The sequence below is a fragment of the Erinaceus europaeus genome, chromosome 17 (assembly GCF_950295315.1).
Source record: "Erinaceus europaeus chromosome 17, mEriEur2.1, whole genome shotgun sequence".
Lineage (NCBI taxonomy): Eukaryota > Metazoa > Chordata > Mammalia > Eulipotyphla > Erinaceidae > Erinaceus > Erinaceus europaeus.
In genome coordinates, this window is record NC_080178.1 from 13,029,449 (window position 1) to 13,101,537 (window position 72,089).

Below are 72,089 nucleotides of genomic sequence, written 5' to 3' on the forward strand. Positions count from 1 at the left end.
CAGGGGCCAGGCAGTGGTGTACCTGACACAAGAACCCGGGCTCAAGTCACTGGTCCTCACCTACAACAGGAAAGCTTCATGAGTGGTGAAGTCTAGCTGTAGGAATCTCTCTGTCTCTTTCACTCCCTAGCTCCCCCATAGCTCTTAATTTCTCTCTGTCTCTATTCTATAATGAATGAACAAAATTTTAAAAAGAAATAATTTTTGTCCATCCATAAAATTTTGCACAAAAAAATGTTCCGGCTAGTCTGTGATAAAAAATACATCTATAAAACAAGTTCTTTCATGATAAAACATCTGCTTTCAGAGCACATTAACCAAATCTTTCCTTTTCCTCATATGTAGGATTTCATCAAAGTTCACCAATGCACAGTTTCCAAGGGAAAGAACTCTACCTTCCCCATCCAACCCTAAAGGATTTGCCCAATGAGCTATTTAATTCACTTAAGCCAGAACCACAGCAAACATTGGGGCCAATTAATCCCACACAAGATTGTCAGAAGACAGATTCTGTCCTCAGAGCCCTACTCCCCTTCCTTATGTCTCCTAGGGGATACCTCTTACTTCAGCTACCTTGAGTTCTACCTGAGCATGCAGTTTTTTGGAAAAACGAAACTCTGAAATGACATGGAGGCTAATAAAGGTTATCAAAGGTGCTGTCCTCTGAGTCAGTTCTTTTCTCCTCTCCTCTCCTCTCCTCTCCTCTCCTCTCCTCTCCTCTCCTCTCCTCTCCTCTCCTCTCCTCTCCTCTCCTCTCCTCTCCTCTCCTCTCCTCTCCTCTCCTCTCCCCTCCTTTCCTCTCTTCTCCTTTCTTCTCCTCTCTTCTCCTCTCTTCTCTTGTCTCCTCTCCTCTTCTTTTCTTTTTTGCCTCCAGGATTACCACTGGGGCTTGGTATGGGCACTATGAATCCTCTGCTCCTGGCAGCCATTTTATTGGATAAGACAGAGAAATGAAAGTCACTTGCAGATCTGCTTCACTGCTTGAGAGCTCTATCTCTTGTATGTGGGGATCAGCAGTTCAAACCCAGGTCCTTGTGCTTGATAATATATGTGTTTAACTGGGTGCATCACCATCTGGCCCTCAAATCTTTTCTAATGGCAGAGAAAACTGTAGCCCAGGATAAAGTTCAAATCGATGTGATACAATTGAATCTTAGCATCATTATTTATTTCTTTGACATTAGGATAGTTTCTTTAACTTCTTCTGATTTATTATTATAGAAAACCCATTTTTAAACTCTGATGGCACTGATAATATACGTGATAGCTACAATAAAAACTGTCTATTAAAATTTGCATCATTTCTAAATAAATATCTGGAAGACAGTAAGTTAAGTAAGTTAAGGATGGTAATATAACTGTAATTCTTAATATCTTATGTATTTATTAAATGGAGACAGAAAGAAATAGTTGTGAAAGGGGAAGACACTGTTTATGAAGCTTCTCCCATCATGTGGGAACTGGGGGGCTTGAACCCAGTTTCTTGCACATGGTGACATGTGCTCAACTATGTCACCACCTGACCCTTGGGAAAATAATTAAAAATAGAAAGAAATATTCTTATATAGATACTACATTGGAGGAGAGTATCAATTTTATTCTTCTATTCAGTGAACCTGATTTTTATTTAGTATTCTCTTCATATTTATTTTACATGTCTTTGCCTTCTAAGCCATACCATTTGGTTTTATTATTTACTCTTGAAAAAAAAGATGAAGTACTGTTTGTTCCATGTCTCTCTCCTAACTTATGACAATCTTTGGAGTTTTTGTTCCTTTTCTTTATTTTCTAGATGTGTCGCAATTCCTAAGCTTATTTTACAAGTCATTGTCCCTATATTTATATCTGTCTTTGTGTCCAATTTCACCTTTTTATAAGGATATTAAGTTGTATTTGATTAGAATTGCATCCCCAGTGTAGATGTCTCCAGACTACTCACTTTCTCAGGATTTTTTTTTTTCTCTTTCCACCTTGCCACTAGGTGTTGCAGAAGATCTAGTTGTATTAGGTTGATATTCTCATCCACTCTTACAATAGAAAGAACTTAGTGGATTGCTCTGAAACCCATAGGACATACACTGGGAAGAAAGTCATTCATTTTTAAAGAAGTTTTTACCCAACATCAAATCATTAAGTTGGGCTAGTGGAGTCAGGCAGCAAGAGTATGAGTAGGTTCTGGAGGAAAATATGGTAATCATGCAACCAAAAGTGGGGAACCAGGAAGCTATGAGAGCTCCATGAAGCCCTAAGTTCTTTCTTTCTCTGCCCTCAATATTCAGAGAAAGATTCCCACCCCTCCACCTCTGCTCTGCCCTTGCTTTAATTTCTCCCAGATATCATATCTCCTCTCTCCCTTAAACATAGGAAGGAAGGAAGGAAGGAAGGAAGGAAGGAAGGAAGGAAGGAAAGAAGGAAGGAAGGATGGAGGGAAGGAAGGCCAATTTCAAATGAGGATTATGTTTCACTGTGCTTGATAATATAAATTTTATTGAAAATAACTCAAATTGAGTAGTAATGAATAAAGAGTATTCAAACATACATATAATGCGTGAGTCACTTCCACAATTAAACTCTGTTGGTTCCAGGTTATCCTGTGACTTCTGGAATACCTTTATTTAAAGTAAAATATTCAAATTTTCTCAAATATGTCAACTCCATGAAGCACTTATCAGATAGACATCATAGACAAAATCACTCATCATCTACTTCTTTATTTTCCATGTTAAGCCAAAACTGGATATGTGATTAGCATTCACTTTCTCGATCAGAGTGGATGTGATGATAGATAGGTGCTCAGTGAACAGAGTGCAAGACTTGGATGGGCATGTCCATGTACCCTACCCCTGAAACCATATATGCTAGAGTGCAGAGATACTGTCTCCCTCTCTTTCTCTCTCTCATTAAATAGAATATAAAGAAAAAATTTAAAGAAAAGAATGGGGAGTCAAGCGGTAGAGCAGCAGGTTAAGTGCATGTGGCACAAAGCACAAGGACCGGCGTAAGGATCTTGGTTGGAGCCCCCAGCTCCCCACCTGCAGGGGAGTCGCTTCACAAGCAGTCAAGCAGGTCTGCAGGTGTTTGTCTTTCTCTCCCCCTCTCTGTCTTCCCCTCCTCTCACCATTTCTCTCTGTCCTATCCAACAACAACGACAATAATAACTACAACAATAAAACAAGGGCAACAAAAGGGAATAAATAAATATTTTTAAAAAGAAAATAATGGCTAAGGCTTGAGAATATATATATATATGTATATATATATATATACATATATATATATATATTCCATTGATTTCTCATCGTGAAAGTCACTAAATATTAAGATCTGAACAGACACTAAAGGAGAAATTGGGTGGAGATTAAAAGAGGTTTGGGACACTGTGGTGGTGGATGAGACATGCTATTGTAAATTTGGGGAAGATGTGAACTTATATCCTATGACAATAACAAACTTTTGCAATAGTATTTCCTCAATACAATTATATTGATATTTTTAAAGAAAATATATGAACAAAGGGTATACTGCAGAGAATCTATTGGATAAAAAGTTTTAGACATGTTAAGAAACTTTTCCTACAATTTTTCCTTGATTCACCATCATTTTTCTATTCTTGTAGCAATTATAGCTTCTTATACATATTTTTTTCCTCCTCAAAGAGGGTTCATTAGAACTATATAGAGAAATGGAGAGTTAGTATCCCTGCTCAGCAATTTAATGATTCAAATATTTGTAGATTTATACATTAACATATAATTATAAATTGATATAGCAAATCAGACCCATATGTAATAAATCAAATATTCAAATTCAAATAATTTACTATTTCAACTCACATTATGTCACTATGGACTCTGGTTATACATTTTCAAGAAGAAAGCATAATACTTAGCAGAAGAAATAACAAACACTGAAATACATCTAACAATGAAAATTCTTTTCCATACCATTTTGATGAACAGAATGTTGCAAAAATTCTCCACAGCTGTTAGTGGTTAATTTTCCATTTTATTTTCTACGTTGATTTTTATCTAACATGGTGAAATTTACTCAGATGCTCTAAGCAGTCAGGAAATCTATTACTTCCATTTTATTAATTGGGTTTGATTTACTTACTTCATTCTGTTCTAAGAATTTTCATAAGCATATTGACAATTTAAAAATTATGAATCACCTTTGGCATTTAAAAACAATAGAGAATATTTTCATTTTTTAAAAAAGTAAATCAAGGATGAGTTTGTATTAAACCACAATTCTTATAAAATTGTAACTTTGTTCATAATCTTGATTCTCCTTTTCACCAGAAGAAAACATAAAGTCCTTACAGTCACCTTTAGGAATGCCTGGTTAGGGGGCCACGTCGTGGTGCACCTGGTTGAGCACACACATTACAGTGCGCAAGGACACAGGTTCGAGTCCCCAGTCCCCACCTGCAGGGGGAAAGCTTCACAAGTGGTGAAGCAGTGCTGAAGGTGTCTCTCTGTCTCTCACCCTCTCTATCCCTCCCTTTCCTCTTGAATTCTGTCTCTATCCAATAAATATATAAAGATAATTAAAAAATTTTTTAATTAAAAAAAAAGAATGCCTGGTTAGATCAACTTGATAGTTGTTTTCTTCTTTATTCATAGAAACTCCATCTGCTGTCAACACACCGACTACTACTGGACTTTTTATAGTACAATTCTACCATGAAGCAATATCCAGAAACATATTTTGTCTCAGAAAATTTGACTCATTTATGATTTTATTTTTGAATACATTCAATTTCATCTTGTAAAAAGGGGACTCTTAAAAATATTTTACTAATTTAACATTTTTTTACTCTTTTTTCTTTTTTTCTTTCTTTATTCCCATTTGTTGCCCTTGTTGTTTTATTGTTATAGTTATTATTGTTGTTATCGTTGTTGGATAGGACAGAGAGAAATGGAGAGAGGAAGGGAAGACAGAGAGGGGAAGGGAAAGATAGACACACGTAGACCTGCTTCACAGCTTGTGAAGTGACTCCCCTGCAGGTGGGGAGCCGGGGACTCAAACCGGGATCCTTACACTGGTCCTTGCGCTTTGCGTCATGTGCGCTTAACCCGCTGTGCTACAGCCTGACTCCCCTAATTTTGACTTTTTAATCAAAGAAAGATAGATGATAGGTAGACCAGAACACTGATCAACTCTGGCATATGGTGATGCTGGATTGAATATGAGACCTCAGAAACTCAGGCATCAAATTCTTTTTGCATAATCATATTCTGTATTCCCAACTCTACCTTCATTTTTAAAGACAAATGCTTTATTTTTCATTTGAAACTACAACAACTCTGTTCCACAGTTTTCTCATAGCATTTTTCATTTCCCTATTCCGAAAAGTATAAATCAAGGGATTGAGAAAGGGAGTTAGGATGGTGTAAAATATCGCCACAGTCTTGTCAAAGGAGAAAGCAGTTGGAGGTCGTGCATATTCAAATATACAGGGGACAAAGAAAAGAATCACAACAGCAATATGGGACCCACAGGTAGAGAGGGCTTTCCTCTGCCCTTCAGTGCTATGGTTTCTCAGGGAGAATAAGATGACACCATAGGAGACCAGCAGCAAGGAGAAAATTATGATGCAGATAAGTCCACTGTTGCTTACCACCAAAAGTCCAAAGACGTAAGTGTCAGTACAGACAAGCTCCAGTAATGGATACAAGTCACACATAAAATGGTCGATGATATTGGGGCCACAGAATGGCAGCTGGAAAGTGAAGAGAATCTGTATGATGGAATGCAGGAAGCCCCCTGCCCAGGCTACTCCCATCAGAATGCCACACAGTCTCAAATTCATGATGGAAGAGTAGTGCAAGGGCTTACAGATGGCCACATAGCGGTCATAGGCCATGGCTGTGAGGACAATCACTTCCACCCCAGCAAAGAAATGTTCAGCAAAGAGCTGGGCCATGCAACCTCCAAAAGTGATGGTTTTCTTCTCATAGAGAGAGTCCACCACCATCTTTGGGACAATGACGGAAGAGAAGCAAGCATCCAGGAAGGACAGGAATGCCAGGAAGAAGTACATGGGGGAGCCCAGTAGAGCTGGAGTGCTGATGATGGTCACCACAATCAGCAAGTTGCCCCCTACAGTGGCAATGTAGATGAGCAGAAATACAGCAAATACCAGTTTCTGAACTTGTGGGTTCTGTGAAAGTCCTAGGAGGATAAACTCAGCTACAAAACTTTGGTTTTGCATCATTTCCAAGGAAATTCTAAAAACTGCCAAGGTAATCATGTGTAATCTGCAATAATGACAAAGAAAAATTCAAATCAGATAGCCTGTTGTCATAATTATCAACAAGTCAGTGCGTGCATATGAGAACAGTATCTATGTGCTTCTGTTGTTATGGAGATCATAGAATTAGAAATTTGCTAATGGCAGTAGTGAGAGATCTGCAAAAACTGGAGTACAGACACATTAAGTAGGTCAAGTTTATCAGAGCTTTAAAATAGCTGTACACGTGTAGGGTTTTGGAACAGACTGTCTCAGCCGTCACCTCTGATTACTCAGTAGTATTATAAGGTTTGCATTTTCATGAAAGATTCTGAAAACACATTTTAGTTCTTAAGAAAGGATTGAGGGAACTAGTGGTGGTGCATCTTATTAAGCACACACATTACAATGTGCAAGGACCCAGGTTCAATCCCATGGTCCCCACCGGCAAGGGGAAAGCTTCACAAGTGGTGAAGTAGGGTTGCAGGTGTCTCTCTGTCTCTTCCCCTCTTCCCTCTTCCTCAGCTTCTTTCTGTCTCTATATAATAATAATATACCTATATATATATATATATATATATATATGTGTGTGTGTGTATATATATATATATATATATATATATATATACATAAAAAAAGAAAAAAGGACTAAAGTAATTTACCCATGTGGATCATTAGTATGGGGTAATTTGCATAGTACCCACTTATTTTTAATTTTTTTAAAATTTCTTTATTGGGGAATTAATGGTTTACATTCAACAGTAAATACAATAGTTTGTGCATGCATAACATTCCCCAGTTTCCCATTTAACAATACAACCCCCACTATGTCATCCACTTATTTTTTTTTAATTTTTTAATATTTATTTATTTTCCCTTTTGTTGCCCTTGTTGTCTTTTATTGTAGTTACTATTGTTGTTATTTATGTCATTGTTAGATAGAACAGAGAGACATGGAGAGAGGAAGGGAAGACAGAGGGGGGAGAGAAAGACAGACACCTGCAGACCTGCTTCACCGTCTGTGAAGCGACTCCCCTGAAGGTGGGGAGCTGTGGGCTCAAACCCGGATCCTTGCGCTTTGCACCATGTGCACTTAACCCGCTGCGCTACCGCCTGACTCCCCACTTATTTTTTTAATATATATATGTATGTGTGTGTGTGTGTGAAAAAAATAAACAGCGCTCTGGTTAGATATGCTTCAAAAATGAACATGGCAAGTTTTGACTAATTTCTTATAAATTCTGAATTGACACAGCCTTGAAAACCAATTTACTCATTCATTATAAAAGAGAGTGATCTTTGGAAAAGTGTTTATAGCATAAAACAAGTATGCATGGGTGAATATTATCCTGCATTCATCCTTTTTAAATAAGACCACAACTTAATAAAACATAATAGCTATGAAGGAGTGTTGTCATCATTACTAAGCTAAGTAATGTGGGGAAATTAATTGTTCATGATCAGTTGTTAAGAACAAGTCAAAGTTAGGTCTTACTATCTTATTATCTTCACTTTACCTACAGGAAACTCATAGTTAAAGGTACAAGTCAAAAATAAAATAAAATAAAATAAAATAAAAGTTTAAGCTGAAATTTCAGCAGAGAACTTCTGTTTTCAAAAGCCAAGTCCTTCCCATTGGATCAGCATAGAAAGGAGCAACGTCTTTTTCTTTTGCTACAAGAAAATCAGAATGAGGGTGGATTTTGTAATGTTTTCATCCACCAGCAGAGGTTACAATCTTATAGTTCCTTTGTTCATGTTTGTTTATTTTCATCAGAGGAAGAGAGAGGGGAAATGGAAGAGATTCTAAATCACAAGATCTTTCTCTGGTTCTATGAGTAACTTGCATGTGGTGCTAGAGCTCAGACCTGGGCCACTTGTGTGACAAGGTAGACAGCGAACCAAGCCAACTACCTCTCAAGTCTTTTCATGCTTGATTGAAACCAGTTAAAGAACAATACAGATCCAATGATACATAATTAAAAATCATGAGTAAATTCCTCAAATAAATACAATTTGGCAAATGTCACATAGGTAATAATAGAATTGTCTTTTAAGCATGGCCATTTTTGAGAGCTTATTAGTTAAATTTTGGTTACTTATACAATGTGGTCCAAGGTGATCAAGTAAAAACACCACAAGATATATATCTTATTTAAAAATTCTTATTTATTTCATTTTAATAAGACAGAAAGATACACAGATCTTACCAGAGCACTGCTCTTCTCTGGCTTATGGTGGTACTGGGGATTTGAACTTGAGAACTTTAGTGTCTCAGGCATAAAGGTCATTTGCATAACCATTATACTATCCCTCCAGTATTTTAAAATACATGTTCTTAGTTAACCTATATGTACTTCTCACAGAATAATGATGCAAATAAAATTGGAAAATATTAAAATGTTGCTTATGACAACATCCCCTTGCCAAAACACTTGGCCATTCTTTCACACTTATAATGGTCAACCAACTTACCCACAGAAAGCTTTTCTATGAGACAGCCAAATAACAACTGTGATTATTGACTTCATTTTCCATAAGTAGGCACCACTTTAAGGAAGGAATCTTATTTCATCTGTACAAAATAAAGAAAATATCAAGGTGTGTGTGTGTGTGTGTGTGTGTGTGTGTGTGTATGTGTGTTTGAACATACAAATATAATCTTACTTGTCTAATGTGGAATAAAGAAGAGTAACAAACATTCTGAGATTGTGAATATTACTTAGAATTTGCAAATACAAATTCTGTGTTGACAAGAATATATTGATGTGTATGTAAATTTGTGCCTTTTGCTTGCTTTAAAATAATCTTGTAATTATCTCATTGCATGTCATAGTGCCAAACATTTCTTAGCAATGCCTTAACTATGAACCCCATATCTGGCTAAGAACCGTCACCAAGAAAACAAAAGCAGAAATACAGTTTTTAACATTACTGGATCATGCAACTCCATGTATTAGAAACTAAAGTATATATATATATATATATATATATATATATATATATATATATTTATAAAAACATATATATAGGGGGGAGTGGGAGATAAAGAGAAAGAGAGACACCTGCAGCTCTGATTCACCATATACGAAGCTTCTCAACTACAGGTGGGGATGAGAGACTTAAATCCAGGTCCTTGTGCATGGGAACTGGTCCACTCTACCAGGTGTGCCAGTGCCTGGTACCCTACAATAAGATGATTACTATGGACATACACAGTACATATAAATAAAAAATAAGATGCAAATTACTAATGGCAGCATTATTTTAATCCATGTCAACAGACATAAAGTGAGTTGAAAAAAGTTAATTGCTATTTAAGAGAAATGCACTTTAATTGCATTGTATGTTAACAATAACATCAATTCTAAAATTGTAATGAAAAATCCATGTTAACTTTTTGCAATGTTTTACTAAGTAATTTTAGAATAATTCTAGATAATAATTCCAGAAACCTGTTTATTTTCTCTAAACTAGTAGCACCAAATTCTAATAATCACCCTAAAGCTAAAATGAAGAGGTATAAGCTTTAATATACGGCATGTTTTATAACTTATAATTTCAGACACTTGAAAATATTTAAAACTGTTAATAATAGGATAAGTTTATATAACCAGACAATAGAAATTAAATATCCTGTAATTCTTTTTTTTAATTTTTTTAAATATTTATTTTTCCCTTTTGTTGCCCATGTTGTTTTATTGTTGTAGTTAGTATTGATGTCGTTGTTGGATAAGACAGAGAGAAATGGAGAGAGGAGGGGAAGACAGAGAGAGGGAGGGAAAGATAGATACCTGCAGACCTGCTTCACCGCCTGTGAAGCGACTCCCCTGCAGGTGAGGAGCCAGGGCTTGAACCGGGATTCTTATGCCGGTCCTTGTGCTTTGCGCCACATGCGCTTAACCCGCTGTGCTACCGCCTGACTCCCAATATCCTGTAATTCTACAAAAGAGAAAAAAAGAAAGAAAACAGCATATGAGGACATAATCACATGACACTTTTTTTAGATTAGGTTATTTTAGTTTAATATATATATTAATTTACAAGGTCATGTTTTGGAACTGTAAGTTTGAGAATTCTGCCTCCTTGATATGCTTTCTGTGATTTGCTTGATAGATTCCCAGGATTTGCTATGTCCCCATAATTTGATATTTCCTTGATTCCCATGATTTCCTTCCCATTCATTTTATCAACGAAATGTATTCTAATAACATTCATCATTCTTAAAATAAATAAAGTCATGTCTCTAGCCTGTCATAAATATAAGATTCACTGTATATAATGAATTAACAATAGGTTGTCATTCTGACTAGAGTAAAAAATCCTTCTTATATATATCTCCTTTAATACTCACAGTATTTTTATACCATTTCCATTTAGTTAAACAATAAAACAAATGTATTCATGGTATGCCTTTACTTGCCAATATAGGGATTGCATTGTTTCTCAATTTCAGATCCATTTCTCTCTTCACCATACACGTCTGCTGATTTATCTAAATGCCTCAAATTTAATTTTGCTGTTTTATTAAAATGCCCCATGTATACTGTTAATATTTCCAACTTTTGAAAGATGTTTTCTTGTTTCTGAAATGTCCTTTCTGATTAACACATTGCTTACTTTCTATTTTCCTAGAGATTTTATTAATTTTAAGAACAATGTAAAATAAAATAACAACTCAAATAAGCAGCTATTACCTTTTAAATATCCCTGGCTAAGAAGAGTTATAGTTATCATGCTAGCTATAAAATACAGTCAGAGAATATTAATCAAAGTTTTCTAAATGTGGCTGGTGACTATGCGACATAGGTAACTTTTTTGTCATCCTGCCTGTGCTCCATGTGACATTTGATTGAAATTTTGTGGAAGTGCTGAGTGTCGAGAATCCACAATTGGAAACTGCAAACAACATTTGAACACAATTTTCATATGCCAGTGTTTCTATACAGTCTCAGAGAGTTTCACTTTTTAACCTAAAAACATGAAATGAATAGAACATTTGAGTATCAATCTCCAATGAGCATATTAAAGAGCATAAATAACGTGCCATTTGTGGGGTTGGGCAATAGCGCAGCGTGTTAAGTGCACATGATGCAAAACCCAAAGACCAGAGCAAGAATCCTAGTTCAAACCTCTGGCTCCCCACCTTCGGGGGGAGGGTCACTTCACAAGTGGTAAAGCAGGTCTGTAGGTGTCTATCTTTCTCTCCCCCTCTCTGTCCTCCCCTCCTCTCTTCATTTCTCTCTGTCCTATCCAACAACAATGGCATCAATAACAATGATAATAATAACCACAATAACGATAATAAAATAACCAGGGCAACGAAAGGGACAAAAAAAACTTCCAGGAGCAGTGGACTCGTGGTGTGGACACCAAGCCCCAGCAATAACCCTGGAGGCAAATAAATAAATAAATAAATAAACAAACAAACTGTCATTTAGAGTGTGTCAGACTATGCTACATCTACCTGGTTGAGCACACACGTAACAATGTGCAAGGACCCTGGTTTAAGACCCCGACCTGCAGAAGGGGAAACTTCAATAGTGGTGACAGACAAAATCTAATATAAAAATAATAATAAAGTAAAATAAAAAGAAAGAAAATTTCATTTGAAATGCAAAAGATAAATGTATCACTTGGAAGGTTAAAACACAGTACTCAATGGTTTCACTAATGGTGAAAAGTAAAGAATGGAACTATATGAACTTGAGTAAAGAAGAAAGTAGGGATCTGGGCGGTGGCACAGTGGATTAAGCGCATGTGGCCCAAAACACAAGGACCAGCATGAGGATCCCGGTTCAAGCCCGGCTCCCCACCTGCAGGGGCATTGCTTCACAGGCGCTGAAGCAGGTCTGCAGGTGTCTGTCTTTCTCTCCTCTTTCCATTTCTCTCTGTCCTATCCAACAACAACGACAGCAATAGACAACAGTAGTAACTACAACAACAATAAAAAAGGGTAACAAAAAAGGAAATAAATAAATATTTAAAAAAAGAAAGTAGAAGGCAAAGAGGGGAATGAAAAATGAAGAATTTAGATTTATATGTATACAAGTGACAGATATATGCAGTTAGCCCATGTAAGTACTTAGTTTTCTAACACCCAAATCAACAATTCAACATCTTTCCTGCAAAGACATTACATGAAATATGGCTCTCACCATGCATTAGTTTCCTTAAAATTCCACTGATAGAAGTCTATAATCCATCAATAAATGATCACATTCATGGTCTGGTTCAAATAGGAAGTTTGTTCCCAACTTTTACTTCCGCATTTTAGCGTGAGTGAAAGCATGTGTTTGGCTGACAAGTTAGAGATTAACCTCCACTGCTTCTCCTGCACTGACTTTAACATGGTCACAGGGAACAATAATGAAAAAAAAAAGTTTTCTCCTAGATTTCCAACCCAAATTTAAATGGTTTTCCTGAGAGGTCATGAATCTATAGAAGTGCCTCTCAGTTTCCCTCAGGGCATGACAATTTCCCAACAGTGTGATTTTCCAAGACACAATAAACTCTGTCTTGAGTTACTCAAGTGTTTGCGAAACTTTTTTGTCCCTAACAAATTATAGCTTTTCTCCTTCCTTCCTTCCTTCCTTCCTTCCTTCCTTCCTTCCTTCCTTCCTTCCTTCCTTCCTCTTTCCTCCCTACTTCTCCCTCACCTCCCTTCCTCCTTCCCTTCTTATAGAAAATGAAGGCAAAGATACATAGTAACAAGTACTTACTTTTTAATAAATTATCTTACTTAGTTTAGAGAGACAAAGAAATTGAGAGGGACTGGGCAAGCAGAGAAGGACAGAGTTGGAGATATCTGAGGAACCATTTCACTGCTGTGGAACCTCCCTTCAGCAGGTAGCAGCTGTGAGGTTGAACCCATGTTCACATGCATGCTTAACATGCCCACTTTCACCAGAGCACGACAGAACGCCCATATGAAGATTATTTCCTATTTTAAACATTTTCATTATTATACTCAAAGTAAAAATGAAATCACAGCAAATATGAAGCTAAAATATAAGAAGTTCTGTGTGATATAAGAGTATATTTTATTCTGAACTACATGTTAATGCTTTTTATTGAATTCTCTATCTCTAGTTAAATGGCTTATTCATATAACTATTCGGTCTAAGACGTTTTAACCTTTTTCATCCTATATATAGATTTTTTCCAAACATGAATGATTTATATTAGGAAATAACCATGAATCGGTTACATAAATTCTTCATAGAATTTAACATTTTCTTATTTCTGAATGTATAAATCAAAGGATTGAACAAAGGAGTGAGGATGGTGTAAAAAATACCTATTATTTTGTCAAAGGAGAAAGCAGTTGGAGGTCATGCATATTCAAATATACAGGGGACAAAGAACAAAACCACAACAGCAACATGAGATCCACAGGTAGAGAGGGCTTTCCTCTGCCCTTCAGTGCTATGGTTTCTCAGGGAGAATAAGATGACACCATAGGAGACCAGCAGCATTGAGAAGATTAGTATGCAGATAAACCCACTGTTGGCGACCACAAACAGACCAAAGACATGAGTATCAGTGCAGGCAAGGTCCAGTAAAGGATGTAAGTCACACATAAAATGGTCAATGATATTGGGGCCGCAGAATGGCAGCTGTAAAACAAAGAAAATCTGTATGATGGAATGCAGAAACCCTGCTGTGCAGGCTACTCCCACCAAAATAACGCAAAGTCTCAAGTTCATGATGGAAGAGTAGTGCAAGGGTTTGCAAATGGCCACGTATCTGTCATAGGCCATGGATGTGAGGATAATCAACTCCACGCCAGCAAAAAAGTGTCCAAAGAAGAGCTGGGTTATGCAGGCTCCAAATGTCATAGGATGCTTCGCATAGAGAGAATCCACAATCAGCTTGGGGGCAATGACAGTAGAGAAGCAAGCATCCAGGAAGGACAGGAATGCCAGGAAGAAGTACATGGGGGAGCCCAGTAGAGCTGGAGTGCTGATGATGGTCACCACAATCAGCAAGTTGCCCCCTACAGTGGCAATGTAGATGAGCAGAAATACAGCAAATACCAGTTTCTGAACTTGTGGATTCTGTGAAAGTCCCAGGAAGATGAACTCGATGTCAAAACTTTGATTTTGCATGATTTCTGAGGAGAAGGCAAAAGCCACCAACATAATCACATGGTTCCTGCAATTATGGGGGAAAAATTCACTTCAGATCAGTCTGTTTCACAGGTCTCAACTAGATGCTATATCCATATAAGAGCATCTGATATGATTTTGCTATTGTTGTCTTTGTGAAATTAGGATTTTACTGAAGTTGCTAGTGGTAATCAAACAAAAAGGTGGGAAAATATACTGTTAAATAATTTATCGATGATTAGGAAATGGAGCTTGCTTGTATCAGAAAGTGATAAAACTCAGAGACAGATTTTATTTCATCTGTCAACTCTGATTTCTTAGTACTGGATTTATGAAATGCATTTATCAGAATAAATCTGAAATCACATTTTGGTGCTAAAGAAAAGATTGAGATTAAATTTTGTTGCTGACTATTAGCTTGGAATGGATACTGGATAATTTGCATAACATCTTTAATTTAAAAATCTGCTTATGTACAATAGAATACATAAATTCAGCTGAGATATGATTTTAAAAGTTAACTTTTAATATTTTTATGAATATGATATCATATATGTATGCATCGAGAAAGGGAGATGGAAAGGGAGAGAAAGAGAGACAAAGAGAGAGAGAGAGCAAGAGAGAAAGAAAGAGGAGCAGTGAATGAACTAATTAAAGGTTCCATAACATCAACACTTCTCTCTGTGTGGTGGGAGCTGGGTTCAAGCACAGGTGACTTGCATATCAAAGCAGCTCACTATCCATGTAAGCTATTGAACTGACCTTGATATGTCATTTAAAATACACTTATTCATTATTTATATAGAAAGAGAACTTTGAAAAATCCTTCATCAAAATAATGACACACAGCAAGTAGGACGGTTTTTCATAGTTTTTAACCCCACAACTTGATAAAACTTCATACTAGTGAGTGTTATCATAGTTCTAAGCTTGGAAATGATAGGGCAAAAAAAAAGTATGGGCAATGTTAAGAATCATCCCATGTGAGGTCTTAATATCTCCATTTTGCCTGTGGCAAACACATGTTTAAAATTATATGGTCAAATAATAATCCACATTTGATCTGGAATTTCAACATGTCGGCTACAGTTCCACAGCCAAATACTCCCGATTGAATCAATAATAAAGAAGCATAGATTTATATTGTTTACCAAGAAACACAAGATAGAGTGGAATTTGTATTGACTCTACCAACAAGTAGCAGTGAAGCTAAAATACTAATATATATATTAATATGCAAAATCATATTAACACTTTTCCTTTCTTATGTCTATGATCACACTTCTTAATAAGCTGGGACATCAGCAGAGATGCTCAGTACCCCTTATAGCCATGAACCTTAGGCTCTGGGATAATTCTGGGACCTGTGAAGCTGGAAATTTTCTGCACTACTATGTTATTACACAGCATTTCCATCCATGTACTTTATCACAAAATTTATGATGGTGTCCATTCTGAAAATGATGTAAATTCCTATTTCAATTCTATTGTATATGCAACACTCATCTCCATGAGAAATTAGAGGTACTTTAAAATTGTGACTTACATATGAACCCTGCCTTAATAATCACATTTGCTATTTTCCAGCATAATTTTGATCTATTACTTTTTTTTCTTTTAAACAATAAAAATTTTAAAATTCTTGTGTCTAACAAAGCATTTCCCTTTAACTAAGAATTTGGTAATTACATTGTTTCTAGGCTTCAGTTCCATTTCTTTCCTCACTATACTACTGCGATATCTAAATGTCTCAGTTATAATGCTGATCACTTTTCAGGAGATTGAAACTGAGAGAGGAAGGGGAGATAGAGAGGAAAAGGAAGTGGAAGAGGAAGAGAGAAGAGAGATACCTGCAGGGGGAAAACTTCACAAGTGGTGAAGCAGGGCTGCAAGTGTCTCTCTTCTCTCCTCCTCTCTATTTACCCCTCCTCTCTCAATTTCTCTCTGTCTCTATCCAATATAAAGACATAAATAAATAAATAAATCATGAAGCCCACCATGGTTCAGTGTCTTGAAAATCCCGTCGTCAGAAGTCTATTCTCTATGGAGAAAAGTCCATTCAGTAGCTGGCCCCAAAGTGAAGGCTGTTCCCAAGTTTTCCTTCTCCATCTGAGAGTGAGGAGTAACATGTCTGGGATTTAAGGTAGAGAATATTCCCCTCTGCTTCTCCAGAGCTGTCTTCAACATGGTCACAGAGGAAAATATTATAAGAAACAAAGATCCCTCCTTTACCTCCTTGATTTTAAACTAGAATTTAAACAATATTCCTGAAAGATCTTAAGCTGAATTGCCTTTAAGTTCCCCTCAGGGCACAGAAATTTCCCAGCAGTGTGATTTGCTAAAACACAGTTAACTCTGCTTTGATTGGCTTAAGTATTTGCAAAACCTTTATGTCCCTGGCGAATTAGAACTTTCCAGTTCAGTCTTTGTTTTGTTTTTAACGTTTCTGGATTTTTTTTATCTTTAAAAAATCTTCTATTTACCTGCATTCTCTTCAGTAATAAAATACTGTATATTGGAGCTAAGATTTTTATTTTTGAAGGATTAGCATAAAACATCTATGTACTTGTAGTGTGTGAATATTGGGACATCATAAAATGATATCCTTACTCTGTTATGTGTTCATGTTACGAGTAGCTTTGAATTGTTCATTCTGCTTTTTTTAATATTTATTTATTCCGTTTCGTTGCCCTTGTTGTTTAATTGTTGTAGTTATTGTTGTTGTTACTGATGTCGTTGTTGGATAGGAAAGAGAGAAATGGAGAGAGGAAGAGAAGACAGAGAGGGAGAGAGAAAAATAGACACCTGCAGACCTGCTTCATCTCTTCTGAAGCGACTCCCCTGCAGTTGGGGAGCCAGGGGGCTCCAACTGGGATCCTTATGCCAGTCATTGTGCTTTGAGTCACATGCACTTAACCCACTGCACTACCGCGTAGCCCCCCCTTTCTTTCAATTTTTTAGTTTCTGCTCTTGAATTATGTATTTATTTAATTATTTAATTATTTTAAAAAGGAAACATTAACAAAATCATAGGATAAGAGGGGTACAACTCCACACAATTCCCACCACCAGATCTCTGTATCCCATCCTCTCCCCCTGATAGCTTTCCTATTCTTTATCCCTCTGGGAGTATGGACCCAAGGTCATTTTGGGATGCAGAAGGTTGAAGGTCTGACTTCTGTAATTGCTTCTCCATTGAACATGGGCACTGACTGGTTGATCCATACTCCCAGCCTGCCTCTCTCTTTCCCTAGTTTGGGGCTCTGGGGAAGCAGAGATCCAGGACACATTGGTGGGGTCATCTGTCCAGGGAAGTCTGGTTGGAATCAATTGCTGGCATCTGGAACCTGGTAGCTGAAAAGAGGGTTAACATACAAAGCCAAACAAATTGTTGAACAATGATGGACCTAAAGGCTGGAATAGTGCAGATGAAGTGTTGGAGGGTACTCACTGCAGATTCTTGTGTACTTTTGCTTTCAGGTATATGGATATGTGTGAACATATGCTCTATCTCACGAGACCTAGTCTATATCTAGGTTTTGGGACTTTGTTAGGAAGTGAACCACCTGGAATGGAATTAAAGAATACTATTAAAGGAAAGGTCTCACCCGAGTAATGAAGCTGAAGGAATGTCATTCCACACCTGAAGTCTCTGGACACAGTCTGAAGTGAAGCATGATGAGGTGGCACTAGTTGTGTTGATTAGGTTATGATGCAATATTATTTGATATGAATTGAGAGAAGCATGCAGGAAAGTGCACCCCACTCTAAGGTTCCAGAACTGGGGGAAATATAGGTTCTATAGTGGAAATGTGAGGTTCCTGCTATCTTAGGGTTCAAGAAGACAATAGATAGTTATTGTTATAATCACATTATTTGGTAATTGGGTAAACTTTGAAAAATCCCTTTGTTAGGATTTGCTATTTAATACCCAGCATCTTGTATATAGCTGTGTCACCAGTTGCTTCTGTTCTCCTTGGTCCAGGCTTTTGAGAGACTCAGCATATCAAAGACGCAGCCTATGTATTAAAAATACTCAGTCTGTACTTTAAAATGTTTGAGACATTCAATCAATGTTCCCCTCTCATGTGAATTAAATAGAGATTTATATGACTACAAATGAATAAGAGTGTACATAAACATCATTCCCACCACCAAAAGACTGTGTCCTGTCCAACCCATCCACCCACACTATCCCGCCGCCACAGGAAGCCAAATATGCACCCTCACTCTATCCCAGGATGTTTACTTTGGTGCCCAACTCCAGATTCAAATCTTGCTTTTAGTTTCCCTTTCTGTCCTTCTTTCTCAGCTTCTGTTGATGAGTGGGATTATCCCATATTCATCTTTATCTTTCTGACTTAGCTCACTTAACATAATTCCTTCTAACTCCATCCAAGATGTGTCAGAGAAGGTGGGTTCATGGTTCTTAATAGCTGTGTAGTATTCCATTGTGTATATATAGCACAGCTTCTCAGCCACTCATCTGTTGTTGTGCACCTGGGTTCCTTCCAGGTTTTAGCTATTACAAATTGTGCTGCTATGAACATAGCTGTACAAATATCTTTTTGTTGGTTGTTACATAGTCCTTGGGGCATATCCCTAAGAGAGGAATTACTGGATCATATGAAATGTCCATGTCTAGCTTTGTGAGAGTTTTCCAGACTGCTCTCCAGAGAGGCTGGACCAATTTACATTGCCACCAGCAATGCAAAAGGGTTCCTCTGTCCCCACAGCCTCTCCAGCATTTGTTGCTGCTGTCCCTTTTGATGTATGCCATTCTCACAGGAGTGAGGTGATATCTAATACTCTTGAATTTTAATTTGAAGAAGCTCTCATTTCCCTTCACTCCATTCAGCAATAGAGCATTGTATCTTAGGGCTGCAATATAGTCTCTTACATAATTAGAATAAATTCCCTATGTTTAAAATACTTATAAAGTATAAAAGTTAACTATTTGATAAGGTGCAGCATAAATTCTTAAGGAAATATGCACACACCTTTTTCGTATGCTTTTAGATAATGAATTAATTTCCTTGGGGTTTTATTTCTATATAAACAATCAAATGGTCAAATAGGTAAGAGGAAATTCCTACAAAAAGTAATAGCCAAAATTTCTTTCAGACATTTGTGCTAAAAAGTCAAATATTGAGCTATTAAGTTATATGTTAAGTGAATAAAACTTTAAATATAAATAACTTGAAGGAAAAACAGAACAAATAATGTAATAAATTGGAGGAAACTGATAAGAACAATATCAAGATGACTGATCAGAGTCACTCTGAAGTAGTAGAAGTTTGGTGAAGGATTTACTATTGCCATTAGGAAAGTTTCCATTGACAGATATTAAGGTTAAAGTCTGGGCAGACAGCACATGGACTAGATTTATTGTATTGCACCAGAGTAAAGGACTGGGGGGGTGTGTTTTAGTTTCTGCTGCATGATTGGGGAGGAGGACTTAGGTTTGTGGGGAACAGAGGGAAACATTTACAGAAAACTGATACATTATACACATGTAGCAACAACTGTATTTTCTGTTGACAGCACACCATCAATGTCCCAGTAAAAATTTTAAAGAAGAGTTGGGGAGATAGCATTAGAAAAAATCTTTCCAATGAACTAGACACTAAATTACATTGCATAAATGTGAATATTTTCCTTAGAAGTAGTTTAATTTTGTTTAAATGCCTAAATACCTACAATGTTTTCCTACCCTACAAAATTTCTTTTCAAAAAATGAAGAGAAGGAAACAAAGCAAAATGTATTACCTACTTAATGAATTAATTCATTTGTTTTGGATGGAGACAGAAAGAAATAGAGCGTTCTTTCTGAACTTTGCATTAATACTATTGATTCTATGCTCTTTTATCAGTTAAATGGTTTAGTCACATAAATATTTTGTCTAGGAAGTATTGATCTTTTTTATAGTACATATATATAGTTTCTCCCAGCATAAATGCTTTATGTTTCATAGGATGTAATCATGAATCGGTTACATAATTTCTTCATAGCATTTTTCATTTTCTTATTTCTGAATGTATAAATCAAAGGATTGAACAAAGGAGTGAGGATGGTGTAAAAAATACCTATTATTTTGTCAAAGGAGAAAGCAGTTGGAGGTCGTGCATATTCAAATATACAGGGGACAAAGAACAAAACCACAACAGCAACATGAGATCCACAGGTAGAGAGGGCTTTCCTCTGCCCTTCAGTGCTATGGTTTCTCAGGGAGAATAAGATGACACCATAGGAGACCAGCAGCATTGAGAAGATTAGTATACTGATAAATCCACTGTTGGCGACCACAAACAGACCAAAGACATGAGTATCAGTGCAGGCAAGGTCCAGTAAAGGATGTAAGTCACACATAAAATGGTCAATGATATTGGGGCCGCAGAATGGCAGCTGTAAAACAAAGAAAATCTGTATGATGGAATGCAGAAAGCCCCCTGCCCAGGCTACTCCAATCAGAAGACCACAGAGCCTCCAGTTCATGATGGAAGAGTAGTGCAAGGGTTTGCAAATGGCCACGTATCTGTCATAGGCCATGGATGTGAGGACAATCGCCTCCACGCCAGCAAAAAAGTGTCCAAAGAAGAGCTGGGTTATGCAGGCTCCAAATGTCATAGGATGCTTCGCATAGAGAGAATCCACAATCAGCTTGGGGGCAATGACAGTAGAGAAGCAAGCATCCAGGAAGGACAGGAATGCCAGGAAGAAGTACATGGGGGAGCCCAGTAGAGCTGGAGTGCTGATGATGGTCACCACAATCAGCAAGTTGCCCCCTACAGTGGCAATGTAGATGAGCAGAAATACAGCAAATACCAGTTTCTGAACATGTGGATTCTGTGAAAGTCCCAGGAAGATGAACTCAACGTCAAAACTTTGGTTTTGCATGATTTCTGAGGAGAAGGCAAAAGCCACCAACATGATCACATGGTTCCTGCAATTATGGGGGGAAAATTCACGTCAGATCAGTTTGTTTCACAGGTCTCAACTAGATGCTATATCCATATAAGAGCATCTGATATGATTTTGCTATTGTTGTCTTTGTGAAATTAGGATTTTACTGAAGTTGCTAGTGGTAATCAAACAAAAAGTTGGGAAAATATATTGTTAAATAGTTTATTGATGATTAGGAAATGGAGCTTGCTTGTATCAGAAAGTGATAAAACTCAGAGAGAGATTTTATTTCATCTGTCCACTCTGATTTCTTAGTACTGGATTTATGAAATGCATTTATCAGAAGAAATCTGAAATCACATTTTGGTGCTAAAGAAAAGATTGAGATTAAATTTTGTTGCTGACTATTAGCTTGGAATGGATACTGGATAATTTTCATAACATCTTTAATTTAAAAAGCTGCTTGTGTACAATAGAATACATAAATTCAGCTGAGATATTATTTTAAAAGTTAACTTTTAATATTTTTATGAATATGATATCATATGTGTATGAATCGAGAGAGGGAGATGGACAGGGAGAGAAAGAGAGACAGAGAGAGAGAGAGAACGAGAGAGAGAGAGAGCAAGAGGAACAGTAAATGAACTAATTAAAGATTCCATAGAATCAACACTTCCCTCTGTGTGGTGGGAGCTGGGTTCAAGCACAGGTGACTTGCATATCAAAGCACCTCACTATCCATGTGAGCTATTGAACTGACCTTGATATGTCATTTAAAATACACTTATTCATTATTTATATAGAAAGAGAACTTTGAAAAATCCTTTGTCAAAATAATGACACACAGCAAGTAGGACGGTTTTTCACAACTTGATAAAACTTCATACTAGTGAGTGTTGTCATAGTTCTAAGCTTGGAAATGATAGGGCAAAAAAAAAGTATGGGCAATGTTAAGAATCATCCCATGTGAGGTCTTAATATCTCCATTTTGCCTGTGGCAAACACATGTTTAAAATTATATGGTCAAATAATAATCCACATTTGATCTGGAATTTCAACATGTCGGCTACAGTTCCACAGCCAAATACTCCCGATTGAATCAATAATAAAGAAGCATAGATTTATATTGTTTACCAAGAAACACAAGATAGAGTGGAATTTGTATTGACTCTACCAACAAGTAGCAGTGAAGCTAAAATACTAATATATATATTAATATGCAAAATCATATTAACACTTTTCCTTTCTTATGTCTATGATCACACTTCTTAATAAGCTGGGACATCAGCAGAGATGCTCAGTACCCCTTATAGCCATGAACCTTAGGCTCTGGGATAATTCTGGGACCTGTGAAGCTGGAAATTTTCTGCACTACTATGTTATTACACAGCATTTCCATCCATGTACTTTATCACAAAATTTATGATGGTGTCCATTCTGAAAATGATGTAAATTCCTATTTCAATTCTATTGTATATGCAACACTCATCTCCATGAGAAATTAGAGGTACTTTAAAATTGTGACTTACATATGAACCCTGCCTTAATAATCACATTTGCTATTTTCCAGCATAATTTTGATCTATTACTTTTTTTTCTTTTAAACAATAAAAATTTTAAAATTCTTGTGTCTAACAAAGCATTTCCCTTTAACTAAGAATTTGGTAATTACATTGTTTCTAGGCTTCAGTTCCATTTCTTTCCTCACTATACTACTGCGATATCTAAATGTCTCAGTTATAATGCTGATCACTTTTCAGGAGATTGAAATTGAGAGAGGAAGGGGAGATAGAGAGGAAAAGGAAGTGGAAGAGGAAGAGAGAAGAGAGATACCTGCAGGGGGAAAACTTCACAAGTGGTGAAGCAGGGCTGCAAGTGTCTCTCTTCTCTCCTCCTCTCTACTTACCCCTCCTCTCTCAATTTCTATCCAATATAAAGACATAAATAAATAAATAAATCATGAAGCCCACCATGGTTCAGTGTCTTGAAAATCCCGTCGTCAGAAGTCTATTCTCTATGGAGAAAAGTCCATTCAGTAGCTGGCCCCAAAGTGAAGGCTGTTCCCAAGTTTTCCTTCTCCATCTGAGAGTGAGGAGTAACATGTCTGGGATTTAAGGTAAAGAATATTCCCCTCTGCTTCTCCAGAGCTGTCTTCAACATGGTCACAGAGGAAAATATTATAAGAAACAAAGATCCCTCCTTGACCTCCTTGATTTTAAGCTAGAATTTAAACAATATTCCTGAAAGAGCTTAAACTGAATTGCCTTTAAGTTCCCCTCAGGGCACAGAAATTCCCCCACAGTGTGATTTTCTAAAAATACCGTTAACTCTGCTTTGATTGGCTTAAGTATTTGCAAAATCGTTATGTCCCTGGCGAATTAGAACTTTCCAGTTCAGTCTTTGTTTTGTTTTTAACTTTTGTGGATTTTTTATCTTTAAAAAAATCTTCTATTTACCTGCATTCTCTTCAGTAATAAAATACTGTATATTGGAGCTAAGATTTTTACTTTTGAAGGATTAGGATAAAACATCTATGTTCTTGTAGCGTGTGAATACTGGGATGTCGTACAAATGATATCCTTACTCTGCTATGTGTTCATGTTACAAATAGCTTTTAATTGTTCATTCTACTTTTCTTTAAAAGATTTTATTTATTTATTAATGAGGATGTGGGGGGCGGGCAGTAGCCCACCACGTTAATAGCACAGGGCCCAGTGCTCAAAGTCTAGCATCAAGATCCTGGTTGGAACCCCTGGCTCCCCACCTGCAGTGGGTTGCTTGATAGGCAGTGAAATAGGTTTGCAGATGTCTAGCTTTCTCTCCCCTTCTCTGGCTTCCCTCCTCTCTGGATTTCTTTTTGCCCCATCCAACAACAACAGCAATGGCAACAATAACAACAAGGGCAACAACAAAGGCAACAAAAGGGGAAAAATTGCCTCCATGAGCAGTGCATTCGGTAATGCAGGCAATGAGCCCCAGGGATAACCTTGGAGGGAAGAAAAAAGAAAGTAGGAGGAGATAGAGAAAGAAGCAGACATCACTCTGTTACATGTGCTGTTGGGGAATGAACTCAGGACCTCATATTTTAAGAGTCTGATGCTTTATCGACTGTGTCACCTCCTAACCACACTCATTGTAATTTGTAATCATGTAATTTTTAACTAGGATAATTCATAAAAAAGTAGAAAGACTAAAAAGGCATGAATCATGGTCACGTGTTGAGCTGTTAGGTACTATATTCAGTGAGTGACTTATTTATTTATTTTCCATTTTATTGAGACTAATGGCTTGGGGTATGGTTGCTGACACATAGTTACAGTTTCTCATCTCCCCATGTTAATTTGATGTGAGATGTGAATTTCAAGTTGCTGATAACATAATGCCACTAATAGATGCACATGGTGCAAATAGGATTTACAGATATGTCATGATGCATATAGGATTTACAGATATGTCATGATGCAAAAGGATTTACAGATACACCATGATGCATATAGGATTTACAGATACACCATGATGCATATAGGATTTACAGATACACCATGATGCATATAGGATTTACAGATAAAACATGATGTATTTTTCTTCCAATTTAAAAAATTATTTTATTTACTTTTCATTTTAATGAGAGAGATACAGAGAAAAACAGAGAGAGAGAGAGAAAGACCAGAGTACTGCTTATCTCTGGTTTATGGTGGTGCTGGGGATTGAACCCTGAAACCTCAGAGCCTCCACCATGAGAGATTATTCAACAATCCAACATAATATTTTATCAAAGAAATAATTTTCTATAAAATAGTTCTTGCCATGGGGGCATTATATTATATTCTCAAATATTAAGTCAGAGGCCGAATGGTAGCTCACTCAGTTAACAGCTCTATGGAGTTTTCAAGAATATGATGTAAGGTGGGATCTGTAATTTTCTTTCCTACCTGAAATAAGCAAGTAAGTCATTAAAATGTATAGATTTCAACGGTTTTGAATTATGCACATTTTCATCAGTTATTTGTTGAAATCTCTATAGACTAAACTCTTATTTATACAGTTGGATTTTTATACAGTCAAAACTATCATTATTATTTTTAATTTATTTTTTATTTAAGAAAGGATACATTAACAAAATTATAGGGTATAAGGGGTACAGCTCCACACAATTCCCACCACCCAATCTCCATATCCCATCCCCTCCCCTGATAGCTTTCCCATTCTCTATCCCTCTGGGAGCATGGACCCAGGGTTGTTGTGGGTTGCAGAAGGTGGAAGGTCTGGCTTCTGTAATTGCTTCCCCACTAAACATGGATGTTGACTGGTCAGTCCATATTCCCAGTCTGCCTCTCTCTTTCCCTAGTAGGGTGGGTCTCTGGGGAAGCTGAGCTCCAGGACACCTTGGTGGGGTCTTCGGTCCAGGGAAGCCTGGCCGGCATCCTGATGACATCTGGAACCTGGTGGCTGAAAAGAGAGTTACACATACAAAGCCAAACAAATTGTTGAGCAATCATGGACCCAAAGGTTGGAATAGTGGAGAGGAAGTGTTAGGGGGGTACTCACTGCAAACTCTAGTGTACTTATGCTTTCAGGTATATATTTTGCACTTGTTTATGGGCACATGTGAACATATGCTCTCTCTCACAGAACCTGGTCTATATCTAGGATTTGGGACTTTGTTAGAAAGTGATCCACCTGGGATGGAATTAGAGAGTGCTATGAAAGGGAAAGTCTCACCTGAGTAATGAAGCTGAAGGGTTGTCATTCCATACCTGAAGTCTCGGGACACAGTCTGAGCTGAAGCATGTTGAGGTGGCAATCGTTGTGTTGATTAGGTTGCGATCGGCTGATGCAATATTATACATTATTTGATATGGATTGGGAGAGGCATGTGGGAAAGTGGGCCCTACCCTAAGGTTCCAGGACTGGGGGAAATATAGGCTCTATAGTGGAGATGTGAGGTTCCTGCTGTCTTAGGGTTCAAAAAGACAATGGATAGTTAATGTTATCATCACATTATTTGGTAATTGGGTTAACTTTGAGAAGTTCTTTTGTTAGGGTTTGCTGTATAGTACCCAGTATCTTATAAATAGCTGTTCCACTGGTTGCCTCTGATCTACTTGGTCTAGGCTTTTGAGAGAGTCCACATATCAAATACACAGCCTATATATTAAGAAGACTCAGTCTGTGTTTTAAAAACTTCGAGACATACAATTAATTTTTCCCCTCTCATATTAACTAGTGATTAATATGACTACACTTTACTAGGAGTGTACATAAACACCATTCCCACCACCAAAAGACTGTGTCCTATCCCACCCACCCATCCCCACCCCCCACCAGCCCAGGAAGACACATGTCTACCCCTCATCACAGGGTTTTTACTTTGGTGCCCTACTTTCAATTTAGTCAGATCCTGCTTTTAGTTTCCCTTTCAGGTCTTCTTTCTCAACTTCTGTTGATGAGTGGGATCATCCCATACTCATCTTTATCTTTCTTCTTCTTCTAGCATTTGCCCTTCTTCCGTAGCCAGTCAACAGCGTCAGGTTGAAAGCTGTCAGGAGCTGCTTGTTGCTGGCTTTGAAAGTGACTGGGATCCATGTGGATTCAGTCGGCTAGGAAGGATCATCAGTTTCCCCAATGAATGGGTACTCAAGGGATGCACCACGAGAAGGTCGATCCAATGCATCCCTATCTATTTATCTTTCTGACTTAGCTCACTTAACATAATTCTTTCTAGCTCTGTCCAAGATGGATCAGAGAAGGTGGGTTCATTGTTCTTGATAGCTGCATAGTATTCCATTGTGTATATATACTACAGCTTTCTCAGCCACTCATCCATTGTTGGGCACCTGGGTTACTTCCAGGTTTTAGCTATTATGAATTGTGCTGCTATGAACATAGGAGTACACACCTCTTTTTGGTTGGGTGTTATGGAGTCCTTGGGGTATAACCCCAGGAGAGAAATCACTGGATCATAAGGAAGGTCCATGTCTAGTCTTGTGAGAGTTTTCCAGACTGCTCTCCACAGAGGCTGGACCAATTTACATTCCCACCAGCAATGCAAAAGGGTTCCTCTGTCCCCACAGCCTCTCCAGCATTTGTTGCTGCTGTCCTTCTTGATGTATGCCATTCTCACAGGAGTGAGGTGGTATCTCAATGTTGTCTTAATTTGCATTTCTCTGACAATCACTGACCTAGAGCAGTTTTTCATATGTTTGTTAGCCTTTTGGATCTCCTCTGAGGTGAATGTTTTGTTCATATCCTCTGCCCATTTTTGGATGGGGTCATTTGCTTTTTTGGTGCTAAGTTTGCTGAGCTCTTTATATATTTTGGTGATTAGTTTCTTGTCTCATGTATGGCATCTAATCTATCATTTTAGCCCTTAACTTATCTTATTTCAACTGACATAAGTTTATTGTGTGTTATACTATTTTATGCCTCTTAATATTATTTTTTAAAAGATGAATAATTTATTTCATATAAATATGATACTTATTAATTTTCTGAGTAATCACCAGTTTCCCAATTAATCTTTAGCACCATTTCACCAGTTGCAATATATGTTCTAAAAACCTACTCATCACTGACTGGCAATATAATGGTGTATGGGAATATATCTGTACCTCTCTACCATCTAGATGAGGAATAGCATGACTCAAAGGTCGATATTCAATTATACTGCAGCACCACACACATTTATGTTCTAATGCCATAGAAATGTTAGTGTCAAAAGGATCAGTATGCATAGAGAATAAATTGTTTGGCCAGAGACATTTCAAAAGTGAGAAAGCAAATATATGCATTTAAATATGTGAAACTGAAGCTCCCAAGATGATTATCTGAAAACTCAATAAACTTAATCTGGTTTTCTCTCTAGTGGGAATACTTCGAAATAAATAACACTTGGATATTTACCTTAATAAAAGCAACACATCAAAATAAAATTTTCAGGAGTCGGGCGGTAGCACAGGAGGTTAAGCACAGATAGCGCGAAGCGCAAAGGCCCAAGTACAGATCCGGGCTCCAGCCCCCAGATCCCCACTTACAGGGGAGTCGCTTCACAGGCGATGAAGCAGGTCTGCAGGTGTCTATATTTCTCTTCCCCTCTCTGTCTTCCCCTCCTCTTTGTTTTATCTAACAATGATGACATCAGTAACAACAATAATAACCACAGTAATAAAAAAAAAAACAGCAAGGGCAACAAAAAGAAAAATAAAAATATAAAAAATTCAATAAAAATAAAAAAAAGTAAAATTTCAGTGTCTTTGAGGACTATTGAAAGTATTATTTGATTTCTAGACACTAAGGACATTACAGTAGCTCTGTACAGTATGTCCTTATGGAAGATGATTCTAGATTATAAGTCTTTATGTAACAGTATCACTTTGAAAGCTTTCATTTTTGCATTTTCACATGAGCTGAACAATTTCTCCCAGATCAATATAATCATAGGTTGTGTCTTTCTGGGCACAATTTCTATCCTCTGATAGAGAAAATGTTGCTAAACCAATTATTACTAGAGTGGGATGCTAAGAGACATACTCTGATTCTAGCTTCCAACTTCAAGGTCAGAGAAATATCAAATCCCAGCCACCAATTAGATTACACAATGACTTCAAAAAGAAATACTGGGCCATCAAACACTGGTGTCAGCTGACATTTAAATTTCCTGTCCTGAATCTATTTCTCCAGCTATTAAACTTCATGATGGGACAAATACCAAAGCAGATGATAATACAAACATACAAATAGTGGTCTGAGAGAAGAAAAGAAACTGAATTACAGAAGGAGTAGGAGAAAGTGCTAGTGCATGGTCATCCTGGAAATTAGAGTCAGTGGATAGGCTATGCAGGGACTTAGGTGGGTGAGGCTGAGCAGAGCATGTGCTTCCACACATAGTCAGTGACAGAGATCTCTTTTCATTTTGCCTGAGGCACTAGCGCTTGTCCCACTGCTTGAGAGTTTCAGCTTTGGGGAACATAAGCTGATTGCCAAGGGCCTCGGTGTTTCCACAACCACACTAGAATACACTAACCACCATATATATATATATATATGGAAGATTATATATATGATAAAAATTTTCCTGCATGGGGCCAGGCAGTCATCCACATGGCTAAGCATAGAGACGATACAGTCTGTGAGGACCAGGTTCAAAACCCTGGTTCCCAATAGCAGGGGAAAGCATCACCACTGGTGAAAAAGGACTTTAGGTGTCTCTCTCTTCTTCATTTCCATCTCTCAGTCTCTATCCAATAAATAAATATTTAAATATTAAAAATAAAGCTTTTGTTCTGCTTTGAGTTGAAAAGAAGAGAGGAAGGAAGGAAGGAAGGAAGGAAGGAAGGAAGGAAGGAAGGAAGGAAGGAAGGAAGGGGAAAGTAAACTTAGGTATAAGGAGCCAGCCAGCTATGGTGCACTTGGTTAATGTCACACATCACAGTGTGCAAGGACCCAAGTTCAAGCCCTTTGTCTTCACCTGCAGGGGGGAGCATCATGAGGGTGAAGCAGGGTTGCAGGTGTCTCTCTATCTCTTTCCTTCTATCTCCTTCTCCACTTTCACTTTCTCTCAGTTGCTATCCAAAAAAATATTTAAAATATATTTTAAGAAAAAGAAAACTCAGGTATGCAAAAAGTGTAGTCTAGTCTAATTGTATATACTCTGACTATAATTTTTCGAACAAAGGGATCTGAAGTTGAAAACTTGCCAATCTGTTCTCAGTGCCTTGATGCCATTAAAACCTCATCTGAGCAGACATGCTTTGAGAAAGTAGCTTAGGTTTGTAAGGAGGCCAGAGAACTCTTGAAAATTTGCTCTTTGAGGGCTCATTTTGAGAAGTCACTATGTATAGATGCTATTATAGTCAAATCAGGAGACAGAATTAAGAAAAAAAATTAGGTCTATCTGACTTGTTTAAGAGTTAATAAAACTTGGACAGGATTTACCATACTGCATGAAAGTAAAGGACTATGGGAAAAGAATGGAAGTGAGGGGTGGAGAGGACATTGTGATTCTGGTTCATGATGATGGAAAAGTAACAAAACTGGAGATGAGAGCATTCTGCAGACACCTACCATGAGGAGATGAGAAATTATACTGTTGGGGCCTTTCCATGTCCTAGGGTTCAAGAAGACAATAGATAGTTACTGTTATAATCACATTATTTGGGAATTGGGTTAACTTTGAAAAATCCCTTTGTTAAGATTTATTGTGTAATATCCAACATCACCATAATTTATGTCCTTTGACATTATTTGTATATAGCTGTGCCACCAGTTGCTTCTGTTCTCCCTGGTCGAGGCTTTTGAGAGAGTCAACATATCAAAGACTCAGCCTGTGCATTTAAAAGATTCAGTCTGTGCTTTAAAACGTTTGAGACATACAATCAATTTTTCCCTCTCATATTAATTAACTAGTGATTTATATGACTACAAATTAATAAGAGTGTACATAAACATCATTCCCACCACCAAAAGACTGTGTCCTATCCTACCCACCCACTCCCACCCCCACCCCACCCCCCGAAGCCAAATATGCACCCTCACCCTCACCCCAGGGTTTTTACTTTGGTGCCCTACTCCAGATTTAGTCAAATCTTGCTTTTAATTTCCATTTCTGTCATTCTTTCTCAGCTTCTGTTGATGAGTAGGATCATCCCATACTCATCTTTATCTTTCTGATTTAGCTCACTTAACATAATTCCTTCTAGCCCAGTCCAAGATGGGTCAGAGAAGGTGGGTTCATTGTTCCTAATATCTGCATAGTATTCCATTGTGTATATATACCACAGCTTTCTCAGCCACTCATCCGTTGTTGGGCACCTGGGTTGCTTCCAGGTTTTTGCTATTATGAATTGTGATGCTATGAACATAGCTGTACAAATATCTTTTTGGTTGGGTGTTATGGAGTCCTTGGGGTATATCCCCAAGAGAGGAATTACTGTATCATATGGAAGGTCCATATCTAGCCTTGTGAGTGTTCTTCAGACTGGTCTCCAGAGAGGCTGGACCAACTTATATTCCCACCAGCAGTGCAGAAGGGTTCCTCTGTCCCCACAGCCTCTCCAGCATTTGTTGCTGCTGTCCTTTTTGATGTATGCCATTCTCACAGGAATATCATACTCTTGACATTTTATTTGAAGAAGCTCTCATTTCTGTTCACTCCATTCAGCAATAAAGCCATTGTATCTTAGGGCTGCAACATAGTCTCTTACATAATTAGAACAAATTCCCTATGTTTAAAATACTTATAAAGTATAAAAGTTAACTATTTGATAAGGTGCAGCATAAATTCTTAAGGAAATATGCACACACCTATTTCATATGCTTTTAGACAATGAATTGCCTTGGGGTTTTCTTTTCTATAAAGACAATCAAATGGTCAAATAGGTAAGAGAAAATTCCCACAAAAAGTAATAGCCAAAATTTCTTTCAGACATTTGTGCTAAAAAGTCAAATATTGAGCTATTACGTTATATGTTAAGTGAATAAAGCTTTAAATATAAATTAACTTGAAGGAAAAACCACAAATAAGGTAATAAATTGGAGGAAACTGGTAAGAATAATTTCGAGATGACTGATCAGAGTAACTCTAAAGTAGTAAAAGTTTGGTGAAGGATTTACTATTGTTGCTAGGAAAGTTGTCATTTATAGATATTAAAGTTAAAGTCTGGGCAAACAGCATATGGACTGGATTTATTGTATTGCACCAGAGTACAGGACTGGGGGGGTGTTTTAGTTTCTGCTGCATGATTGGGGAGGAGGACTTCGGTGTGTGTGGGGAACAGAGGGAAATATTTGCAGAAAACTTGTACATGATACACATGTACCAACAACTGTATTTTCTGTTGACAGCACACCATTAATCCCTCAATAAAAATTTTTAAAAGAAAAGTTGGGGAGATAGCACTAAAAAATGTTTCAGTGGTCCAGGGGGTGGCACAGCGATAAGGCTTTGGTCTCTCAAGCATGAGATCCTGAGTTCGATCCCTGGCAGCACATGTGCCAGAGTGACGTCTAGTTCTTTCTCTCGCCTCCTATCTCCTCATGAATAAATAAATAAAATCTTACAAAAAAACAAACAATAAATAAAAATGTTTCAAATGAACTGGACACTAAATTACATTGCCTAAATGTGAGTATTTTCCTTAGAAGTAGTGTATTTTTGTTTAAATGCCTAAGCTTCCTAAGATGTTTTCCTACCCTACAAAATTTCTTTTCAAAAAAATGAAGAGAAGGAAATACATATGTAGTAATATGTATTTCCTATTTGATGAATTAATTTATTTGTTTTGGATGGAGACAGAAAGAAATAGAGAATTCTTTCTGAACTTTGCATTAATACTATTGATTCTATGCTCTGTTATCAGTTAAATGGTTTAGTCACATAAATATCTTTTCTAAGAAGTTTTGACAATATATATGTATGTATATATATAGTTTTCTCCCAGCATTAATGTTTTATGTATCATAGGATGTAAGCATGAATCGGTTACATAATTTCTTCATAGCATTTTTCATTTTCTTATTTCTAAATGTATAAATCAAAGGATTGAACAAAGGAGTGAGGATGGTGTAAAAAATACCTATTATTTTGTCAAAGGAGAAAGCAGTTGGAGGTCGTGCATATTCAAATATACAGGGGACAAAGAACAAAACCACAACAGCAATATGAGATCCACAGGTAGAGAGGGCTTTCCTCTGCCCTTCAGTGCTATGGTTTCTCAGGGAGAATAAGATGACACCATAGGAGACCAGCAGCATTGAGAAGATTAGTATATTGATAAACCCACTGTTGGCGACCACAAACAGACCAAAGACATGAGTATCAGTGCAGGCAAGGTCCAGTAAAGGATGTAAGTCACACATAAAATGATCAATGATATTGGGGCCGCAGAATGGCAGCTGTAAAACAAAGAAAATCTGTATGATGGAATGCAGAAAGCCCCCTGCCCAGGCTACTCCAATCAGAAGACCACAGAGCCTCCAGTTCATGATGGAAGAGTAGTGCAAGGGTTTGCAAATGGCCACGTATCTGTCATAGGCCATGGATGTGAGGACAATCGCCTCCACGCCAGCAAAAAAGTGTCCAAAGAAGAGCTGGGTTATGCAGGCTCCAAATGTCATAGGATGCTTCGCATAGAGAGAATCCACAATCAGCTTGGGGGCAATGACAGTAGAGAAGCAAGCATCCAGGAAGGACAGGAATGCCAGGAAGAAGTACATGGGGGAGCCCAGTAGAGCTGGAGTGCTGATGATGGTCACCACAATCAGCAAGTTGCCCCCTACAGTGGCAATGTAGATGAGCAGAAATACAGCAAATACCAGTTTCTGAACATGTGGATTCTGTGAAAGTCCCAGGAAGATGAACTCAATGTCAAAACTTTGGTTTTGCATGATTTCTGAGGAGAAGGCAAAAGCCACCAATGTGATCATGAGGAGCCTGTGATGATGAGAAAAAAAAATTCACATCAGATCAGCTTTTTTTCACAGGTCTCAACTAGATGATGCATCCATACAAGAGGATCTGATACGATTTTGCTCTTGTTTCCTTTATAAAATTGGAATCTTATTAAAAGTTGCTAGTGGTAATCAAGCAGAATGTAGTGATGATCTATTATAATACTTAGTTTGCTAACCACAGCTCCAGAAAAGGAGGTTGCTAACGTCAGCAAGTGAGAAGATTAAGAAATAAATTGTAGGAGTTGGGCAGTAGAGTAGCAGGTTAAGCGTACTATGGCGCAAAGCGCAAGGACCTGCCTAAGGATCCCGGTTCGAGCCCCCGGCTCCCCACCTGCAGAAAGGTCACTTCACAGGCGGTGAAGCAGGTCTTCAGGTGTCTGTCTTCCCCTCCTCTCTCCATTTCTCTCTGTCCCATCTAACAACAACGACATCAATAACAACAACAACAATAACTACAACAACTATGAAAAACAATAAGGGTGGCAAAAGGGAAAAGAAATATTTTTAAAAAATTAAAAGAGAAATAAATTGTCATTTAAAATCTGACTACATCTTCCTAGAGAATATTTTTAGTCCACTGGCATGTTAGCTATGAAGCTGAACTAAAAATAACAAATGCCATGAAGCCCCTAGAAGCACACATAAACAGTCTTCCTTCTTCTCTCCACCCTGAGATCTTTCTTGTCACCTGTCTATTCCTATTTTATTCCTGTCTATTTTACTGGATTGATTAAATGAACTTGTGAGAAGAATTCTGGAGTCACACTCTATTTCTAAAGGAAGGACTGAGAGTAAATGTTACGACCATGAGCTGACCATGAGCATGGGATGGAGACTAATCTTGCATGACATCTTGATCAAAAAAGCCACCTTATCTACAGAAAACAAAATAAATTCAGCTTAAATTTGATTTTAAGTTAGTGTTTAATAATTATATCTTGATAATCATATAATTTATTCTCATAATTGTACAAACTGTTCCTTCTGAACATAATATAGATTATTATTTTAATCTCATAGCGTATGTAATATTCATCTTCATGAGGAACTAGCAGTAATTCATCATCATTGTGACTCCTATAAGCCCTAATTACAATAGTACTTACAATTTCCACTATTACTTTTAATTTTAAACAATAGAAGATTTATAAATTTTGTGTATAACAAAGCATTTCTCTACCCAAGAATTTCTTAATTACATTGTTCTAGATTTCAGATCCATTTCTCTCCCCTCCATATAGTTGTACTGATTCATCTAAATGTCTCATTTATAATATTTCACATTTAAGAAGTCTGAAGAACATTTCATTTTCTTTCCTAATTGCTCTTCCGAACATCAATTTTTGTTTTTTTGCAAGGTAGTTCACTTTAAGAACAAGATAAAAATCATATCTAAGGCAAAGAGCTCCTGCTTTTCAATACCCGTACCAAATCAGAAGCATAATTATAATGCCTCTAATGCCAGAGCTCACTAGGATAATCAAGTGGCCCTTTTTAAATGCAAGACATTCTGTAACTTTGGTTACATTTACTCTTCATATCCACTCAAGTCTACTTGGCTGTTTTTTTTTGTTTGTTTATTTGTTTGTTTTATGTGCATTTGAATGTGAAATGCCATTTTAGATATAAATAATTGAAAATTGTCAACAGCACTGGAATAACAATGGCCATATAGTTACAGAAAATATTCCTTTTTAACCTAAAAATCTCTGATGGGTAGAGGCTTTGAATGTTAGTGGCAAGTAACATAAATAATAAGCACTAAAGAGAATAAATGAATGCCAATGGAGAACATCTTTTGATATATGTTCAAATGTATCTCAGTGAGTGTGTTGAATTTCTAACTAATTTGAATTTTATTTAGAAGTGAAACACTAAAGGAAGTCTTAATTTAATTGAAATGTTAGTTTTTCTAAATCTCCCTGTACCTCCTTTGCATGCTATTAATTATAATATACTGACTGTTTGGTGTTATCTCAGTCATTGCCCTACTGATTCTACTCATATATTACTTCAGCACTAATTTGAGAAACACTATAACCCCCATAACAACAAATAATTTGGATCCACATGTACACAAAGACGTGATAGACACATGCATCGCCTCAGCCTGGACTATAGCACTCATAGGCTTTATTCCTAAATCACAACTTAAAGTTCTTCCTGAAAAAGCAGTAAAGAAATTTTGTATCCCACCATAAGTCAGTTTCTTGAACATTCCATTGACAGAGGTCTATTCTCTATGGAGAAAAGTCCATTCAGTAGCTGGCCCAAAATTGAACACTGTTCCCAAGTTTTACTTCTCCATCTGACATTGAGAGGAATAACGTTTCTGCAAAATAAGGTAGAAACTATTGCCCACTGCTTCTCCTGCACTGCCTTCAACATGGTCATAGAAGAAATTAATAAAGAAATAGGTGCCTCCTTGAATTTCAACTAGAATTTAAGGATTTTCCCTGGAAGGTCTTGAACTAATTGCCTTTCAGTTTCCCCCAGGGCACAGAAAATTCCCAACAGTGTGATTTGCTATGATGCAGTTAAATCTGCTTTGATTTGCTCAACAATTTGAGAAATGATTATGTCCCTGACCAATTAGAAATTTTCCACTTCAGTCCCTGGCAGTCTAAGCTCATAGTTCATGGGTACAGCTGGCAACCTTCTGAGTTGTATTAATTATGGGACCAGTCTTCCTCAAGTGGTAGAGGAGGATATAACCCAGCCTTCTTTCACAAAATGGAGCAGCCCCTACCACTGTGATCTTATAGAGAAGGTAAAGTCCTAGGGAGGTCCACAAAAAGGCTTATGAGGACATTTCCAGTAATCTGAAGGATCACATAGAATCTAGGCCTATAGCATTTATGTGTGGAAATCAAAGGATTCTCTTCTTAGGACCTCAGGTAGTTAGGTGGACTGCTATCGTTCAAAATGGACATGATTAAGGGAGTCAATCTCTTGCCCTTTTCCAGTTTTTACAGTCCTTTCTTTGACAGGCTTAGACTTCCATCTAGTTATTAAAGTCTTGAATGCCTTTTATTGTATCCAAGCCAGCATTGTTTTTGTTGGTTTGTGTTTACACCAGAGTTTTGCTCAGTCCCGAAACATGGTGAGAGAGGAACCTCAGAGCTTCAGGTATGAGAGTCTCTTTACATCAGCATTATGACATATGCCTCTGGTAAAATAGTAAATAAAAAGGGAGAAATTGGGTGGAAGTGAATGCCTAATAGATAGTATCTTTCTCTCTTCAAATTTATCTTTCATTACTAAAAATATTAACAAAGTAAAGTAAAATAAAAATATTTTAAGAAGACCTGGGCTGTGAGTCAGCTCAGTAGCTACCATCACTTTCTCTGTATCTTTCTCTTTCCATCTTCTCCCCCCAGCTAAACATAATAATACAATAAAATACAAATATTTAAAAGAAGACCTTGGGCTTAGGAGCTGTCTTAAGAGTTCTGCCAAAGACTTTCTTGCCTGTGTCTTTAAGAACCCAGTTTCAATCTGACTCACCACCTTATCATGAGCTGAGCGGTGTTCTGGTGTTTCTCTGTGTGTTTTTCTTCCTGGATCTGTCAGGAAAAGAAAATAAAGATTATATTCAGAGAAATATGGGAGCCCTTTGGTTGGGTCCAGACTCCAGTGAGGTGCAGTCTGCTCAGTGTCCACAAGGAGGCGACATAACACAGCAAGGTCCCTGCTGGGTAGGCTTTGCTCCCTCTAGACTGCCTCTTGGTCTGGACTAGCTGTATATTTGACAGGGTGTTTACAGTGTGTTCATAGGATCTGTTCTTGGAGGCTTCCTTCCCCAAACTAGAGAGAGGCAGGAGACAGGGCTCACTGGGCAGAGCACCAGGCTTGCACTTTCTAGTGAGTCCTAGTGCTGGCCTCAAGCAATCAACCTAGTGGTATCCAAACTAGAAAAGGGGACAGGGCAGATACCAGAATGGTGATGCAAAGACACTCTCATTCCTGACGCTCTGAAATCCCAGGCTCAATATCCTACACCACCGTAAGCCAGAGCTGATCAGTGCTCTGGTTAAAAAAATAAATAAATAAGCAGAAGGGAGAAAAAATACAGACAAGATGAGAGAGAGACAAACAGACTAGAGAGAGAGAGAGAGAGATGACAGACTAGAAAATGGGGAAAAGCACATATTCAGAAACACTCATAAGTGGTGCTTGGGATTAAACCTGTAGAATGAAGAACAAGGCTTGTGTCTATCTTTGGGCCAGCAATCAGAAGCTGCATCAAAGTTTCCAAGCTGTGCACAGTGCCTGGGGTCAGGGTGGAGGTCACACCAGCTGGAATCCTTCAAGGGGATTCATTCCTATGTAGCTGCTAACCCAGGAAGGCTCTGAGCTGTCCCCCTCATCGATACAAAGGTCCCTGGTATTCCAGAAGATCAGCCTGTGCACAGGGCCTTGAGTGGTGGTGATGTCTGAGTTTCTTTCATCTTTGTCTGAGCAAGAAATTCTCTGAACCCCCCCTCTCTCTCTGTGACGCTCTGTTTCTCTGCCTTTGTCTCACTTCCTTTTCATGTTTTTCAGTAATAAATAGCATCTTTAAAATATTGCAACCTAAATTGATGCCAATTTGAAAAAAAAAAAAAAGATATGTTGTTGTTGTTGCCAGGCTGCATCGCAGAGAAGAGAGAGAGAGGAGGTCTGGAACAAGTGGAGTACACAAATCTTTATGATAGGATGGGAGGGTGGCTCAGGCCACGTGGAGTCAGCCGACAATGGCCGTCCCTACTACCTCACCACGCAGAGAGAGAGAGCACGACCCGAAGGAGCCCAGCGAGAGAGGGAGCCGAGAGCCCAGGGGGGGGGGGGGGAGTGAGGAGGCTTTTATTGAGCAATAACCAGGGGTGCCGTGTGGGGGCAGGATTGGTTGAAGGGGGCATTGCCGGGCGTGGTAAAACCTGGGGGCTGAGACTGCATCAGAATTATTCCTCAGCATCAGAATTATTCCTCAGCATCAAAGATAGATAAAAACCATGTGACTTGGGGATTGTTCAGTGCTAGGAAAATGGAAAATCCATACTACAACAGCAGAGTTATGCCCACTGAAAGGGGATAGGAGTCAAATTCTCTTTGTCCAGGCATGAGGAGAGTTTGCATTTGCCTGGCTGCACAGGGGTAAATAGGTTTGTGTATTTAGCCAAGTGAAAAGAGAGTGGGGTCAGGATAGTTAGGGCTGGGAAGGAAACTACAGCTCTCGAGTTTAAGAACCACTGTCCTAGATTAGGCCATCTAGCAGGCTGCTCCATTCTTCGCCCGATTCAATAATCTTTGGACTCATGTTGAAAGAAGCCCTTGGGGGCTGGGGAGGTAATTTAAAGGTTATGTAAAAAGCTTTTATGCCTGAAGTTTCAAGGCTTCAGGTCAAGTCCCCAGCTCTCCAGCATAAGTCTGAGCTGAGCAGTGCTCCGTTCTCACTCATATATATATCAGATACCAAATATTTTATTTATTTTCCCTTTGTTGACCTTGTTTTTTTATTGTTATTGTAGTTATTGTTGTTGTTATTGATGTTGTCGTTGTTAGGACAGAGAGAAATAGAGAGAGGAGGGGAAGACAGAGAGAGGGAGAGAAAGACAGACACCTCCAGACCTCCTTCACCACCTGTAAAGTGACTCCCCTGTAGGTGGGGAGCTTGGGCTTGAACCAGGATCCTTACGGTGGTCCTTGTGCTTAGTGCCATGTGTGTTTATCCCGCTGTGCTACCACCCAACACCCTGATATATATTTTTTACCCAAGCAGTGCTCATCCCTGCTTCATGGAGAGGTGGGATGCACCGCAGAGCTTCAAGTATGAGGGTCTCTTTGCATCAGCATTATGATATCTACCCCTGCCCATCTCAATCTCTCTGTATCTATCTCTCTATATCTCTAACTCTCCTTACTAAAAATAGGGTAAAATATTAAATATAAAAGGAGTGTTTGGGTGGAAGTGACTGCTTAGTAGTTATCCTCTTTCTCTCTTTAAACCTATCTCTCATTACTAAAAATATTAACAAAGTAAAATAAAAATATTTTAAAAAGAAGACTGGCAGTCTGAGATGACTCAGCAGCTAGCATCATTCTCTCTCTCTTTCTCACTCTCCCTCTTAGTCTTCTCCATCTTTCTTTCTTTCTCCATAGAAAATTATAATAATACAATAAAATACAGATATTTAAATTAAGACCTTGGGTTTAGGAGATATCTTAGGCGTTCTGCCAAAGGCCTTTATGGGTGTGGCATAAAGAATTCAGTTTCAATCTGTGTCATCATCTTATCTTGAGCTGAGCAGAGTGCGTGTGTTTCTCTGTGTGTCTTTTCTCCCTGGATCTGTGTCAGAAAAAGAAAATGAAGACTATATTCAGAGAAATACGGGAGCCCTTTGCTTAGGTCTTGTCTCCTGTGAAGTGCATTCTGCTCTCTGTCCACAAGGTGGCAACATAATCCAACAGGGGACCAGCTAGGTGGGCCTTGCTCTCATTGGACCACCTACTCCTCTGGACTGGTTGATTTGGCAGGGTGTTTGTAGTCTGTTCACAGCATCTGGTCTCCTAAGCCTCCTTCCCCAGGGCTAGGAAGAAGCAAGAAAAAGGGTTCACTGGGCAGAGCACAGGCTTGTATGCCTGATGTGCCAGGTTGCCTCTCCTGGTGGGGTGGCCACAGAGACAGAAGGGTCCTGAAGCTCTGCCTTGGCTTCCCCTCTCTCTGTATCATGGGTCAATCTCTTTCTGTTTCCTGCACTGATCCAGCCTCCTTCCAGGAAAAAAGCAATTTGAGCACAAGTGCTGGGATGCTTGGCCATGATGAACCCACTAGAGTTCGAGACTTGCATGCACAAGGACCAGGGTTGGAGCCCATTTCCTAACAGGCAGAAAGAGGAGAGGTGAGGCAGGTCTGCAGAGGTCTCTCTCCACACCTTTCTATATCTCCCTCCCCTCTCAATTTCTCCATGTAGTTTCAAATCAAAGTGAAAGAACTAAAAGGAACAAGTTAGGGGTAAATTGCCCAGCACTGGAATCCCTGTGCTGGGACAGAGCCTCAGGCAATCAACCTAGTGTTATCCAAACTAGAAAAGGGGACAGGGGCAAATACCAAAATGGTGACGCAAAGACACTCTCATGCCTGACGCTCTGAAATCCCAGGTTCAGTGTCCTACACCACCATAAGCCAGAGCTGATCAGTGCTCTAGTTTAAAAAAAAAAAAAAAACATAAGTGAGGGAAAGCTCAGAAAAGGAGAGAGAAGTAACATACTAGAAAATGGGGAAGCACATATGCAGGAACACTCATAAGTGGTGCTTGGAACTGAACCTGTAGTAATGAAGGACAAGGCTGGTGCCTGTCTTTGGGCCGGCAATCAGAAATTGCATCAAAGTGTCAGTGCTATGTCCTGAGGTCTCACCAGCTGGAAGCCTTCAACAGGATTCATTCTTTTCCGGTTGTTGACCCAGGAAGGCTCTGAGCTCCCCCCCCACCACTGTTAACAAAAGTTTCTGAGAGGCGTCTAGGAGGTGATCCAGTGCACAGGGCCTTGGATAGTGATGTCTGAGTTCCTCTCACATTTGTATAAGCAAGAGATGCCTGAATAGCTCTCTCTCTCTCTCTCTCTCTCTCTCTCTCTTTCTCTCCCAGTCTCTCTCTTTCTCTCTCTCCCAGCACCCAGCTCCCAGTTGGTGTATGATAGGTAATAAATAGCATCTTGAAAATATTTCATCCTAAATTGATGCCAATTTGAAAAAAAAATCAGATAGGGCAAGAGAGATCGAAATCACACTGGCTTGGGGATTGCTGATTGCTGGGAAAGTGGAAAATCTATATAGTAGAAGCAGAATTTTAAGCACTTCCAGGGGCAGTGCAGTGGAATGAGTCTCCCCTGTGGCCAACGATGTGAAGAGTTTGCATTTGCTGTGCTGCACATGAAGTTAATCTTTTTTTACAGGGGAAAACAGGTTTGTGTATTTAAGTAAGTAAAGAAAGGGGGGAGGATCATAGCACTTAGTCCTGGGAAGGGAGGGGGCTGTCAGAAGTAAGAATCCCTGACCTACATTGAAGCATCTGGCCAGCTGTTCCATTATTGACATAATTCAGTCATCTGTGGGCTCATGTTGAAGGAAGTCTACCCCTGCACACCTCACTCTCTTAATATCTTTCTCTCTGTATCTCTTAACATTCCTTACTAAAGATAACATTAAAATAAAATCTGATAAAAAGGTAAATAAAACTGGATAACTTGGGTAGAAGTGACTCCCTAGTAGTTATCATCTTTCTCTCTTTAAACCTATCTCTTGTTACTAAAAATATTAATAAAATAAAATAAAAATATTTTTAAAAGAAGACCTGGGCTGTGAGACACCTCATTTGCTAGTATCTCAGTATCTCTCTTTCTCTCTCTCATCTCTCATAGTTAAATATAACAATAATATAAAATACAAATATTTAAAATAAGACCTAGTGCTTAGGAGCTATCTTAGGAGTTCTGCCAAAGATTTTCATTGTGGCTTCAAGAACCAGTTTAAATATGCGTCACCATATGCGTCACTTGAGCTGAGCAGTGTTGTGGTGTTTCTGTGTGGTTTTCTCCTTGGATCTGTGTCAGGAAAAGAAGATGAAGGCGATAGTCCAAGAAATATGGGAGCCCTTTGGTTGGATCTAGTCTCCCTTCAGGTGCATTCTTCCCTGTGTCCACAAGGCGGCGACACAGCAGAGCACCTGCTTGATGGGTCTTGCTTTCCCTGTATCGCCCATTGGTCTGGACTAGTTGTTGATTTGGGCAGGGTTTTTCCAGTCTGTTCATAGGATTTCTTCTCCAAAGCTTCCCAGGAATTAGAGAGAGAGAGGAGACAGAACAGTGGGGTTTGGGGGCTGGAAGGGAATGCTGCTGAAAACCCTGGATTCCTAATGCTGGCACACAGCCCCAGGCAATCAACATAGTGCTATCCAAACTAAAAAAGGGGGTGGAGGTAGATACCAGAATGATGGTGAAAAGACACTTTCATGCTTGAGGACCTGCAGTCCCAGGTTCAGTGCCCTTTACCACCATAAGTCTGCTGATCAGTGATTCAGTTAAAAAATAAAATAAAAGGGAGCTGGGAGGTAGCACATTGGGTTAAGTGCAGGTAGCACAAAGTGCAAGGACCGGTGTAAGGATCCCAGTTTGAACCCCTGGCTCCCCACCTGCAGGGAAGTCACTTCACAAGCGGTGAAGCAGGTCTGCAGGTGTCTATCTTTCCCGCTCTCTGTCTCCCCCTCCTCTCTCCTTTTCTCTGTCCTTTCCAACAACAATGATATCAATAAAAACTACAACAGTAAAACTAGGGCAGAAAATAAAATAAAAAAGGGGGGGAAAGAAAGAAAGAAATGGGGACTAAAGTACAAACAATGGTGTATTGCACCAAAGTAAAAGACTCTGGGGTGGGGTGGCGGGTTTAGGTCCTGGAACATGATGGCAGAGTAAGACCTAGAAGTGGTTGAATTATTATGTGGAAAATTGAGAAATTTTATAGTAGAAAAACTACTGTATTTTATTGGCAACTCTAAACCATTAATCACCCAATAAGGAAATTAGAAAAAATATTTCACGAATTAAAAAATGCAACAAAAGGGCTGCGATTAATAATAAAAACAAAGTACAAACAAGAAGAGATAAAATAAGTGGGGGGAGACATCAGGCCCTGAGCCAGGATGGCAGAGAAGGACTTAGTGGGGGTTGTATTGTATGTGGAAAACTGGGAAATGTTATGTATGTACAAACTACTGTATTCACTGTCTACTGTACAACATTAATCCCCCAATAAAGAAATAATTTTTTAAAAAAAGAAATAGAAAGTAGAGGGAAAATACCTATGCTGGAACTCTCATAGGTGGTGCTGGCAATTGAACTGCTAGAATGAAGGACATGGCCGGTGTTCCTCATTGGGCCAGAAATCAGAAACTACATCAATGTTGCAATGCTGTGCACAGTGCCTGGGGTCAGGGTGGAGGTCACACCAGCAGGAATCCATCAAGAGGGCTCCTACCCTTGCAGCTGATGACCAAGAAGACTCCGAGCTGTCCCCCTCATTGAGACAAAGGTTTCTGGTGTCCCAGGAGATTGGCCAGAGCACAGCGCCTTGGGTGGTGATGTCTGAATTTCTCTGACCTTTGTCTGAGCAAGAAATGCTCTAAATATCTCTCTGTGTGTGTCTCTTTCTCTTCCTTTTCATGTTTGATAGGTAATAAATAACATCTTGAAAATGTTACATCCTAAATTGATGCCATTTTGAAAAAAATAAATCAAAAATAGAAATCACACTGACTTGGGAATTGCTCAGTGCTAGAAAAAGAAAAGTCCATACTGCAGGAGCAGAGTTTTGCCCACTGACATGAGTCAAGTTCTCCTCTTTGACCAGGGGTGTGGAGTTTTTCAAAGGAATTTACTAGTTTCAATGGGAGAAAACAGGTGTGTGTATTTAGCCAATTAAGTAAAGAGAGGGAGTTACAACAGTTAGTCCTTCGAAGAGCAGGGAATGGAAATGGGCTCTCAGGTATATGCATCACTGTCCTATACTAAGCTATCTGGATGTCTGTTCCATTCTTGGCCTGATTTAGTAGCCTGTAGGCTCATGTTGAAAGGAGCCCTTGGGGGCTGGGGAGATAGCTTAAAGGTTATGTAAAAAGCTTTCATGCCTGAGGTTTCTAGGTTTCAGGTTGAATTCCCCAGCTCTCCAGCATAAGTCTGAGCAGTGCTTTGCTGTCACACTCTGATATTGTTACACAGAAGCCTGGCTCACCCTGCCTCATTGTCAGGTAGGAACCTCAGAGCTTCAGGTCTGAGGTCTGAGAGTCTCTTCATCAACATTATGATATCTATTCCTGACCATCTCACCTTCTCTATATCTTTCTGTCTGTATCTCTAACTCTTTCTACTAAACATGACAGTAAAATGAAATATGGTAAAGTAGTAAATATAAAAGGAAAGTTTGGGTGGAAGTGACTGCCTAGTAGTTACCCTCTTTCTCTCTTTAAACCTATCTCTCATTACTAAACCGATTAACAAAGTAAAATAAAAATATTTTAAAAGAGGACTGGCAGTCTGAGATGGCTCAGTAGTTAGCATCATACTCTTATCTCTGTCTTCTCTGTCTCTCTTTTTTCTCTTTCTCCATAGTGAAGTATAATGATAAAGTAAATTACAAATATTTAAATTAAGAAGACCTTGGGCTTAGGAGGTTATCTTAGGAGTTCTGCCTAAGACTTTCATGCCTGTGGCTTCAAGAACAATGTTTCAATCCATGCCACTACTTTATCTTGAGCTGAGCAGTGTTCTGGTGTTTCTCTGTGTGTTTTTCTTCCTGGATCTGTGTCAAGAAAAGAAAATGAAGACTATATTCAGAGAAACACGGGAGCTCTTTGGTTGGGTCTAGTCTCCAGTAAAATGCATTCTGCTCAGTGTCCACAAGGAGGCGACATAACACAGCAAGGCCCCTGCTGCGCAGGCTTTGCTCCCATAGGACTTCCCCCTGGTCTGGACCAGTTGTTGATTTGGGAAGGGTGTTTACAGTTTGTTCACAGGATCTGTTCTTGGAAACTTCCTTTCCATGAACTAGAGAGGCAGGAGAGCAACAGGCTTGCATGGCAAGATTCCCTGGCATGGTGGGGTGGCCACAGAGACAGAAAGGTCCTAAAGCTCTACCTTTGCTCCCCTGTATCTGTGCCATGGGTCAATCCCTTTCTGTTTCCTGCACTATTCCAACCCCATTCCAGAAAAAAAAAGTGATTTGAACACCTGTGTGGGGGGTTCTGGGCAGTGACTAACGTGTTGTTCCGAGATTTCCATGCACAAGGATCAGGGTTAAAGCTCAGTTCCCCACCTGCAGGGGGAGGAAAGTTGAGGCAGCTTTGTGGGTGTCTATCTTTCTCCGCACCTTTCTATTCTCTCCATCCCCTCTCAATTTCTCAGTGTACTTTTATCACAAAGAGAAAGAGCAAATGGGAGGGGCGGTGGGCAGAATAGCAGCTGGCATCCCTAGATTCCTAGTGTTGGCACAGAGCCTCAAGCAATCAACCTAGTGGTATCCAAACTAGAAAAGGCGTTTTAGTAAGTACCAGAATGGTGATGCAAAGACACTCTCATTCCTGACGCTCTGAAGTCCCTGGTTTGATGCCCCACACCACCACAAGACAGAGCTGATTAGTGCTCTGGTTTAAAGGAAGAAGGAGGAGGAGGAGGAGGAGAAGAAGAAGGGAGAAGGAGGAGAAATGAAGAAAGGAAGAGAAAGGGGAAAAAGCACAGAGAGAGATGAGTAGACAAAAGGAGGAAAGCACATATACAGGAACCTTCATAGGTGATGCCTGGGATTGAGCTGCTAGAATGAGGAACAACGCTAGTGTTTGTCATTGGGCCAGCAGTCAGAAACTGCATCAAAGTTTCAAAGCTGTACATAGTGCCTGGGTTCAGGGTGGAGAAACACACCATCTGGAACCCTTCAAAGGGATTCAGTTCCTTGAAGCTGTTGACCCAGGAAGGAAATGAGCTGCTCCCCACCCCAGCCCCCATTGTTACAAATCTCTCTGGTGTCACAGGAGATTGGTCAGAGTCCAGCGCCTTGGATGCAGATGTCTGTGTTTCTCTGACCTTTGTCTGAGCAAGAAATGCTCTGATTATCCCTCTGTGTGTCTCTGTCCCTCTCAGCCTTTTTATGTTTGATCAGTAATAAACAACATCTTAAAAATGTTTCATCCTTGGGGATTTCTCAGTGCTAGAAAAATGGAAAATTCATACTGCAGGAGCAGAGTTTTGCCCATTGAAAGGGGACATGAGTCAAGTTCTCTTTGACCAAGGATGTGGAGAGTTTGCATTTATCTTGCTGCACAGGAATTCACTCTTTTTATTGGAGAAAACAGGCTTGTGTATTTAGCCAAGTAATTAAAGAGAAGGTGTCAGAGTAGTTAGACCTGGGGAGGGCAGGGAGTGGAACTGCTGCTCTCAGATGTTAAGAATCACTGTCCTGAGAGTCAGGCGGTAGCTCATCAGATTAAGCACACCCGGCACAAAACACAAGGACCGGCTTAAGGATCCCAGTTCGAGCCCCTGACTCCCCACCTGCAGGGGAGTCACTTCACAGGCAGTGAAGTAGGTCTGTAGGTGTCTATCTTTCCCCCCCCTCTGTCTCCCCCTCCTCTCTCCATTTCTCTCTGTCCTATCCAGCAACAATGATAGCAGTAACAACAGTGATAAACAACAAGGGCAATAAAAGAGGGAAAAATAGCCTACAGGAGCAGTTGTGGATGTGGACTCCAGGCACCGAGCCCTGGCAATAACCCTGGAGGTAAAAATAATAATAATAATCAAAATAAAATAAAATAATATTTTTAAAAAGGTGATCTGAGAGGGCTCAGAGCTAACATCATACTCTCTGTATCTCTTTCCATTTCTCCATTTCTCTTTAGCCAAGGGTCTGGAGAGTTTGCATTTTTTCCTTCATAACACCAGGAATAATCTGGCTTTATTTCTGAAATTATATACTTCATTACCAATTTTAGTCTGGTAGCTATCACACTTTACTACATTTACTTTGACAAGAAATTCTACTAAATTCCTGCCAAGTAAATAACAATAACTTTGTTTTCAGCATTCTAAGTTACAGATTTTATTATGTCTTTTTATTTCAGTGGGAGATCAAGAGGACTGACTTTAGAATTAATTTTAAAATATATTCTATTGTAAACACTTCTTTGTTGCACAAGTGCGTACTTAATGTATGTGTGAAAGCTATATAAATATGCCACTTATTTGTTTTCATTTTATACTCAATTCCTGACTATAATCAGAAACAGGCATTACTCTGTATACCCCTTAAACTATATTTTATAATAAGAATATCTAAAATTAATTTACAGGTCACCAATTAAAATAGTATTCATTAATCTAGTAGACTTTTTATTTATTTATTTATTTTTATTTAAAAAGGAGACATTAACAAAGCCATAGGATAAGAGGGGTTCAACTCCACACAGTTCCCACCACCAGATCTCTGTATCCCATCCTCTTCCCTGATAGCTTTCCTATTCTTTTTTTTTATTTAAGAAAGGATAAATTGACAAAATCATAGGGTAGGAGGGGCACAACTCCACACAATTCCCACCACAGAATGTCCATATCCCACTCCCTCCCCTGATAGCTTTCCCACGCTCTATCCCTCTGGGAGCATGGACCCAGGGTCATTGAGGGTTGCAGAATGTGGAAGTTCTGGCTTCTGTAATTGCTTCCCTGATGAACATGGGCATTGCTGGTCAGTCCATACTCCCAGCCTGCCTCTCTTTCCCTAGTAGGGTGGGTCTGTGGGGAAGCGAAGCTCCAGGACACATTGGTGGAGTACTAAGTCCAAGGAAGCCTGGCCAGCATCCTGATGGCATTTGGCACCTGGTGGCTGAAAAGAGAGTTAACATACAAAGCCAAACATATTGTTGAGCAATCATGGACCTAAAACTGGAATAGTATACTCTAATTCCATCTCAGGTGGTTCACTTTCTAACAAAGTCCCAAAACCTAGATATACACCAGTTTCTGTGAGAGAGAGCATATGTTCACACGTATCCATAAACTACTGCAAAATATATACCTGAGCAGAAGTACACTAGAGTTTGCAGTGAGTACCTCCCTAACACTTCCTCTCCACTATTCCAAGCTTTGGGTCCATGATTGCTCAACAATTTGTTTGGCTTTGTTTGGCTTAACTCTCTTTTCATTCACCAGGTTCCAGATGTCATCAGGATGCCAGCCAGGATTCCCTGGACTGAAGACCCCACCAATGTGTCCTGGAGCTCCGCTTCCCCAGAGACCCAACCTACTAGGGAAAGAGAGAGGCAGACTGGGAGTATGGACCGACCAGTCAACGCCCATGTTCAGTGGGAAAGCAATTACAGAAGCCAGACCTTACACCTTCTGCAACCCACAATGACCCTGGGTCCATGCTCCCAGAGGGATAGAGAATGGGAAAGCTATCAGGGGAGGGGGTGGGAAATGGAGATTGGGTGGTGGGAATTGTGTGGAGTTGTACCCCTTCTACCCTATAGTTTTGTTAATTAATCTTTCTTAATATAAAAAGAAAAAAAAACATAAAAGGCCAAACAAATTGTTGAGCAATCATGGACCCAAAGCTTGGAATAGTGGAGAGGAAGTGTTAGTGGGGTGCTCACTGCAAACTCTAGTGTACTTCTGCTTTCTGGTATATATTTTGCAGTAGTTTATGGATACGTGTGAACATACGCTCTCTCTCACAGAAACTGGTGTATATCTAGGTCTTGGGACTTTGTTAGGAAGTGAACCACCTGGGATGGAATTAGAGTATACTATGAAAGGAAAGGTCTCACCTGAGTAATGAAGCTGAAATGTTGTCATTCCACAGGTGAAATCTCTGGACACAGTCTGAAGTGAACCATGTTGAGGTGGCAATCATTGTGTTGATTAGGTTGCTATCAGCAGATGCAATATTATTTGATATGGATTGTGAGAGGCATACGGGAAATTGGGCCCTATCCAAGGGTTCTAGGACTGGGGGAAGTAGAGGCTCTATAGTGGAGATGGGAGGTTCCTGCTGTCTTAGGGTTCCAAAAGACAATCGATAGTTAATGTTATCATCACATTATTTGGGAATTGGGTTAACTTTGAAAAGTCCTTTTGTTAGGGTTTGCTGTACAGTACCCAGTATCTTGTATATAGCTGTGCTATTGGTTGCTTCTGATCTACTTGGTCTAAGCTTTTGAGAGAGTCCGCATATCAAATACATAGCCTATATATTAAAAAGACTCAGTCTGTGTTTTAAAAAACTTTGAGACATACAATTAATTTTCCCCCTCTTGTATTAATTAGCTAGTGACTTATATGACTACATTTTACTAGGAGTGTACATAAACACCATTCCCACCACCAAAAGACTGTGACCCACCCTCCCACACACTCCCACCCCCCACTGTACCAGGAATCTGCATGTCTACCCCTCACCACAGGGTTTTTACTTTGGTGCCCTACTTACAATTTGGTCAGGACCTGCTTTTAGTTTCCCTTTCAGATCTTCTTAGTCAACTTCTGTTGATGAGTGGGATCATCCCATACTCATCTTTATCTTTCTGACTTAGCTCACTTAACATAATTCCTTCTAGCTCTGTCCAAGATGGGTCAGAGAAGGTGGGTTCATTGTTCTTGATAGCTGTATAGTATTCCATTGTGTATATATACCACAGCTTTCTCAGCCACTCATCTGTTGTTGGGCACCTGGGTTGCTTCCAGGTTTTAGCTATTATGAATTGTGCTGCTATGAACAGAGGAGTACACACCTCTTTTTGGTTGGGTGTTATGGAGTCCTTGGGGTATAATCCCAGGAGAGGAATTACTGGATCATATGGAAGGTCCTTGTCTAGCCTTGTGAGAGTTTTCCAGAGTGTGCTCCACAGAGGCTGTACCAATTTACATTCCCACCAGCAAGGTAAAAGGGTTCCTCTGTCCCCACATCCTCTCCAGCATTTGTTGCTGCTGTCCTTTTTGATGTATGCCATTCTTACAGGAGTGAGGTGGTATCTCAATGTTGTCTTAATTTGCATTTCTCTGACAATCAGTGACCTAGAGCAGTTTTTCATATGTTTGTTAGCCTTTTGGATCTCCTCTGAGGTGAATGTTTTGTTCATATCCTCTGCCCATTTTTGGATGGGGTCATTTGCTTTTTTGGTGCTAAGTTTGCTGAGCTCTTTATATATGTTGGTGATTAGTTTCTTGTCTGATGTATGGCATGTGAAGATCTTCTCCCATTCTGTGATGGGTCTCTCTGTTTGTTTAATAGTTTCTTTGGATGTGCAGAAGCTTTTCAATTTGATGTAGTCCCATTGGTTTGTTTCTGCTTTAGTCTTCCTTGCAATTGTGTTTGATTCATCAAAGATGTCCTTGAGGTGTAAGTGGGAAAGTGTTTTACCAATGTTTTCCTCTAAGTATTAGATTGTTTCTGGTCTGACATCCAGGTCTTTGATCCGTTTGGAGTTGATTTTTGTTTCTGGTGAGATAAAGTGGTTCAATTTCATTCTTCTGCATGTTACAACCCAGTTTTCCCAGCACCATTTATTGAAGAGAGCCTCCTTCTTCCATTTAATGCTTTGGGCCCCTTTATCAAAGATTAGATGTCTGTAGGTGTGGGACTCCACTATATTGAGGAATTTCCCATTGATTCCCATTTTTTGTAGTGTTTTGAGCATGAATGGGTGTTGGATTTTGTCAAAGGCTTTCTCTGCATCTATTGAGATAATCAAGTGGTTTTTGGCTTTGCTTTTATTGATGTGATGAATGACATTGACTGACTTACGGATGTTGAACCAGCCTTGCATTCCTGGGATGAATCCCACTTGGTTGTGAACAATCTTTTTGATATGCTGCTGTATCCGGTTGGCCAGATCTTGTTTAATATTTTGGCATCTGTGTTCATCAAAGATATTGGTCTTTAGTTTTCCTTTTTTGTTCTGTCCCTATCAGCTTTTGGTATCAGGGTGATGTTGGATTCATAGAAGGTGGAAGGGAGAATTCCTGTTTCTTCAATCCTATGGAAAAGCTTAAGAAGTATGGGTACTAACTGTTTCCTGAAAGTTTTGTAGAATTCGTTTGTGAAGCCAGGACTTTTGTTCTTGGGGAGAGTCTTAATAACTGTTTCAATTTCTTTGTCTGTGATTGGTGCATTTAGATTTTGTAGTTCTTCTTGGTTCATTTTTGGAAGGGCATATGCTTCTAGGAATTGTTCCATTTCTTCCAGATTCTCTAGCTTGGTGGTGTATAGTTCTTCATAGAAGTTTTGCATGATTCTCTGGATTTCTGTGGTGTCAGTTGTGATATCTCCTGCATCGTTTACAATTCTAATAATTTGAGTCTTCCCTCTTTTTTGTTTGGTGTGTCTGGCTAGGGGTTTGTCAATTTTGTTTAATCTTTCAAAGTACCAAATATTTGGCTTCATTGATCTTTTGTATGGTTCTTTTATTTTCGATGTTGTTTTTTCTGCTGTAATTTTAGTGATTTATGTCCTTCTGGTTGCTTTAGGGTACCTTTGTTCTTTTTCCTCTAAGTCCTTGAGGTGTGCAGTAAGGTCATTCATTTGAGCTTTTTCTTGGTGTTTAATATGTGATTGTATGGCTATAAGTTGCCCTCTCAGTATTGCTTTACTTGTGTCCCAAATATTTTGATAGGTTGTGTCTTCATTTTCATTTGTTTCCAGGAACATTTGAATTTCCTGCTTGAGTGAATCTCTGACCCAGTGGTTCTTAAGGAGTATCTTGTTTAGTTTCCAAATTCTGTTACCTTTAATAATTTTCTGTTTGTTTTTAAATGTTAGTTTTACTCTACTGTGGTCTGAGAAGATACTTGGGATGATTTCGATGCTCTTGGATTTATTGATGTTGTCTTTGTGGCCTAACATGTAGTCTATCCTTGATTATGTGTTATGTGGATTTGAGAAGAAGATGTATTCCAGCTTTTTGGGGTGAAGGACTTTGAAAATGTCCAAGAGGTCTAGTCTGTCAATCTCTTCATTCAATTCCCTTGTATCTTTGTTGGTTCTCTGCTTTGTTGATCTGTCTAAGTGTTAGAGTGGGGTATTGAAGTCTCCCACCATTATTGTATTACTATTGATATATTTTTGAAATTCTTTCAGTAAGTGCTTGATGTATTTAGATGGTCCCTCATTGGGTGCGTAGATGTTAATAATTGTTAAGTCTTCTTGGCTGATTGATCCTCTGATAATTATGTAATGTCCTTGCCTATCTTTTATTACTTTATTTAATTTAAAATCTATGTGTCTGAGATAAGAATGGCTGTTTCTGCCTTTTGTGTGGTCTGTTAGCCTGTATGATAGTTTTCCATCCTTTACTTTAAGTCTGTGTTTATCTTGTTGTGACAGCTCAGATTCTTACAAGCAGCATATGGTTGGGTTATGTTCTGATCCATCCCTCACTCTGTGCCTTTTGATGGGTGAGTTTAAGCCATTGAAATTTATTGATATTATGGATTTAATGTATTGTAGTGCCATTGTTCAAAAAAAAATTTTGTGTGCTCTGATATATTGCCAGTATTATAGTGATGTTCCTTTTTGTAAGAGGCCTTTTAGAACCTCTTTCAGGGCTGGTTTGGTGATGGTTGCCTCCTTTAACTGTTGTTTGTCTAAGAAGGTTTTGATCCCTCCATCTAGTTTGAATGAAAGTCTGGCAGGTATATTATCCTTGGTTGAAACCCTTTTTCATTCAGGGCTCTATAGGTATCTTGCCATTGTCTTCTGGCTTTTAGAGTTTTAGTGGAGAAGTATGCAGATAATCTTATGGGCTTGTGACTTTTTGTGACTTTTTGTTTCTCTCTTGCAGCCTTTAGGATCCTATCTTTATCCTTACTCCTTCTCATTGTGACTATGATGTGTCTTGGTGTCTTCAGGTCTGCGTTTTTCTGTTTGGAACTCTCTGGGCCTCTTGAAATTGATGTCCTTTCTGTTATTCAGGTCTGGGAAGTTTTCTTCTATTATTTCCTCTAGAATGTTTCCTTCCTCTTCCTCTAGCAGGCCAATTATACGAATGTTACTTCTTTTGATATCATCCCATATGTCTCTGTTGTTGTTTTCAGTGTCTGTCAATCTCTTTTTGAGATCTTTCACCTCTTTCTTAGTTTTCTCTACCTCATCCTCTGTCTGACTAATTCTGTTTTCTGCTTCTGTTAGTCTGCTTTCCCTTACCTCAGCTTCATTCTTCATTACAGCTATTTCAGCTTTCAGCTCTCTAATTGCCTCAAGATAATCAGTATTTTCCTTGGGGGTCTCAACTGTTGTTTCCCTAATACTGCCATTCCTTTCCTCCAATGTTGTTTTCATTTCTGTGATTAATAAGTTTATTATTGCTTGCATACTTTTCTTATCTACGGTTACTTCTGGCTGATTTGTAGTTTCTTCTGGGCTCTTGTCTTCATTCATCGGAGTAGCAGTTTTATTTGTTTTTGATCTACCCATTTTTTTGATTTATGTGTTTCTTATTTTTATGCTCTGTTGTTCCTCAGTTGCTGTGTCTTGAGTAAAAGCAACACTATACTAAATACCTTTATGACAATTGCACTCACCAACCTCAGGAATTAAAATAGCAACTGAAGGAAATATTGAAGCAGTTTAATCACTACCAGTTAGCCAAACAATGTCTTCAGTCCGTGAAAAAATAGCAACCAAGTCCAAGTGAAGAAGAAAGAGAAAAGAAAGAAGGTATAGCAAGAATAGGCAGTTATGCAAATCTGATATCCACTGTATAGGCATAACAAGATGAGAAAGGGAAGTAGAGCAGAGATACACACATAGAGAGTCCACACTGAGTCAGATTTCTTCCCCAAAATAATTCACAAATTCAGAAAGGCAAAGAAGGAAGGAAGAAGTGTATGACAAGAGAGAAACAAGAGAGAGAATAGACAAAAGAAAAAGAGCTGTAATTAAAGATCAGTGAAAGGAAAAGTTTTTTTAATCGATTACTTTATTTTTTTTTATTTTATTTTATTTTTTAATTAGCTAGGAGGAGGAAGAAGGGGAGAGTCTGTAGAGGAGGTAGGAGTAACGAGACAAGTTTCTCCCACAATAGATAAGATGCCCACTACCCTAGCAATGAAAGATACCCTAAGAGTTAATTCTGATCAACCTAAAGGAGGGGGGGAAGATATATGCCTTTATATAGTATTAATGATGAAATAGATCAGGGTAAAAAACCCTGTCCCAGATTGCCTCAAGTCTCCTGAGCAGAGGCAGCTGATTGTTAAGAAGGAAAAAAAAAAAAACCCTCAGAACTAGACAAGGATAGGAGGAATAGACAGTTCTGCAAATCTACTATCCACTGTATATTCTAGTGGTAGCTAAAGGAGGAAGGGAAGTTGAGCAGAGATACTCTCAGAGAGAGTCCACTCTGAGTCAGATTTCTTCCCCAAAATAATTCCCAAAGGTGTATCAGTGAATTCAGAAAGCTGTAGGATTAAGGAAGAAAAGATGACAAGAATGAGAAAAAGAAAAAAAAGAAAAAGATAGGAAAAAGAACAGTAATAAAAGAGCGGTGAAAGGAAAGAGTTATTTATTTATTTTTTAATTATTTAATTAGCTATGTCGGGGGGAGGGAGGGAGGGAGGGGAGCTGCCTGAGCAGAGGCAGCTGATTGGCTACTTAGAAAGAAAAAAAGGCCAGAGGTTTCAGAAGGGAATAGACTTAGAATGAATTATACTCCCTGGTGGCACAGGAATCTTGGTAAAGAAAGAAGCTCAGCAGGGGAGCCTGCTAGGAGCTGGTCCCCAGGGACTGGTTATGGGTGGGGGAAGGGGGAGGAGGTCCACTTTGGTAATAATAATTTAAAAGAAAAATTTTTTTTCCTTTCTTTCTACTCTATTTTTTAACCCAAATTAAGTTATAGTCACCTCCTTGGTGTCACTACTAGGACCTCTTATTGACTAACCTACTAAAGGCAGAAAATCCTACCGTTTCCAGTCAATGTGGTCAGAGCTCAAGCCACTAGCAGCTCCTTAGTCAGCCATCTTCTGGGAACCACCCCACTCTCCTATTCTTTATCCCTCTGGAAATATGGACCCAAGGTCATTGTGGGATGTAGAAGGGAGAAGGTCTGGCTTCTGTAATAGCTTCCCTGCTGAACATGGGTGTTGACTGGTCAATCCATACTCCCAGCCTGCCTCTCTCTTTCCTCAGAAGACTTTTTATGCAGAAGGTCTTAGGTATATAAAACTTCTTGGGGGGGGTTGTGGTGCACCTGGTTGAGCGATATGTTGTATATAGTGTGCTAGGACCCGGGTTTGAGCCCCTGGTCTCCACCTGCAGGGGGAAAACTTTGCGAGTGATGAAACAGTGCTGCAGGTGTCTCTCTGTCCCTCTATCTGTCTCCCCTTCCCTCTCGATTTATGGCTGTCTCTATCCAATAAATAAAAAGATAATAAAAAAAAAAGAATTTCTTGGTGGCCCAGAAGTATCACACCTGGTTAATAGAACTTATTATGCACAAAAGCCCCTGACCCTCACCTACAGGGGGATTCTTCAGGAGCAGTGAAACAGGTTTACAGGTCTCTCTCTCTCCTTCTCTCTCTCCTTATCCTCCCCTCTCAACTTCTCTCTGTCCTATACAATAAAATACAAAAATGAAAAACCTCTGAATACTCCATGAAATTGACTTAGCTACCAATAAAATGGTGTATGCAAGAATTTTTTATGTTTCTTTAAATTTGACGTATTGTTTCTTTTATCCCTTTCAATCTAGTCATGCAATGTAAAAATCTATGATGTAGTTTTTGACTGCTGACTCCCTCTCCTAGAAACCTGATTACATAAAAGACTCTTTCAAATTAATTGAATGCTTATTTTGAAAGCAGTGAGTGACACCAAACTTTCCTCAGGGTATTTTTCATCTCAGCATTTCTTAGAGTGTAGATTAAGGGATTGAACATAGGAGCAATGATGGTATAAAACAGCGCAAACACTTTATCCTCGGGGAAAGTCGTAGGAGGTCTAAGGTAGATAAAGATAAGAGGTGCGAAAAATAAGAAGACCACTGTGATATGAGACCAACAGGTAGAGAGAGCTTTGCGTCTCCCCTCAGCTGACTGATTCCTTAAAGTGAATAATATAATCCCATAGGACAGAAATAAGACAACAAAGGTAACCAAGGAAACCATACCAGAAAAGGCTATCACAAGGACTCCAGTAATGTAGGTGTCCATACAGGCAATTTTCAACAAAGGGAAGATATCACAGAAATAATGATCAATTTCATTAGGTCCACAGAAGGGTAGAGTTACTGCTATAGTGAACAAAGGGATAGCATGGATGGCCGCACCAGTCCAGGCAGCTAAAATTAGGAGGTTGCATCTTGTCCTGTTCATGATGAGCATGTAGTGAAGGGGTTTGCAGATGGCCACATAGCGATCATAGGCCATGGTGGTCAGGATGAAGATTTCAGTGCCTCCAAAGAAGTGCATGGTAAAGACCTGTAACATGCAGTTACTATAGGAAATGGCCTTTCTCTCCACTAGCAGGTCAGCAATAAGTTTGGGTGTTACAGTGGAGGTATAGCAAATGTCTATTGAGGACAAATGCAGGAGGAAATAGTACATGGGTTGATTAAAAAGGGAGCTGCATCGAACAGAAATCAGGATCAGAAGGTTTCCAACCATCAGGGCAATATAACAGAGTAAGAAGAGTGCAAAGCAAAATAATTCTATATTCTGGTCATCAGAAAGTCCTAAGAGGATGAATTCTGAGATGTTTCTTTGGATTTCCATTGAAGCATATTCTTGTAAGTCTTGTACAAAAAGTATATCTAAAAGAAATAAAACACAAGTTGGTACAATATTTACAGACTGAGGCCGGTGAGCTAGCTCACCCTGAGAGTGCTTGTGCAGTCATATTGTTCACATCCACATCTGAACCCGGCCCTCAGGCGAGTGGACAAGCTTCTGAGCTGTGGTGTCTGTTTCTGTCTCTCTTGTGTTTCTCTCTATCTGAAAAGGTCAGCCAGAGCAGGGAGGCTCTGGTGAAAACAACCAAAATTAACAATTTTAGCTTAACATAAAATTAATGAATGTTGATTGACATGAGTAGAATTTTATTATGAAGCTTGGTTTATTGAATCACGTTTACAACATAGTAAAAGAAAGAAAGGAAGAAAGAAAGATCAACTATTCTAGGACTCTAAAGCATTTACTATCATTCAGTTAGTTACAGCAAAACATTGCTTTGCTACATAAATGAGGATAGAATGTCTTATGTAGAAAACCAAGTTGGAACAAATTTAACATGTCTATTTTATTACATTTTAATTTAGCAATAATATAGACAATTTTCTAAAATGCCATTGTTGTATAGTTTTCAATAATCTTTGCATTTTAATATAACAGTGATTACGTAAGTCTAATATGATAGCAAGAAGAGTATGTCTGCACTACGTATCCACTATATATATATATATATATGTCTCACTATCTAAGATGTAGTCACCCTAATATGTATTTTGCTGTTGTTTAAAATATTTACTGTCACACTGATAAATCTTTATTACTGCCACCTTGCTATTTATTTTAATTAAACTGAGAAAATGGGATATTTTAAACATATTTTTCAATTCCTATGCCCCATATAGGGACAACTTTTGATTTCTAAGCATGTGTGGATCAAATTAGAATGGTATCTACAAAAATGCACATGTGGGGGGCCAGGAGGTGGTGCATCTGGTTGAGAAAATATGTTATAATGTACAAGGACCCGGAGCTTGAACACCTGAAGGGGGAAAACTCTGCCAGTTGTGAAGCAGGGTTGGGTTGCAGGTGTCTCGCTCTCTCTCTGTCTCCCTCACTCCCAATTTCTGGCTGTCTCTATTTAATAAATAAATAAAGATAATAATAAAAAACTACATATGTGTTTAAATATACCAGTTTAAACTTCTGAACTTCAATTTGTGTGCATTCATACTCCTCTTGCTATCATATTAAACTTATGTAATTACTGTTATATTAAAATGCAAAGACTGATTGAAAACTATACAACAATGACATTTTAGAAAATTGTCTATAATATTGCTAAATTAAAATGTAATAAAATAGACATGTTAAATTTGTTCCAACTTGGTTTTCTGCATAAGACATTCTATCCTCATTTATGGAGCAAAGCAATGTTTTGCTGTAACTAACTGAACGATAGTAAATGCTTTAGAGTCATAGAATAGTTGATCTTTCTTTCTTTTTTTTTTTTTTTTCCTCCCAGATTATTTCTGGGGCTTGGTGCCTGCACTATATATCCACTGCTCCCAGAGGCCATTTTTCCCTTTTGTTACCCTTGTTGTTTATTATTGTTTTTGTTGTTATTGCTAACCTACTGTGCTACCACCCGACCCCCAACAGTCAGCATTCTTGCTTCTCTTCAAGATCATTATTGGCATTTAATGTAAAATAACTCTTAAAATGCCCCTTTCGTAGAATCTTTTCTATAGGATTAATGTTCTTATGAATGGGAAAACAAAAAGTTAAATTTAGTTTAGGAGTCTTCTTGTAACAAAATTGCACAATAATATTCAGAAAACATATGTAAACGCTGAATCAAATTAATGAAAAAGAACCGAAGACAACCATTGAAAAAGGCTAGGCCCAGGCTGAGGAGAGAGCACAATGGTTATGCACAATGGTTTCATGCCTGAGGCACAGAGGTCCCAGCTTCAATACTAGCCACTACCTTAAGCCAAAATTCAGCAGTGCTCTCGTTAAAAAATAAATAAACAAAATCACAGGGTAGATAGCACAGAATAGAAATGTTGAGGAGAGCTAGGGAAGATACCATAATCATTATGCAAAGAACATTCATGCCTGTGGTTTTGAGATTCCACATTCAATCCCTTGTACCACCATAAACCAGAGCTGAGCAGTGCTCTGGTCTCATTTTTCCTGTTTCTCTTACTTATTAAAATAAATAAAAAGAATGTTGAAAGAAAGAAATAAATGCTAAAGAGTACAATGTAAACTGACCTGTATGAAACTTGAGCTTATTAATTTCCTTGAATTTCGTTTTCCTCTTTTATAAATCTAAAGATGATTTAACATACTTTATAAATATAATAATAATTAATAAAAATTATGATGAATATTAACATGAAATGACTCAATAACAAATGGCTCAGAATAGCCATTTTTCATTGTGTAGTTTTTTCTTCTTGAATTTATTAACAGGAATTGTATGTACACATGTGCAATCAAGTCTATTAGAAAAATACAGAAGAGAATATTTACAGCAGACATTTAAAATCATAATCACACGGGAGTCAGGCAGTAGAACAGCGGATTAAGTGCAGGCAAAGTCCAAGGACAGGTGTAAGGATCCCGGTTCGAGCCCCCAGCTCCCCACCTATAGGGAGGTGAAGCAGATCTGCAGGTGTCTTTCTCTCCCTCTCTCTGCCTCTCCCTCCTCTCTCCATTTCTCTCTGTCCTATCCAACAACGACAACAATAATAACTACAACAATAAAACAAGGGCAACAAAACAGAATAAATAAATATTTTAAAATAAATAAATAATAAATAAAAATCATGATCAATCAAATATTGATTTCAACACTGTTAGTAACAAGTTATTAACTAGGTAATAAAAGATTGATTTGGTGCACTTCTTAGCAATAAATGACTTTTTGGTACTGTAAAATATAAAAAATTGTATTTAATTTTTGGAAGTATTCAATAAAATTTATGCATGTATTTGGGTTATGTTGCCTACATCTGAATAAAAGGTTAACTAAGCATATTTATCACATATTAAATTTCTCCAGAATAGATCTGAATGTAGTGGCTATCAACTTACCTCAGTTGACTCAGATGAACTACTTAGTTTAGGATGGTAAGTGTTTTGAAATACAGGAAAGTATTCACTATTATGGACACAGGATTAACCCATCTATTTGTAAGTAAAAGTATGGTGGAATTCACAAACATTCATGAGTTGGGGCACAAATGACTGCAAACATGAAAATGTTCTTCTAACTACACTGTTTTAATTGGAATTGTGCATGTGAATACTGCACAATAAAAAGTGAAGTAGGCTAAAATATTTTGTAATGAAATTCTCATGTCCAGCAAGAAAATTTATAAAACATAATGAAATTATATAGAAAAAATACATTTAATTAACCTATCACGGTTGGTGAGACCCTCTCGATACCAAAGTGAGATGGGTAACTCACTAACCCTGAGGTCCTAGTGTCTATCGTGTTAGTTTCAGCCTGCACCAGGATACTGTACACCCCCAGATACTTACTCTGCTCATTTACCTCCAGACAAATTATGGAATCATCAGCAAAAGATTACATGGAAATAATTGGAACACATCCACATTATTTCTGATGCCTCACACCTCTGGAAACTTCTAAGGGAAGAAGACTTCCACAGTTAAGGAAACCTCCAATGACCAAAGAATAAAGCCTATAGACCTAACAGAACAGACTAGGATTCGGGACGCCTGTTAGCATATTAATACTAACTCTGACAAAAACAAAACAAAAGATAAATAAAAAGTCAAAAACATTTTAAAATGTCTGAAAAACTAGCACAAGTATTTAGGTATTAGGAGTCAGCTTGTATACCTGTGTCTGATAAATTCAGACTTGCTTGGAATAGCAGAATATAAATATGAGGGACAATGTAGAAATTAATGGGTCTCTGAAGGCTCTTGGTAATTATATTCCCAAAGACATTTATAAAAATACCCATGGTAAATGTAGCTAAACCACAGTCCATGACAGTGTCCCTGGTCCCTGGGTTGTTTATTTACTGCTTTGCATTATTATGACTCAAGCACCATTTCCCTGGAGCTCAGAGTCTAGTGATAACACAACAACACAACTACACAACGACAACTACACAACTACACAACGCAACAACACAACTACTTCAATTACACAACGCAACAACACAACTACACTACTGCAGACACAGGTATACAAGCTAGTAGTAGCCATAGAAGGGCCGATTTTTTGCTCCTTGAGGACTTGATTCCAAAGATGGTATCTGAATCAGCACCTTATCGTGAGCTGGCAGCGCTCTGATTCCGATATTAAACCACTCATCCTAATTATTTCAGGTCTGCTCTCTCCATTCTCTGTCTGAGGAACAGTCATTTATACCTCAGTATTCTAGAGCCAGGGATGCCCTCGGTCAGCAGGGAGCTGGTGTGGTGTTTGTGAGGAACCAAGACTCAGTCACAGAAGCCTCCCCTCTGCCGGGCTCCAGAGAGCTGTCTCTTTCTCTCCTTTTCCACCTTTATTTGATAGGACAGAGAGAAACTTAAAGGGTGGGAGGAGACAGAGAGGGAGAGAGAGAGAGAGAGACACCTTCAGCCCTGCTTCACCACTCCTGAAGCTTTCCCCCTGCAGGTGGTGGAAGGGGGCTTGAACCCAGGTCCCTGAGCATGGTGATGTGTGTGCTCAACCAGGTGCAACACTATTGTGTAATGAATATCAGAGCTCCCCCTCCACCCCATTTCTATGAGGAAAACTTCCAAGTCTAAAGGGACCTGTGATCTGTCATTTGGAAACATTCCAACCACCCACCACCACCCTCTTCACTGACAGCCCACTTCTCAGAAGGACTTTCTGTTCTCTGGATGGTTCAGATGTGTGATGGGGAGAAGGTCCTCATTGTTACTTATGTGATTCAAGTGAAACAAGCCCTTCATTAAAAAACACAAACTAGGCAAACATTAGTAATGTCAAGGGCCCTTTGGAATATACCTAAAATAGACTTACCTTTTCCCAAAATGGACACTGCAAATGTTACCTGCTATATTCTTACCTTTAGGTTCCTGATTATTAAACAATTTGTTCTGCTTTATGTCTTAATTCTTTTTCAGCCACCAAGTTTTGTTGGTATGCTTCATATTGGTTTGGTCTCATTCTCCCCACGCCTCTGGGAGATTGTGGTTTAGCCCTGCTAGTTTCACGCACCCCCTTGTCCCCGCCCCCTGAAACCCTACGGACATTCCAGAGTCCCCGGCCACAGCTGCAGGAGGTGAAGGATGCAGGACAGATCTGTGTGGTGATTAGTTTTAGGTTAGTCTTTGAATCGTTGCTCCTGAATAAAGAAATACAGCTTCTCTGCCCAGCCCTGTGTCCTTGAGTCTCTGTCTACCGCTGCAAAGCTAGCCCGGCCTACCAGAGCCCCTGAACATTAACAACAAATGGCGCCCAAGTGGATCTGACCTGCTCATCCCTCCAGATAAGTGAAGACTTTGCCTATCTACAATGGCCTTTTTTTCTGCTTGTGAAGAGGTTTCCAAAGGCCTCTGCCCTTTCTTCACGAGACTGTTCCTCTGTTTCTGGAACATTTCGTTCTGTACCACACTGTGGTTTCCATCCAATGCCCACCTGCAAGAGCCAGCTCGCCGCCACATGGCGCAGGGCATTGGATGCAGGCTCCCTCCATACTGCCCAGCTGCCGGGAGCAGTGCAGCAGACATGGCGGGCAGGGCTGCAGCAGCCTATCCTTGGCACCTTGGCCCACGCCTTCTGCACGGCTGGCCCACCCACCCTCCTGCTATGAAGTCTGGGCAGATCCCGGACCACCCAGAGACCGCAGGCTCCCTGCTGAAACTAGGCTCCCTGGCAGAGATCCCAAACTTGGATCTGAAGGCAGACGAGCTAGAATACGCAGAGATTCGTCCAGAGATCACAACCTACAATTCCTAGAAGTGGAGCTGCACAGAAGGCCACCTCCAGATGGTGACCCCCCCCAACAACTAAGACAGTATAGATCTAAATTCGTGTTTAAAATGACATGTCTTCATAACAAAGGTTTCTCTCCTTGTGTATTAAAGACCATGTTTACGTGTGTGTTTAAAGTTTGGTAAACATTAACTTTAAGGTTAAAAATATAACTTTAAGGCTATATTCTTACCAGGCAAAGTTAAATAAAAAAGGTTTTCAACGTAATTCTCATAAAGATAAAATTAACTTACACAAAAAAACCCTGTGCACACCTAGGGTGTGTCTCCATCTTGAATGGGTGTAACAAAAGGTTAAAAAAGACCTTGTTGGCTTGTAAAAGTCTCAAATTCCTTCTCAATTAGAAACGTTAGATTGCGCTATGGTTATGCTAATGATTCTCATGCCTGAGGCTTTTTTTTCCACATTCTATTGTTTAAACTTTAAACAACATTAAAATCATACTAAAAAAGATTTCCAATTGTAATAGAGTTATCAATTGTGGTAAACTTCTAACCTGCTACAAGTTTTGTTTCATAGTAAGTAAATTGCAGCTGTCAAGTTCTCTACAGAAAAGCAGAATTCCAGCAGCTAACCTTCCTCATACAACGTTCCACCCCCTGGCATTCTTCCATGGACATCTGCTTTTGACGGGCATTTCTATTGGACTCACTGGTACACCTCGTGGACACTTTGCACAAAACTAGCAGCTTCCCTTTATGCTGCTGGGTTTCTCAAAGACTGACTGCAGCCAGCTGCCTTAGGACTCTAGGCCATACCCCGCCCCCATGCTAGGTAATGCCCACAAAAAAAATGCCTGTTGAGGCAAAAGCCCCCAGAGGCAGCAAAGGTTTAGCTGATAAAGCTTTGCCCACAGAGGCAAAAAATGGCCCCCTCAGGCCTTCCCTTGGCAGCACACTGGTTCTTGTTGCTCGCTTACATGTTCCTCCATGTTTGTGCCAGTTTCTTTTTTGAAAATGCCTGTACGATATAGGTTTCTGTTCACCCCATACCCCTGATACTATGGTCATTTAGTTAAAAAGAAAAGGGGGAATTGTTGGTATGCTTCATATTTGTTTGGTCTCATTCCCCCCCCCCCCCGCCTCTGGGAGATTGTGGTTTAGCCCTGCTAGTTTTGCATGCCCCCTTGTCCCCACCCCCTGAAACCCTACGGACTTCCAGAGTCCCCAGCCGTGGCCACCAGAGGTGAAGGATGCAAGACAGATCTGTGTGGTTATTAGTTTTAGGTTAGTCTTGATGTCCCTGGTTAGATGACTTCACCAATGTGTCCTGGAATCCCACCTGCCCAGAGTCCTGCTCCATTAGGGAAAGAAACAAATGGGCTGGGAGTATGGATCCACCTGCCAATGCTCATGCCCAGAGGAGAAGCAATTACAGAAGCCAGATCTTCCACCTTATGAACTCCATAAGATCCTGGGTCCATGCTCCCAGAGGGATAAAGAATAGGAAAGCTTCTGATGGAGGGAAGGGAATATGGAACCCTGGTGGTGGGAATTGTGTGAAACTGTACCCCTCTAACCCTATGGTCATGTCAATCATTATTAAATAAATCAACAAACAAACAAAAACACAAACCCAGGAAGAAGCAAACCAGCAAGACAAATTCAGGCAGAGCCTCTCACCCGGCCTGCAGTCACACCTGCCTTGTCCTCAGCAAATGAGACTGATGATGAAGTCTCTTTCTCAAGCAGACAGGAACCTAACCTCAGAGATAGAGCCTTGAAATCATCAAGAGGCATAGATGCTCCCTGCCATGTCCATATAAACAGCTGTCAGTGGAGGTACATAACATTGGCAAGCAGCTCTTCTATAGGTTGGAGAAGCTAGTTCCTTTGCACTGTACTTACGAACTGTGGTTTTTGAAAGCTTTCCAGTTAAAAGACACTTAAGCTATGCCTTTAAAACAGGCTCAGATACACCAGGGAGTCAGAAGTACATTTGACAATTAAAACCAGCAGGGAACATACTCATGAAATAGAAACAAAAGAGTCACAAAAACAAGACATATCTGCCCCGGCCTGTGGGGTCGTCAGAGACCCTAGGAGGGGGAGTGGGAATGGGGTAGGACAAGAGACGCGAGAAATGGAGACAAGACAGGAGTCTGATCAAGTCTCGTTTATTGAAAAATTTTCACATGTATTTAAGGATGGCTAAGGTTGGGGAGGGTCTCCAGTAAACGGGGTTGCTATGGTTACCTTACCTTGGAATGTTCTTTTCCTTGCCATCTATGGTCATGCCTGTCCTGATAATTATGGATCTGTCCCAGGAAGAAATGTAGCTGCAAAGGTTAAGTAAACATATCTAGGAGGTGGGTGAGGGGTGGTCTTGCCTGTGTACATGTCAGGTTGGTTTATGGCAAATGGAGTTTTTACACAAGATGGAGTAGCCTGTTCCTCACAACCGAGGTCCCTGAGGGGGCGGCTTCCCGCATGTCCCCCTTTTTATTACCATAGAAAAAATGGAAGAGGCCTAGGTGACCCACGCCTGTCTTAGGCTACATGTCGTGCACATCTCTTTCACAATGGTTCCTTACCCATCACTAAAGCCCCAGCAGCTATATTTGGCTGAGGTTTCCTATCTTAGGTTGGTAACCAGGCAGGTGAAAGTGACAGACATGCTAAATCCTGTCTTGGCAAATGGGTCCCTGATAAGTGGATCTCCCCTTACCCATCATGGGGTATCAGAGCAGCCTTGTCCCTGTCCCTGTCTTAGGTGGGGTTATCTAGAAGAAGGCTGTTAATTTTTGGCCAGGCCTTGGTCGGCTAAGTCTAGCCTATGGTAGTGGACCTGTATAGGTTTTGCTTGAAAGGCTTCCACTTATTGTTTACTAAACTGGTCAGTTTTTTGAGGACCCAAAGTCTGAAAGAAAGGAGGATTAACAGGCCTATGAGGGGTCCTAGCAAGGAGGATAGAAGAGTTGTTAGCCAGGGAGAGGGGGAAAACCAATTCTGGAACCAGTTCTGCTCTTGCTCTCTTTGTTTCTTTCTACGTTCTAGCCCTTCCCTAACCTTAGCCATAGAGTCTTTTACCACCCAAGAGTGTTCCATATAGAAGCAACATTCTTCTTTTAGGTCTAAGCAGGTCCTCCCCCACCTCTGCAGTAAGCAGGTCTGTTTTGTAAGGTAACTTTTGCTAGGGATATAATCTGTCTCTGTAGTGAATCAAGACTATTTGTGGTGGAATCTATAACCTGTTGTAATTTGTCAGAAAATTCATGGGAGGAATATATAGAGTGTCCTAGAGCACCACCAGCAAGTCTAAGGGAAGCAGTCAGTGAATGTGATGTCCAGGGGAAGAAACACAGCACGTCTGGTCCTCTGGTGGTCATCAGCACCAACTGATGAAATTTTTCTTCTTTATAGAGGGTCAGCTGTGGAACAAGCTAAACTAGGAGGCAAGGACCAGGTAGAGAAGAATTGACATGAAAATATAGGGTGGTGTTGCACTTAAACACAGAGGAGGTGTATACACATTAAGTGAGGTTCCTTGAACATGAGAAATGTTGGGAGAAAAGTGAGCGGTCAATAAACATGTAAGGATGAAGTCAGCAGTGGTAGGTCAGCAGAAAGAGAAGACTTGGATAGGCTGGTGAGGTTAGCTGGAGTATATACTGCCATGGCATCCTTTGTGGTAAGAACTTCCCAACAGGGACTCTGTGGATATTGTAACAGCAATAACGTCATCCACCATAATAAAAGGAAAACAAACATGGACATCTAGTGTTGAAAAATAGAAAAAAAAAAAAAGAATATGTCTTTATGACTGGAAGAGTGGGTGGCTTTGCCAATGAGTTATAATAAATGGACAATTTGAATTTTTGTAAATATTAAGAAGGTTTAGTATAGTTACTTCATTGACACTTTAGCCAACTGAATATTGGGGGGTGCATTCCCCTTCTTTTTAAATTTTTTTTTATTGAGCTTAAGGGTTATAGTATAGGGCGAGTAATGTTCTAAAGGAAACAAAAATACATGAATTTTATGTCTATTAAAGCAAAACAGGAGAGCATATGGCTCATCAGGTTTTTGAGCTTTTTCTTGTTTGAGCTGTAGCCCACATAAATTTTGAAAAAGTACCAATTGAGAAAAAAAAAATTTTTGTTTACTAAACATGGGCAGGTGAGTTACATCAACCTGTCAGAGAGAATTGGCTTTTATCAATGGAGATTAATCTTAAAAGTCTGAATAGCAGGATCTTAATTAAACAATGCAGGAGCAAGTAAAGTGCTCTCACTATGGCAGGTCAAGCATTAAAATTTTAAGAGGCTTGTAAAGAAATGGGAAAAATTTTAGGATATGAGTGACTTTAGGAGTCATCATACACCCTTAAAAAAAAATTAAAATGTTTAGTTTTAAATCTTACCATATGATCAGTCAGTTCTTCATGTGCAGATGTACCTATAATTATTTACTTAGGGAGAGAACTTGTACCAAGTTAATCGATGATCTAATGGTTAGAATTGGCTTGAGTTCTTTTATATGATTTTAGAAGGCTCTTTATTAAAATATGCCAATATGTTATAGAAAGTCAATAAATAATGTGTTGACATGATAAAATGTTTACCATTTTTTAGCATTATTTTAGACTGATTAGACAGTTTAAGCACACTATTATAACTTAGTTTACTAAGATCTTTACTCATCACAAAGCTATTATGAGTAAGCATAGACATAAAACTCTTAATAGATTTTGCTCCTTAGAACTCTAATATGGCAACTTAAAAGGCTAAAATAAAACCTCATAGGTTAAATGTTCAAAATAATAATTTTGTTAAATCAGGATTTGCCAAAACAAATCTTTTATCAGACCAGAAACACCATGTATTACCTTAATTTATCAAGAATAAACTACTGACAGTGACTTAAAACAAGCCAGATAATTTTTTACTCTCTAAAAGAACTAATTAAGGTTTGACATGCAGAATACTTTCAAAAGCGAATTATTTGATAATAATTTTTGTAGTCTTTCTAAATAAAGGAGTTATCTCAGTAACAACTTTATTAGAAGGAGTCACTGTAAAAGCAAAAGTAACTAACTCATGAGTAAGATAAAAAAATCTATTACCAAGTTTCAAAATAAAAGTTTTAACCGGAGCATTTTTGTCTATATCAGACATAAAACTCTCTAAACTTTTTACCTACTCTCTCTTATGTTTTAATATCTAAAGTTCTTTCTCAGGGAAACCAGGGGCATACTTCTTGAATAAAATGTAAAAAGGTTAGCTAAAACATCTATACAGCTCTACATTATGCTGCCCCATATTTATTTGATAAATTTTATTTGGAAAAAAATTTTTTTAGATATCTTATTTAAATTAAACCTCATTTATCAGAGCAAAAGCCTCTGGCATATAAATCATTAACATAACCATTGTGTACTTCTTTAGTTGAGAAGGCATTTTAAAACTTTTACGTATCACAGTCAAGATCTAGACACATCCTCAGTATGTGATACCTAATTTTAAGAGACTCTGTTTGAATTTTAAAGAACATAAATTTAAAAGTTATCTTTTTAACCTCCTGTAGCAATTCCCATAACCAGGATCTCTAAACCAAATTCAGTTTGACTAAATTTTTCTTTAAACTTTAACAAACTCTAGTTACTTAGAGAGTTAACACACACTAGTGACAATGCTTCTCAAAACATCTTTAGTGTCAGACAAAAGCCAAATTTGCTGTGGACCAATATCTACAAAACAGTTCACAGGACATTTTGGGGGCCCTCCAGAATGCACTGGAACTTTTTCATTTAAATACATAGATAATTCGCATATCAATTTGGAGAAGAAGAATTGTCAAATTAAATACTTAAGACTTTTACTTTAAATCTTTAGCTGTCTTAGCAAATGAATTTTTACCTTTATGTTACCACATAAGAACTGTGTTGGAAACTCTTTTTTTTTTTTGAAATCACTTAAGCAATTTTAAGTAAAATGTTAAACTTTGTTTGTTAGGATCTTTGCTTATCACAAAGCTATCACACCCTTAGGGAAGCTATGAACAAGGGTGGGTACACAACTTAATTTATCTTTTACTTTGATTTGGATAGGTAACTTAAAAGGCTAAGATAAACCTTATAGCTGAAATGTTCAAAATAAATTTTTACTGTTAACATTTCTTTTAGATGACCATTTTGCACTAAATAATTTTGTTGAATCACATCTGCCAAATGAAAATTTTTTATCAGGCCAGGAATACCACATTTAACCCTTTTTTCCTGGAAAGGCCACTGCTCTACCCAGACTGGGTTATTAGAAAGTCAGTCTAAGCATGGAATTTGTTACAAACAGTTGCAGTTGGTATTGGGGTGCTGGTAAGATTTAGAATTTTCACAAGAGAGAGAGAAACTGTAGAGCCATCTTACCATGCCTAGAGATCTCAGAAAATGTTTTAACTAATGAATTAATGCTGACATTAGCTATCAGAAGGACGAAACTGTCTTATATTTTAGTCCGGTAAAGGAGTGCCAACTCTGAGTCGGGATCTTTAAAACCACATTTAGCTTAACTAAATCTTATTTAAAACTTAAAACAAACTTTAGTTACTTAGGGGTTAACACACCTTAATGAAAACAAGGTTAGCACACAGACTTAAAACAGACATTCTTGGTGAAAAGAAATATTTCCCTTTGAAAAACTGCTTTGGTTTTTGGATTCCTCACAGCCACTCCACCCCCCCCCCCCAGGAGGGGCATTTGTGGCTATGGAATGATTGACTGCAGTCTTTGCCAATCTGTGGAGCAGTAGCTCTGTGCCATGATTGGCTGCACAAACGGAACAAATGGGCTTAGTTTACCACTGCACGGAGAAAAATCTTTGGAAGTTCTTTTTCTGGGCTAAGGTACATTTTAGAGTTTTAAAGAAACAAATCATTAAATTTCTATCAAAAGTGTCTGCTGGTTCTTTGATTAATAGCTTTTAAGTTAGAGAGAATGTCTTGTTTGATTCATTTCATTCTTTCTTTAAAGAATAGCTTGCTAGCCAGATAAGATCTCACTCAGAATTGGTTTAACACTTTTTGAGACCTCTGGCAGCAGCCAGAGGAAAAAAGCTGGATCTTTTTGGCTGACTAGTTTTAAGACTTTTAAGCTGAGTGACTAACTCCTGGTGTTCAGTATCTGATTTTATTTGTTCTTCTAATAAATTTAACTTTGTCAATAAATCTTTGTTGTTATCGGTGGTTTGAGAAACAGGGGAGGGAGCTAAAGGAGGGGGCGGCAACAAGGTTGGAATTAATCTAGGCCTCCTGAGTAATTGGGGATTTTTTTATATGTTTTGTATTAGATTTAACTGACAAATATTCACAAGGAAATTAAATCTTGGGGTTGGTCATTGGGAAGTTTTTATGGACACTTCCCGTGGCTCCCTGTGAAGGAGTAGGAAGTAAGCCCATATCTTTAGCCGACAGATCTTTAGAAAGAAGGACTTCTCCCTTATTAATAAGTTCTGTAATCTCTCAGGGTCAAGGTCTGACTCTAGTTACTTCATTTATAAGATTCAAATAAGAAAAGATAGTAACAGGGACTTTTTCCAGTCCCAAAAAGTCATAGTACTCTTTTATTGCATCTCCTACTCTTTTCCACCTTTTTTCATCACTAGATCTCTCTTGGGGAAGCCAAAGGCAAACATGTCTAAGGAAAAGGAAAAAATGAGCAAGATCTTGCTTCTTAACCCTTACTCCTTGCACCTTGAATGAGTCTTTAAGACTCTCAATAAACTTTTCTTGTGCACTGATTTCTTGTCCTATGATATCGCCGTCCGCTTACTTTCCAAGTCTCTCCTTTGAACCGGGTGTGTTCGCGGCGACCTCTTGATTAATGAAACGACTGCAGTCCTCTTTTCTGATAAACAGTGTTCCTCACTGAATCCCTCATGCCTCAGGCCCCACATCTGGGCGCCAAACTGCCCCATCCCGCGGGGTCATCGAACAGAGACCCTAGGAGGGGGAGTGGGAATGGGGTAGGACAAGAGACACGAGAAGTGGAGACAAGACAGGAGTCTGATCAAGTCTCGTTTATTGAAAATTTTTCACATGCATTTAAGGATGGCTAAGGTTGGGGAGGGTCTCCAGTAAACAGGGTTGCTATGGTTACCTAACCTTGGAATGTTCTTTCCTTGCCATCTATGGTCATGCCTGTCCTGCTACTTATGGAGCTGTCCCAGGAAGAAATGTAGCTGCAGAGGTTAAGTAAACATATCTAGGAGGTGGGTGAGGGGTGGTCTTACCTGTGTTGGCTTATGGCAAATGGAGTTTTTACACAAGATGGAGTAGCCTATTCCTCAAAATCGAGGTCCCTGAGGGGGCAGCTTACCACACATATCCTTGCTTAACAAGAAATGCCAAGGGGCTGGATATAGTTGAGCACACACATTGCCCACTGCCAGGTTTAAGCCTCTGGTTCCCAGCTGCTGGGTGAGGGGGATTTTGTACTCACCAAAGCAGGACTACAGGTGTCTTTATCTCTGTGTCTCCAACTCCCCCTAAATTCCTCTCTGTCCTATCAAACAAAAGAAAAGAAAAAGAAATGGTCTCCAGGAGCAGTGGATTCATGGTGCAAGCAATAACAGTTAAAAATAAAAGGTAGTATCAAATACCATCCTACAAACTATTAATAAACACAGGAAAATAATTCCCACAAAAAAAAAAAAACAAACCCAAAAAGAGCACAGTTGGAGATGAATGAATTTTGTGACACCCCCTCCTCCCACCCCATCTCTGTTCAGTCTTGGCACTAGGACTTTATTGTCTTGGGAACAAACACTTCTCTAGGTTGTGCCAGGCCCCTGACACAGACCCAAGAAATTCACAGGTGCTGCCTTAATCTCCACAACAATTGCATGGGCACAGTTATTAATTCCCATCTGAAAGGTAATGAAACTGAGGCCAAGAAAGGTTAATGAACTTGCCCAAGGTCACACAGCTAGGGAGAGGCGGAATTGACTGAGGAACCAGACCTGGCCTGGTGACAGCCTGCAGAGGGGAGGGGGACGAGGTCCCCACTGACAGGCTGGGCAGCTGAGGCTGAGGCTCCGACTAGGCCTTCCCATGGCCAGGCTGATACTGAGAAACACAGACTCATCCCAGGAACAGTCCTGGGGCCTCACACTGGGACACAATGTTTAGATCACAAATC

At 39.0% G+C, this 72,089-nt stretch overlaps 4 protein-coding genes and 1 pseudogene across 4 annotated transcripts; all 5 read right to left on the bottom strand.

Annotated features, from left to right (window-relative positions):
- Window positions 1-5,281: 5,281 nt before the first annotated feature.
- Window positions 5,282-6,226, bottom strand: LOC103109895 (olfactory receptor 4C15-like). The gene has a single exon (XM_007519013.3). It carries the CDS (start codon window positions 6,218-6,220, stop codon window positions 5,282-5,284), a length of 939 nt encoding a protein of 312 aa, XP_007519075.2. The 5' UTR covers window positions 6,221-6,226.
- Window positions 6,227-13,419: 7,193 nt separating this feature from the next.
- LOC132534036 (olfactory receptor 4C15-like) lies at window positions 13,420-14,346 on the bottom strand (annotated as a pseudogene).
- A 5,962-nt stretch (window positions 14,347-20,308) lies between these two features.
- Window positions 20,309-21,244, bottom strand: LOC132533695 (olfactory receptor 4C15-like). The gene has a single exon (XM_060175760.1). The coding sequence runs from the start codon at window positions 21,242-21,244 to the stop codon at window positions 20,309-20,311; it is 936 nt and encodes a 311-aa protein (XP_060031743.1).
- An 11,454-nt stretch (window positions 21,245-32,698) lies between these two features.
- Window positions 32,699-33,634, bottom strand: LOC103109966 (olfactory receptor 4C15-like). Its single transcript, XM_007519109.2, has one exon. The coding sequence runs from the start codon at window positions 33,632-33,634 to the stop codon at window positions 32,699-32,701; it is 936 nt and encodes a 311-aa protein (XP_007519171.2).
- Window positions 33,635-56,062: 22,428 nt separating this feature from the next.
- LOC103109967 (olfactory receptor 4P4-like) lies at window positions 56,063-56,986 on the bottom strand. The gene has a single exon (XM_007519110.1). The coding sequence runs from the start codon at window positions 56,984-56,986 to the stop codon at window positions 56,063-56,065; it is 924 nt and encodes a 307-aa protein (XP_007519172.1).
- Window positions 56,987-72,089: the final 15,103 nt, after the last annotated feature.

Excerpts from the sequence above, each read along its gene's own strand:
- LOC103109895 (XM_007519013.3), bottom strand. The coding sequence starts at position 6,220 with ATGATGCAAAACCAAAGTTTTGTAGCTGAGTTTATCCTCCTAGGACTT.
- LOC132533695 (XM_060175760.1), bottom strand. The coding sequence starts at position 21,244 with ATGCAAAACCAAAGTTTTGACGTTGAGTTCATCTTCCTGGGACTTTCA.
- LOC103109966 (XM_007519109.2), bottom strand. The coding sequence starts at position 33,634 with ATGCAAAACCAAAGTTTTGACATTGAGTTCATCTTCCTGGGACTTTCA.
- LOC103109967 (XM_007519110.1), bottom strand. The coding sequence starts at position 56,986 with ATGGAAATCCAAAGAAACATCTCAGAATTCATCCTCTTAGGACTTTCT.